The sequence below is a fragment of the Nicotiana tabacum genome, chromosome 22 (genome assembly GCF_000715075.1).
Source record: "Nicotiana tabacum cultivar K326 chromosome 22, ASM71507v2, whole genome shotgun sequence".
NCBI lineage: Eukaryota > Viridiplantae > Streptophyta > Magnoliopsida > Solanales > Solanaceae > Nicotiana > Nicotiana tabacum.
Genome location: NC_134101.1, coordinates 176880668 through 176952756, shown reverse-complemented (window position 1 = coordinate 176952756; position 72089 = coordinate 176880668). Strand labels below are relative to the sequence as shown.

Genomic DNA, 72089 nt, shown 5'->3' with positions numbered 1-72089 from the left:
ATGAGATATTTGAAGGGAACTGCTGATTATGCCCTTTGTTATAAAGGCGGCAAGGATCTGCGATTAGTTGGATACAGTGATGCTGACCATGGAGGAGATCTAGACGAGATGAAGTCTACCTCAGGATATGTATTCTTACTCAGTGATGGGGCCATATCATGGAGTAGTAAGAAACAATCATGTGTATCACTATCTGCGTTGGAAGCCGAATAGGTGGCTCTCGCATCAGCAACACAAGAAGTTGTTTGGTTGAAAAAGTTCTTGGAGAACTTGTTGGATATTGCTGAAAATACTGAACCAGTATTAGTCTACTGTGACAGTGAGGCTGCAATATCCTCCACCAAGGATCCAAAGTTTTATTGTAAAACCAAACATATAGATATCAAGTATAATTATGCGAGAGACATGGTTAGACGCAAGGTAGTGAATGTGAAGTATGTGTCTACAAAAGATATGTTAGCAGATCTATTGACCAAGCCTTTGTCTAGAGATGCATTTGTGAGACACACTAGGTTTCAAGGCTTGCGTAGACTCTGAGATACTTAATTTTGTTATTTATTTTCCCGTGTTATCAAACTGATGTTCTTTGATTATCAATAAAGTTGATTTACATACATACATATTTTTATTGTTGAATGTCATGTACATTCTATGTTCATTTTTTTTAAGTATGTTGAGTAGACATGAGGTTGGCCTTCTCACACAGGAAACCGCCTCCTTATCTTAGTGATGTGAGGAGATGAGACATGATTTTAAGCAAAATTATCATAAGGATAATTTGAGAGCTATTCGCTTAAAATTAGAATGTCGCTTAAACAATGACATAAGGTCATTAGGGTGAAAAATGTTCACCTAGTCTACTTTGTGAGCCAGATGCGAGTTAAAAATGATATTGTAGATCAAAGAACTCAAATTTAGATACTTATGGTGTCTAAATATTATCTGTACAGCATTCTTTATGGGATAAAGACATACGCTCCTTGGGAAAAGGGAGAAAATGTTGTAGCACATGTTTCATACCATGTGTGCTAATGTCGACCAATTGGGTTAACATAAGTCCATTCTCAACTTATTGTTGTGTGAGACCTAGAGCTTTTATGGTAGCTCAAAATTTTGTACCCTTAGAGACTCTGATCAGATACTTGAGACTTAGTGTGATGTTAGCTATCTTAGTGTGTTTACAAAAGACCATGAACACAGATACGGTCTAGCGGAGCATAACTAGAAAAGCAGTCATACTAATGTTAAGGGAATCGTGAGAAGAGGAAGATCATTGATGGAATCTCATTTATTTGTATTCACTGGTGCACCAATTATGACTTATGAGTTATGATTGTGAATACAAGAAATAATGATATATGAGATTTTGAGACTATATCAAATGTGATTTACATGATCTAGGGTACTGCATACTTTATGATCTACTTGCAGGTTTGCACTCGACGAGAGGCTATATACTCCTAACAAATATATAGCACTTAGCTCTCACAGTATGCTGGCCGCACGGTCTACTTCCCTATATGAATTATTGACGAGATGAGGATATGTTTTTCATATTAGATACCCATTACGTGTGAGTGAGAGATGTAGGAAAATTGGTCCACCCAAAAGGGGTGCTTTAAGGCCCAATAGGGTTATTAGTTAACTCTAATATTCCCTATATAAGTACACTTAGTGTGTACATTAAATATAGACTCTGCAGTATTTTTCTACGCTCTTCTCTCTCCATTTCGGTTAGGGTTTAGACTGTGAAATTGGGGGTTGCTCCAACACACTGTGACAACCACCGCCGATCAGTAATTCCAGCCATGGTTCATCTGTTTTCGCTTCCGCTTCACGAAGAACAAGTAAGTTCTCGTTTTACGATTTACGCGCTATCTAATGTGTTTAGATTAACGTATTCCTTCACAAGCACATGCAAATATGTGCATTCAAGGAGCTAAGATTCAGTATCTTCCGTGCCCAAAGTGAAGGAGATTAGAGTTGTGGGCCAAACCACTAATATTTGAAATACTTGTTTTAGGTCTATGCTAAAGTTAGCAACTACCCAAGTGTTAGGGTTTTGTCCTGAATTTTTAATTTATTAGGACTCTCTATCTTTTCTTGAAGGAAGAAAAAAGACTTATGAAGGATAAATTTCATTCATATGTCTTATCCTTTTTTTGGATTATACTTCTATAAATTGACGTTTTCTTCTCACAACAAGAAAAACAACCTCCATAATGTAGTTTTTACGAGAATTATGTTTAGGGGACATTATTCTCTCTTTTTTTATATATCGATCATATGTAGGTCGATTGACCAAATAATTATAAACTATTATGTCTAGTTTAATATATTTTTCTTTTATATGCTGATTTATCGTCCGCCAGTTTTGCATTGTTAGTTTCCACATGTATCATATTATTTCGATCCAACACCGAGCGGATAACCTTGGGAAATGAAGTTGGTAGCAACAAAGAGATATTTTGATGAGTTTAAGTTATATTTGCTGGAATTAGGTTGCCTGAGGTCGTGACAGCCAGGTATGTTGCTCTTTGAATAGGAAGTAAAATTGGTCATTATCTCGGTGTTGTAGAAGGTATAAATGAACACGTTACCTAATTAGTTGAGGGTGGGCTGGAGCTTAGGGTGAGACAAAACGGGTGGGCTGGAGCTTAGGGCGAGACAAAACGGGTGGGCACGAGTGGTCTGTGTTCGAGAGACGACAACTATCTCACTTATCATTGTAGTATTAGCCACCTATGCCAAAATGGAGGGCGACAAAACAGGAAGAACATGAAGCTCTAGCACGACAAAGTTCTTGGTTATTACTTGTGGGTGAGGCGTGACCCACAACAATAGATTGGAAAAGCTTGTTGCAATCCTATTTTAGTATATTAGGTTTGGTAAGCTAAAACTATTTTACGCGGACTCACGGCTTCACTCAGCAGAACACCTGACTGTGTAAAGTAAAGTACACTATCAATTTAATTTAAGTAGCTACATAGTACTTTATTTTTTGGGTTACAATATCAGACATAGAAAGCGTTATACTTGTTATTATAGATCAACTTAACCTAAGAATAAAAAAATCTTTCACATTGTCGGTCCACATAACTTAAACTATCATTTCTATTCTTAATAATAGCCCATATCTATCACCAGGGAAATATAAGTATTGACAGAGAAGCTTGTTGCGGCCAAGCGCACACGCAAGTATACGCGGTCGCCAAGTAATAAAGTGACTAAAAGTCAGATGTCGATCCCACGAGGACTTGTGATTAACTAGTAACTAAATTAGACTATCCTAATTATCTAAACGAGAATTAAACCTAGAAGTATTTGATTCTAAACTAATTAAATAAAGAAATATAAATAATGAACTTTGAACAGAGGAAGAGCAGATTTTTATGTTATCAATGTAATGAAAACAATCTAGGGTCATAGGCTATCTAAATATCCTATTGTATTCTCACTTGTCACGACCCAAAAATCCCTGCGAAGGAGTCGTGATGGCACCTAGTCTCTAAACTAGGTAAACCTAAAATTTACTAAAATAACATTGATATTTATTAACTTCAAATGAAATTTCTCTAAACAATTTACAATTCCCAAAACCGGTAGTACAAGTCATAAGCCTTTCTAGGAGTAGTCATACAACAGAATTACATCACTATTCCAAAACAAAGGGAACAAATGGAAATAAGTACAATTGAAGGTGACTCTGAGGACTACGAACGCTGCAGCAGGTTTACCTTGAGTCTCCACCGCAACGAATAGCTACTATCGATCAAATACCTGGATTTGTACACAAAAATGTACAGAAGTGTAGTATCAGCACAACCGACCCCATGTGCTGGTAAGTGCCTAGCCTAACCTCGGCGAAGTAGTGACGAGGCTAGGACCAGACTACCAAATAAACCTGTGCAATATAGCGTACAAAAATAATACGAAGCAGGTACCGATGATGGCAACAATGATCAACCAATGATATAAAAAGCAGGTAACAAGAATACCATAAATGTTTCTCAACAATTAATAAATACAAGTGCAATCATCTAATCAAGTCCTTCAAATATAAATCTTTCACCTATAAATCCTTCAAGTAATAATCTTTAAGATAATATGTTTTTCAATAAATATCTTTTGAATATATTTCCTTCAAATAAATCTCTTTCAAATAAGCATCTTTCGAATATAATTCTTTCGAGTAAAGGTCATCTTGTGACACCTCATTTCATAATCATAATTAATATAGGTCTCAACCCACTTTCATATTTTTCACGACATTTCGTGCCCATATTTATATCACAACCGCACGGACAACTCACGTGCTATTAAATAAAACCATAATATTTTCTCTGGTACCTCGTGCCTATATCATAATCTGTCATTAATAAAAATCATCATATTTTTCTCGGCACCTTGTGCCCACATGTCTCCGTCTCACATTTCGCAACAACATTCTCATGTTACTCAATTCATAGGGTCCATAACCCAATACAATTAAAAATGTTCAAAGAGCCTCATTTACTTAATATAAAGTAGAGTACAACTTCCAACCCAACCAAAAAATAAACAAGAAAAGATGAAGTTATTTTTTGAAATCGTCTGAATAAAGAAAATACTCTTTTTAATTAAAGTACAATTGTTGAAAATTTAAGTATTGAAAGCTTTATATAAATGCGCCGAGTTATTGAAAACAATATGGCTTACAACACAAGGTATCACAACACAGTAAAGGACTCTAAACAGTTAATACACTTGAAATGTTAATAACAAAAAAAAACACAACAAATAGAAAGTGCACGGCATCACCCTTCGTGCTTTTACTCCCGTCCTCACCATACACGGCATCACCCTTCGTGCTTTACACTCTTCCTCACCATACACGGCATCACCCTTCGTGCTTTACACTCTTCCTCACCCAAGCAACATTCACAAAGCAATCCAGGCAAGAAAGTCAATAATATCAGGTATTAACAAGAAACCAATAAAGGAATATAAGGAAAGCCATAATTCAATTATCAACAAGAATCAGGAAAATAAAGGACAAGTGCACAGCATCACCCTTCGTGCTTTTACTCTCATCCTCACCATAAGAATCAATTTAATCTTCACGGCATCACCCTTCGTGCTTTTACTCTCATCCTCACCATAAAATCAATATAATCGGCACGGAATTGTACATCGTGCGGCACGGCATCACCCTTCGTGCTTTAACACTCTTTCCTCACCATATGAATAATATAAATGTGCACGGCATCACCCTTCGTGCTTTATCACTCTTCCTCACCCAAGCAACAATCACAAAGCAATTTGGGCAAGGCAAAATCAAAAATATCACAATTTGAGTCAATGCTCTATAATGTTCAACAATTCAATTCTCAACTTGAGCCAATGCTCTATAATGTTCAACAATTCAATCCCGGCAAGGGAACAATAGTACAACAATCAAATCCAGGCAAGGGAAACAACATCAAAACAATAACATCCCGGCAAGGGAAACAACATCAAAACAATAATATCCCGGCAAGGGAAACATCATCAAAACAATAACATCCCGGCAAGGGAAACAACATCAAAACAATAATATCCCGGCAAGGGAAACATCATCAAAACAATAACATCCCGGCAAGGGAACAACATCAAAACAATAATATCCCGGCAAGGGAAACAACATCAAAACAATAATACTTCCACAAGTCATATTCCTCAATAGAAATTATCATATAGAGCATATACACTACGAAACGGAGTCAGGTTAATCAAAGTATAAGACTCACGGGCATGCTTGACACCAACGTATAGATACTCGTCACCATGCCTATACGGCGTACTCCACAATTAACATGTAACAAATAAGACACAATTCCTAATCCCTCAAGCTAAGGTTAGACCAAACACTTACCTCGCTTTGCAACCAATTAAAAATTCCAATAAGTCTTTGCCTCGCGAATTCGTGCCCGAAATTCTCAAATCTAGTCATAAACAATTCGATTCAGTCAATAAAAGTTATAGGAATTAATTCCATATGAAATTCTACATTTTCCATTAAAATCTGAAATTGCACTAAAAATTTGCCAGTGGGTCCCACATCTCGGAACCCGACAAAAATTATGGAATATGAAACCTCATCCAAACACGAGTCTAACCATACCAAAATTACTAAATTTCGATAACATTTTGACCCTCAAATCCTCAAATCTATCCGAGAGAGTTTTCAAACTCTTCCAACTAAATCCACAGATTTAGTATCAAAACTAGTAATAGATTCGGGTAATCTAACCAAAATTAAGTTAAGAACACTTACCCCGTTGTTTTCTCTGAAAATATCCCGAAAATAGCCTCTTCCCGAGCTCCAATTGACAAAAATGGAAAGTCCCATTTTCAGAAATTAAGAATCTGCCCAGAAAATGTCGGGGGCACTGTTCACGCGTTCGGGTATTGTTCACGGAGTACTGTTCACGGGGGTACTGTTCACGAGGTACTGTTCACAGGGTACTGTACATGGTACTATTCACGGTGCTGTTCATGGGTTACTGTTCACGATGCTTGTAAAAAACAGCAGCTTCCCAAAGAGAATTTTAGCAGCTTTTTCTACCCGTTGACCTTTCGAAAATCCACCCGAGGCCCTCGGGACTTCAACAAAATACACCAACAAGTCCTAAAACATGATATGGACTTAGTCAAAACCTCAAATTGCATCAAATAATGCTAAAACCGTGAATCACATCCCAATTCAAGCCTAATGAAACTAAGAACGTCCAACTTCTATATTCGATGCAAAAACCTATCAAATCAAGTCCGATTGACTTCAAATTTTGCAAACAAGTCATAAATGACATAACGAAGCTATAAAAATTTTCAGAACTGGATTCCGATCTCGATATCAAAAAGTCAACTCTCCAGTCAAACTTAAGAAATTTTTAGCCTTAGATTTCTAGATTCCGTTAAATGGCGATAATTTGATCTAGGGACCTCAAGATTCGCTTTCGGGCATATGACCAAGTCCCAAGTCACGATACGGAACTACCGGAATGGTCAAAACTTTTATCTGGGTTCGTTTACTCAAAATGTTGACCGAAGTCAACTCAGTTGAGTTTTAAAGCTCTAGTTCCCAATTTAGTCCATTTTTCACATAAAAACCTTCCGAAAATTTATACGGACTACGCACGCAAGTCGAGGAATTATTGATCCCGCTTTTCAAGGTCTTAAAAATACCGAGATGGTTATTTAATTTAAAGATGATATTTTGGGTCATCACATTCTCCACCTCTAAAACAAACGTTCGTCCTCGAACGTACTAAGAATTATTGTCAAGTTACCAAATTGATGATTTTACTTTTACACAATTATTCGTGGTTGATCCCACATTATCGCATTCGACATAAGTCTGACAACACCATTTCAATTGAGATCATTTCCTTTATCCATATTCGTAAACTTCAAGACCAAATTGCTTACACTCTAATCATTTCTAGAAAGGTCCGATTTTTACGTCAACACACGATATTAGTCCAGACTGGCTATAGCAACTCGTGCCTACGCACCCATCAAATACGGGGTATTACATTCTCCCCCACTTAGGGTCATTCGTCCTTAAATGAGAAGTAGAGTCCGTCTTCAAACACATAATGTAACTTATCTCTTTCTTTGCACATCTCAATATCCCAAATTTTTCTAACTCCCAAATTTTTCAGAAATTTCGGCAGAGTCTCCCCTGTAATTGGGCCTATCCACCTGTCAGAGTAACACCCAAACAACTCCTAACAACATGTCCACAACCCAACAACGCACCACAAAGTATATATCAATAACACTAATCTCCGCATTACAAGCACGCCATTATCACAATGATATCTTGACATAAAATGTATCATATGTATGACCATAACCACATCTCTGGTCTTAATGGTTGTTCATAATAGATTACAACATCGCCAATTAACCTCATGTTAACAAAATTTCGTTTCAAACCTCCAGATTACTAACAACAAGGCATGGAGATCTTATAATTACTTACCCGAAGTAACGAGTAACAATTTAACGCCACTTTGCTCTCACCTTGTAGGCTAAAATTCAATAGTTACAATACAATTTTGGCAAATTATGCACAGAAATATTCATGCAAGAATTTTCAAATAAGCCTAATAGGCATGACTCCCTACAAGTGCTACAGCACAAATTTTAATTTCACAAAAGGAGAATTTAAATACATAAAATTTTCACCACCAGGACCTCGTCCTTATATAACATTCACTGCAGCTTGTAGCCCGGTTTAAATATTTCATATCATATAAAAATGTGAGGATCTCATCCTCAACTCTGAGTCACAAGTATTTTGCACATTGTGCCAACTAAAATTCTCCATTTCCTTTCTTCTTTCTTTCAAATAAATTCGGTTAAACAAAATCACAACATACAATGATCCTTCTTGCCGGTAGGGCATATAATTTACAATGGAAATCAATTATTTATAAATTACATCAAACTCATTGAATTGATTGACAAGAGTCACTTTTAGCCTCACAACTATTTTTAGTGACCAACACATAATGATAGACATAGCTATCTCCATATAATCTCCCAACATAAGTATTCACATATGTAGATTTAAGAATTACGAAGCTCACTCATAAGTGGAGCACAATAGGTGAACTTTCCTCGATACTCAAAACCGAATCAAGTTAAGGAAATTTTGACTTTATAATAATTCGAGACCGTAATCTAACCAAAAACATAAGTGGCCCACGTCTTGGAACCCGACAAAAATTACGGAATATGAAACCTCATCCAACCACGAGTCCTCAAAATTACTAAATTTCGATAACATTTTGACCCTCAAATCCTCAAATCTATCCGAGAGAGTTTTCAAACTCTTCCAACTAAATTCACAGATTTAGTATCAAAACTAGTAATAGATTCGGGTAATCTAACCAAAATTAAGTTAAGAACACTTACCCCGTTGTTTTCTCTGAAAATCTCCCGAAAATAGCCTCTTCCCGAGCTCCAATTTGACAAAAATGGAAAGTCCCATTTTCAGAAATTAAGAATCTGCCCAGAAAATGTCGGGGGCGCTGTTCACGCGGTCGGGTACTGTTCACGGGGTATTGTACACGGTACTGTTCACGAGGTACTGTTCACAGGGTATTGTACATGGTACTATTCACGGTACTGTTCATGGGGTACTGTTCACGATGCTGTAAAAAACAGTAGCTTCCCAAAGAGAATTTTAGCAGCTTTTTCTACCCGTTGACCTTCCGAAATCCACCCGAGGCCCTCAAAACTTCAACAAAATACACCAAAAAGTCCTAAAACATGATGCGGACTTAGTCGAAACCTCAAATTGCATCAAATAATGCTAAAACCGTGAATCACATCCCAATTCAAGCCTAATGAAACTAAGAACGTCCAACTTCTATATTCGATGCAAAATCCTATCAAATCAAGTTCGATTGACTTCAAATTTTGCACACAAGTCATAAATGACATAACGAAGCTATAAAAATTTTCAGAACTGGATTTCGATCCCGATATCAAAAAGTCAACTCTCCGGTCAAACTTAAGAAATCTTTAGCCTTAGATTTCTAGATTCCGTTAAATGGCGATAATTTGATCTAGGGACCTCCAGATTCGCTTTCGGGCATATGACCAAGTCCCAAGTCACGATACGGAACTACCGGAATGGTCAAAACTTTTATCCGGGTTCGTTTGCTCAAAATGTTGACCGAAGTCAACTCAGTTGAGTTTTAAAGCTCTAGTTCCCAATTTAGTCCATTTTTCACATAAAAACCTTCTGAAAAATTATACGGACTGCGCACGCAAGTCGAGGAATTATTGATACCGCTTTTCAAGGTCTTAAAAATATCGAGATGATTATTTAATTTAAAGATGATATTTTGGGTCATCACACCATATGAGTTGACTAACTAATTTATCTAGTTTATTGGTTAACAGGGTTAATAGTGCTCATAAGAATCTGTAGAGTTCTTACTCGCCTATTCAAGCTAACCTAAAGCCTATATATCTATGGAGTTAGAATCAACAAGAACGTATTTATAATTCCTGTAAATCAACCAAGCAAGGTAATTAGGTATATGTCTATCCTAATCGCGAATTCATTCCCCGATGCCCAGGTTCAAGAACTTGCTCTACTCAATCCTATGTGCAATCTAGAACTTTCACTTTCGAGTTCAATTCTAGATTCGTAGATAGTATTCAATTGGTGATCAAGCAATTAAATAATTAAGCGCAAGATTAAATAAATAAACCAATACGATAAATCAAGAAATCAAAATCAATATTCGAATAATAATAGTCATGAAAGAACCACAACCCTTGAGCGTGAAGTTTTAGCTCCACATAGACATGGTAGCCAAACAACAAATCATACAAAGAAGCATAAAAAATACTAAGTTTGATAGAAGAAAAGATGAAACCCGGCCTCCACGGCGGCTCTATGCTCTCCCTCGATCAAAAGTCTGTCCAAAGTTCTCAAAATAGTATTTTTATATGTATTTATACCAAGTAGGGTGAGGCCCAGATTAAACACCCTTTCCTGCGCGAAATAGGACTTGGCTCTGTAAAATTGGTACAGATGCACCACACTATATGGTGTGCTTGTGGGGAAGTTCAGAGAGCTGATTCTGACAGACTGCATGAGAATTCCAAAGGTGCGGCGCACCCTGCGCCGCACTGTGCGGCACATCAGTGTAATTTTCTCATAGTAAAATTATTTCATCCTCTTTTGACATCCAGACTTGGTACACGACCTCCGAACACGATCCCGGCTTAATATATTAGGCTTTTACTCAGACTTCAAAGATCTAAATCACTTGAATTCATTCCATAATGCCTACATAGATCAGAATCACTCCTACAACGCATAAAACACATATTTAGTGCAAAACACTAGGGATTAAAGCTCAAACTCAATTAAAGTGCAGTAAATTAGAGTGTAATAAGTGACTAAAATACGCAATTCTAGCCTATTATCAACACCCCACACTTAAACTACTGCTCGTCCTTGAGCAATCAAACTACACTTTATACAGACACGACCTTTTTAAACAATTCTCCTAACTCATAACACCAAGAATATTTAAAATAAATCAAGCACAAAAGCATAACATCTTCACCTCAAGATTTGACTCACAAGTACCACGCGTTATTCGCAACCCACCCACTTAGTCTAACATAGAGGTCAATGACATTACATTTCCTTCATGAATCAAGTGCCCTCATACAACAAAAGAGAGTAGTTCCACACAATAAAATTTAAGAATACTTAGGAACTCAAGATAGAAAGAATTCACTCATTCTCAGAAATAACATTCATATGCTACAAAAGATGCACCATAGGCTTGCCCATAGTGTACTACTCTACTAATCGAGCTCATTCAGTCTAGGATCAAGTAGAACTTTATTTGGTTGTAATGTAGACTGAGGGATGGGTAGGATACATTTAGATATAAGAGTGACTACACCTCCCTAAGCACTTTAATACATACACTTTAACTTTCAAAACCCCATACTTATGTCAAACCATGACTCCACCTTCACATCAATGTATATTAACTCCATATTTCTTTAGGTACAATTACATCAAAAGTCACCACTGTAAAAAAATATTTTTTCACAGCAATACAACTCTTTTTTTTAATCAAGTGTCTCTTACTTTTTTTTCAAAACACTGCACCTTTCTTCTTATTAGTTCCGCTCAAAAGCCAAACCAACCACCCCACACTTTAACTTTTACAAAGTTCATAACAATTCAAGTGCTCGTGGGAGGTGAAAAGGTTCAAATAGATGGTTAATTCAAACAAATGGGTAAGACTTGTAATGTGGTTGCAAAAGAAACAGGATTACATGCTCAAAGGGTTAACTACGATACATAACAATTAGGCGGGTAAAATATCTATGGCTCAACAAAAAAATGCCTATATCACTTCCAAGACTGAACAAAACTACTATTTCGCTTTGCAAACACACGGGGCAAGTTCTAGAAATCAAATGCAATGCACAGAATAACACAAAACCTTACACACACATGGCACATAACTCACTCAGGATTGGACTCATCAAGACACTCTAGTCAAAGCAGTTAAGAAAAGTTAAAATCATACAATTTAAGGTACTTATACAAGAGTCAAAAACTGAGCCTAAGCGTCACCACCAAAGTACTCACTATTCTCAAGGCATAACAATGTTAAGAGATATTGCTTCAATTCAAAACATAGCACAAGGTTTCCTACTTCTAACAAATAAAAACTAAATACACCCGGTTCAAATAAAATCCTTGGAAAAGAACCGCAGCACAAAGAAAAACCAAGGGGGAATTACTACACTACCTACAAAAAATCTTTTTTGTCTTTTTTCTTTAGATTTAAATCCCTCAAGAAAACTGTCTAGGAAATCCATCATTGGGAAAAGTCCATTTTTTTACTTTTTTTTCGATTTTCTTATTATTATGTTTTAAAAAAAATATAAAAATTAAGCTACTAAAACTACTACTACTATACTACACCATTAATTCTACTAACTCTGTAAATATAAATAAGGACTTAGCTAACAATAAAAAGATAAGAAACCAATAATATACTAATATAATACTATACAAAGCACAAAAAATCTTCCACCCCACACTTAAAAGAGTGTAATGTCCCTAATGTACAAATATTGCAAAAATAACAAAGCTGAACAAGAAACTCCCTGAAAGGCCAATGGCCGAATTAATTACGGCTCACGAGGTACTCAGACTTCCCCCAGGCATGGTCCTTTGTGTGGTCACCCCACACTTAGTTCTCACCATCTGGCTCGTTGTTGAATACTTCCTATGGCTTTTCTCTCTATGCTAGTAAGCCTACAAAATCAGAACAACCACTACAAAAGTAATATAATAAAAATAAAAATAGAAGAAAGTAGTAAAGCTGGTTTGCCTCCCAACAAGCGCCTAATTTAACGTCGCGGCACGACGTGAATCATTTTTTGCCTCCACCTCGAACTTATGAATTGCGCCCCCAATTTGACTTCAAGCTTTTTGCTATGCTCTTGGGGTGGTGGGATAAATGTAATGTGATGACCCAAAAGGTCATCACTTGTGTTGCAAGTGAATTCAGTGTTCTGAGGCCTAAAAAACTCTTTTTTACCTCACCTTGATTTACGTGCGTGGTCCGGACCTATATCCGGAAAGCCTTCTATGCGAAAATATGAGAAATAGAAGTTTCTAAAGTTAAATATTTGATTATGGTTGACTTTGGTCAACATTTTGAGCAAACGGATCCGGATCCGTGTTTTGACGATCCCGGAAGGTCCGCAGTAAAATATGGGACTTGGGCGTATGCCCGGAAATGAATTCCAAGGTCCCAAGCCATAGAAATCAATTTTTGAAAGAAATTATTTTAGTGAATTATCTAAGAAATGAAGAAAAGAATTAATGTTTGAAACCATTATTATCGGGCCCGTATTTTGGTTCCGGAGCCCGGTACAAATTTGTTATAGTATTTGAAAGATAACTGTGAAATTTGGTAAAAACGGAGTTTATTTGACGTGAGTTGGACTTCCGGTTGAAGAGTTATGAAATTTGAGAGTTCTTGAGGAAAATGTTGAGTTTTGAGGTTTAATTCATGATTTTACATATTATTTTGATGATGTGATCGCACGAGTAGGTCCATATGATGTCTTTGAGTTAGTATGCACACTTGGTTTGGAGTTCTGAGGGCTCAAGTGAGTTTCAGGTAGGTTCCGGGATGTCTTAGGATTAAAACATGGATGTTGCAAGTTTAGAGAAGTGCAAATCTCTGAACCTGTCAGTACTGACCGCATTGGTTTTGGTGCAGTTCGCGGTGGGGGTTGCGCGGCCGCACTAGATTTTGGTGCGGTCCGCACAGGTTCACTGGTCTGACTTCGGAAGCCTATATCGTTTGATCTACAAGGTATTTTGCGATGATTCAAAAACAAAAGTTGTTTCCCTTCGTGTCTAGTTTACAGAAAGGTAAAGAAATCATAATTTGGACATCTGTAGAGAAGGGTATAGCCAAAATACTAAAGTATGTCACTAAAGTCCACATGGAGAGCTGTGCGGCCGCACTCGATTTTGCGCGGTCCGCACAGCGGGTCTGAGAGGGGTATATTAAAACAGGATTTTCAGTTATTTTTTATTTTTCAAAATCCCAAAAACATAAGAAGTGATTTTTCAAACAACCTTTCTTCTCCAAAATATTGGTAAGTGATTTCTAACTCATTTTTTTTTTACTTTTTAACTTCTTTTTACAAGATTTCATCCTAGAGTCTAGGGTTTTCATGGTGGAATTGGGAACTTTGGGAAAAACCTAAGAATATTGAAATTTGGGGAGTTAGACCTCAAATTGAGGCCGGATTCCAAAACAACTTATATATTTGGGTTCGTGGGGGAATGTGTAATCGGATTTTGGTTCGAACATCGAGTTTTGACCATGTGGATCCGGGGGTGATTTTTGACTTTTTGGGTAAAACTTTGGAAAACTCATTTTCATACATTGGGATTGATTCATTTAGCGTTTATTGATGTAATTAAGTGACTTGTGACTAGATACGAGCGAATTGGAGGTGGAATCAAGGGGTAAAGCTATAATTGAAACATGAATTATGTTCGTGGGTAAGTGTTTGGTTTAACCTTAGCTTGAGGGATTAGGAATTGTGTCTTATTTGCTATGTGTTAATTATGGAGTACGACATATAGGCATGGTGACGAGTATCTATACATCGGTATCAAGCATGCCCGTGAGTCTTGTATTGTAATTGTTATGACTCCGTTGTAAATTATTGCACTTCACATGTTATTGAAATATTATTATTTCCTTGCCGGGATATTATTGAAATATTATTATTCCCTTGCCAGGATGTTTTTAAAATATTATTTTTCCCTTGCCGGGATGTTGTTATATTGCTCTTGTTCCCTTGCCGGGATTTTTTGTGATTATTGTTGATTTGTAACTGGGATCGGGTGGCATGCCTGCCACAAGATAAATGAAATAGGAACGGGTGGCACGCCTACCACGAGATATATGAAATGGGAGCAGGTGACAGGCCTTCCACGAGATAAATGAAATGGGAGTGGGTGGCACGCCTGCCACGAGATATATGAAATGGGAGCGGGTTGCACGCCTGCAACAAGATGTGAAATGAAAGTGAATTCTGCCTTTGTTTCCCTTATCTTTGTTAGTAGTTGGATTTTGGTTCCTTTATAATTCTCTTGATATTATGTTTTTACCGGTTATTCCCCGAAGCATGCTTTCCCCCTCCCATCTTTACTTGTTTATTCTTGCTTTACTTTCCGCTGTATATTATATAACTTTACAGGTTTATTTGGTAGTATGGTCCTAGCCTCGTCACTACTTTGCCGAGGTTAGGCTAGGCACTTACCAACACATGGGGTCGGTTGTGCTGATTAAGGTTATAGGTGATACTGTGACACCAGTTATAGGTGATTAAGGTTTAAACTGTTGCAATATACGCATGTTTAGATATTTTATTGCTTTTTTCCGCTTATTCTAAGTTTTCGCTGTTTACACGTTATTGTTTTATATAATGTTAAAGAGAATAAAAACTGGTAAAAAGGTAATTTGTCTAATAGTTGGCTTGCCTGGCTCACATTAGTAGGCGCCATCACGACTACTGAGGGTGGGAAATCCGGGTCGTGACAAGTTGGTATCAGAGCTCTAGGTTACATGGGTCTCACAGTTCACAGACAAGCTTAGTAGAGTTTTTGGGATCGGTACGGAGACGTCTGTGTTTATCCCAGAGGATATAGAGTTAGGAAAACTTCACATTTATTCTTTCCTATCGTGCAGTTTGGATTCTCAATGCTAATTGAATTTCTACTATGTTCTTTCGCAGATGGCAAGAACACGCGCTTCCTCATCCACTGACCAGCAGCCCGATCCCCCAGCAGCAGCTCCCACGAGGGGCAGAGGGTGAGGACGAGGCTGTGCTAGAGGCCGAGGTAGGGGCAGTGCTCAATCCATAGCAGCAGCACCAGCAGCGAAGCCTCAGGTTGACTTTGATGATGAGGTTTCGGCCCCAGCAATTCCGATGGGCCCAGCTCAGGTTCTAGAGGGGTTTATTGCTATCCCTGTACTCCAGGATGCTCTGGTCCGTCTAATAGGCCTTATGGAGAGTGTCACCTAGACAGATTTGCTTCCTGTAGCACCAGCTATCTCTCAGGCTGGAGGAGGAGCCCAGACTCCTACTACTCGCACTGTGGAGCAGGTAGCTCCCCAGTTCCAGACTCCAGCAGTTCAGCCAGTTGGAGCAGTTCAGCCGGGTGTGGTGGCTCAGACCGGTGATGGAGTAGTTATGTCTGACGGTGCCCTGTGGAGGTTGGATAGGTTCACCAAGCTCTTCACTACTACTTTCAGCGGTGCATCTTCTGAGGATCCCCGTGATTATCTAGACCGCTATCATGAGGTTCTTAGGAACATGGGAATAGTTGATACCAATGGGGTCGATTTTGCTACTTTTCACTTACCTGGATCCGCTAAAACTTGGTGAAGAGATTACTATTTGGTTAAACCAGCCGGATCGCTAGATTTGACTTGGGAGCAATTTACTCAGCTACTTCTGGATAAGTTTCTGCCCATAACTCATAGAGGGAGGCCTATCGGAGGTAGTTTGAGTGTCTCCAGCAAGGTTCTATGACCGTTGCCCAGTATGCGACTAGATTCATCAACTTGTCTCGTCCTGCTCTTATCATACTTCCTACCGAGAGAGAGGGGGGTAAGGAGGTTCATTGATGGACTCATTCATCCGATTCATCTTCAGATGGCTAGGGAGACTGGGAGTGAGATATCTTTCTATGAGGTGACCAATGTGGCCCGGAGAGTTGAGATGGTTCTATCGTAGGGAAGTGGTCAGGGGTCTGACAAGAGGCCTCGTCATTCAAGCCAATTCAGTGGTACCTCGTCTGGAGGTAGGGATTCATATGGTAGAGGCCATTCTCCTAGGCCTTTTCAGTCAGCATTTCAGGTTTCTCATGGTGCTTCAGGTGGTCGTGGTTCTCAGATGCAGTATTCTGATTAGCAGTCCTACAGTGCACCACTGCTTCAGAGTTTCTTGGATCGTCAGCCCCAGTATCCGAAGGCTTGTTTTACTTGTGGTGACACGAGGCACATTGCTAGGTATTGCCCTCGTGCATCGAGCAGCTCTCAACATCAGGGTTCCCGTGCCATGGTTCAGGCACTGAGTGTTCCAAAGCCCGCCCAGCTAGCTAGAGGTGGGGGTAGAGGTTCTAGAGGTGGAGGTAGAGGTATTAGAGGTGAAGCTCATGCCGCTAAAGGTGGATGCCAGCCAGCAGCAAGCCATCCCAAAGATATAGTTCAGGGTGGTGGGGCCCAGCCCCGATGTTATGCTCTTCTAGCCAAGCCCAAGGCTGAGGCTTCCAATGCAGTTCTCACAGGTACGGTTCTGGTTTGTAGTAGGGATGCATCAGTATTATTTGATCCAGGGTCTACATACTCTTATGTGTCATCTTATTTTGCACCGTATCTAGTCATGCCTAGTGATTCTTTGAGTGCTCTTATTTATGTGTCTACACCGGTGGGTGATTCTATTGTGGTAGATCGAGTCCATCGTTCATGTATAGTTGTGATTTGAGGTCTTGAAACTCGTGTAGATTTGCTTCTTCTAGACATAGTCGATTTTGATGTCATATTAGGGATGGACTGGTTATCACCTTACCACGCTATCTTGGACTGTCATGCCAAGACTGTGACCTTAGACTTTCCGGGTTTACCTCGTTTAGAGTGGAGAGGGACTCCTGGTCATTCTACCCGCACTGTTATCTCGTATATGAAGGCTCGGCGTATGGTCGAGAAGGGGTGTTTGGCCTATTTGGCCTATGTTCGTGATTCTAGTGCTGAGGTTTCTTTTATTGATTTTGTGCCCGTTGTTTGTGATTTTCCTGAGGTATTCCCTTCAGACCTGCCAGTTATGCCACCCGATAGGGATATTAACTTTTGCATTGATTTGGCTCCGGGCACTCAGCCTATTTCTATCCGGTCGTATCATATGGCCTCGCCTGAGTTGAAAGAGTTGAAGGAGCAGTTAAAAGACTTTCTTGAAAAGGGTTTCATTAGACCCAGTGTTTCACCTTGGGGTGTGCCTGTGTTGTTTGCTAAGAAGAAGGATGGATCGATGAGAATGTGTATTGATTACCGGCATTTGAACAAGGTTACAATCAAGAATAGGTATCCATTACCGAGGATTGATGATTTGTTTGATCAGCTTCAGGGTGCCAAGTTATTTTCGAAGATTGACTTGAGATCTGGCTACCATCAGTTGAGGATTAGGGCATTTGATGTCCCTAAGATAGCTTTCCGCACTCGGTATGGGCATTATGAGTTCTTGGTGATGTCATTCGGGTTGACGAATGCCCCAGCAGCTTTTATGGATTTGATGAACCGAGTGTTCAGGCCTTACTTGAATTCGTTTGTTATAGTCTTGATTGATGTTATTTTGATATATTCCCGCAGCCGGGAGGAGCACGAGCAACATCTTAGAGTGGTTCTTCAGACCTTGAGGGATAGTTAGTTATATGCTAAGTTCTCGAAGTGTGAGTTCTGGTTGAGTTCAGTTGCATTCTTGGGTCATATTGTATCAGCAGAGGGTATTCAGGTTGATCCGAATAAGATTGAGGCAGTCAAGAACTGGCCTAGACCAGCATCAGCTATAGAGATTCGGAGTTTCTTAGGGTTGGCAGGCTACTATCGTCGGTTCGTGGAGGGGTTTTCATCTATCGCAACCCCGATGACCAGGTTGACCCAGAAGGGTGCCCAGTTCAGATGGTCGGACGTGTGTGAGGCGAGCTTTTAGAAGCTCAAAACAGCGCTGACTACGACACCGGTGTTGGTTTTGCCCACAGGTTCAGGGCCATATACAGTTTATTGTGATGTATCTCGTATTGGGCTTGGTGCAGTGTTGATGCAGGATGACAAAGTCATTGCTTATGCTTCGCGGTAGTTGAAGATTCATGAGAAGAATTATCCGGTTCATGATTTGGAGTTGGCAGCCATTGTTCACACGTTGAAGATTTGGAGGCATTATCTGTATGGCGTGGCATATGAGGTGTTCACGGATCAAAAGAGTCTGCAGTACTTGTTCAAGCAGAAGGAGTTGAATTTGAGGCAGAGAAGGTGGTTGGAGCTGTTAAAGGACTATGATATCACCATCTTATATCATCCGGGAAAGGCCAATGTGGTGGTCGATGCTTTGAGTAGGAAGTTAGCCAGTATGGGCAGTTTTGCTTATATTTAGGTCGGTGAGAGACCGCTTGCTTTGGATGTTCAGGCTTTGGCCAATCAATTCGTGAGGTTGGATGTTTCTGAGCCCAACCATGTGTTAGCTTGCATAGTCATTCGTTCTTCATTATTGGAGCGTATCCGTGATCGATAGTATGATGATCCCCATTTGTGTGTGCTTAGAGACAGGTGCAACACGGAGGTGCCAAGCAGGTTACCTTAGGAGATGATGGAGTTTTGAGGTTGCAGGGTCGAGTTTGTGTGCCTAATGTGGATGGGCTCCAAGAGTTAATTTTAGAGGAGGCACATAGCTCCCGATACTCTATTCATCCGGGCGCCGCAAAGATGTATCAGGATTTGCGGCAACATTATTTTGCAAACATGTTCTTTTCTCGATGCCTATACACCTTCTTGCAGGGATTCCAGTTTCAAAGGGAGTTCTTGACCAGTTGGAAAAAATGTTAGCTAACTTTTGGTGAGGCGGTGATGAAGACAAAAGAAAGCTTCACTGGATATTTTTTGATACTATGTGCCTACCTATTCAGGAAGGGGCTTTGGGTCCTCCTACTACAAGACATTTTAAAGAGCTTTCAAAAGCTTTTCGTATGAAGTTTACCTGGTCAATAAGAGGGGGGTACTTTCAATGAGAAGAATATCAGAGAGCCAGGGGTGGAACCAGAAATCAGTGCTAGCTCCATTTCCAATCCACCATTTTGAGCCCTTAAGTATTGGTGGGGTTGCCTGAAAATAGAACTGATTTCACTCCAAGTCCTGACAACCAGGTTTGGAAGCAGCATTATTGGTGGCGGAGAATGAAGAAGGATATCGTAGCATTTGTGGCTCGGTGTTTGAATTGTCAGCAGGTTAAGTATGAGCATCAGAGGCCTGGTGGTTTGTTCCAGAAGATTGAGATTCTTGAGTGGAAGTAGGAGCGGATCACTATGGACTTCGTTGTTGGACTCCCACGGACTCAGAGGAAGTCCGATACAGTGTGGGTTATTGTTGATAGGCTGACCAAGTCAGCGCATTTCATTCTTGTGGCAGTCTCCTATTCTTCCGAGAGGTTAGCTGAGATCTATATCTGGGAGATTGTTTGTCTTCATGGTATGCCCGAGTCTATCATATCGGACCGAGGTACGCAGTTTACCTCACATTTCTGGAGAGCAGTTCAGCGAGAGTTGGGCACACGGGTTGAGTTGAGCACAACATTTCATCCTCAAATGGACGGGCAGTCCGAGCGGACCATTCAGATTTTGGAGGATATGCTTCGAGCTTGTGTCATTGACTTTGGAAACTCGTGGGATCAATTTTTGCCTTTAGCAGAGTTTGCCTACAACAACAGCTACCAGTCGAGTATTCAGATGGCTCCTTATGAGGCTTTATATGGTAGGCAGTATCGGTCTCTGGTTGGATGGTTTGAACCGGGATAGACTCAGTTGTTGGGTATGGATCTAGTGTAGGATGCCTTGGACAAGGTCAGGATCATTCAGGATAGGCTTCGTACAACTCAGTCCAGGCAAAAGAGTTATGCCGACCGCAAGGTTCGTGATTTGGCATTCATGGTCAGTGAGCGGGTACTGCTTCGAGCGTCGCCTATGAAAGGCGTGATGAGATTTGGGAAGAAGGGGAAGCTTAGCCCTAGGTTCATGGCCCGTTTGAGATTCTTGATCGAGTGGGAGAGGTGGCTTACAGACTTGCATTGCCTCCGAGCTTATCAGTCGTGCATCCAGTGTTTCATGTGTCCATACTTTGGAAGTATCACGGCGATCCATCCCACATGGTAGATTTCAGCACTGTCCAATTGGACAAGGACTTGTCCTATGAGAAGGAGCCGGTAGCTATTCTAGACCGACAAGTTCGTCAGTTGAGGTAGAAGAATTTCTCTTCTGTTCGTGTTCAGTAGAGAGGTTATCCTGCTAAGGCATCGACCTGGGAGTCCGAGTCCGATATGCGGAGCCATTGTCCCATCTTTTTTCCGACTCAGGTACTTCCTTCTTATGTCCGTTCGAGGACGAACGGTTATTTTAGAGGTGGAGAATGTTAAAAAATTTCCTTTTGGGTTGTCACTTGTGTTGCAAGTGAATTCAGTGTTCCCAAGCCTAAAAACCTCTTTTTTTACCTCACCTTGATTTACGTGCGTGGTCCAGACCTATATCCGAAAATCCTTCTATGCAAAAATATGAGAAATAGAAGTTTCTAGAGTTAAAAATTTGATTATGGCTGACTTTGGTCAACATTTTGAGCAAACGTATCTGGATCCGTGTTTCGACGATCCCGGAATGTCCGCAGTAAAATATGGGACTTGGGCGTATGCCCAGAAATGAATTCCGAGGTCCCAAGCCATAGAAATCAATTTTTGAAAGAAATTATTTTACTGAATTATCTAAGAAATGAAGAAAAGAATTAATGTTTGAAACCATTATTATCGGGCCCGTATTTTGGTTCCGGAGCCAAAAACAAATTTGTTATAGTATTTGAAAGATAACTGTGAAATTTGGTGAAAATCGGAGTTTATTTGACGTAAGTTGGACTTCTGGTTGAAGAGCTATGAACTTTGAGAGTTCTTGATAAAAATGTTGAGTTTTGAGGTTTAATTCATGATTTTACATGTTATTTTGATGATGTGATCGCACGAGTAGGTCCATATGATGTCTTTGAGTTAGTATGCACACTTGGTTTGGAGTTCCGAGGGCTCGGGTGAGTTTCGGGTAGGTTCCGGGATATCTTAGGCTTAAAACATGGATGTTGCAGGTTCAGAGAAGTGCAAATCTCTGAACCAGCCAGTGTTGACCGCATTGGTTTTGGTGTTGTCCGCGGTTGGGGTCGTGCGGATGCACTCGATTTTGTGCGGTCCGCACAAGTTCATTGGTCTGACTTCGGAAGCCAATATCTTTTGATATACAAGGAATTTTGAGATGATTCAAAAAACGAAAGTTGTAGCCATACGTGTCTAGTTTTCAGAAAGGTAAAGAAATCACAATTTGGACATCTGTAGAGAAAGTTATGGCCAAAATACTAAGAATATCACTGCATTCCACTTGGAGAGATGTGCGGCCGCACTCAATTTTGTGCGGTCCGCACAGGGGGTCTGAGAGGGGTATATTAAAACGGGATTTTCAGTTATTTTTCATTTTTCAAAACCCCAAAAATATAAGAGGCGATTTTTCAAACAACCTTTCTTCTCCAAAATATTGGTAAGGGATTTATAACTCATTTTCTTTACTTCTTAACTTCTTTTTACAAGATTTCATCCTAGAATCTAGGGTTTTCATGGTGGAATTGGAAACTTTGGGAAAAACCTAAGAATATTGAAATTTGGGGAGTTAGACCTCAAATTGAGGTCGGATTCCAAAACAACTTATATATTTGGGGGAGTGGGGGAGTGGGTAATCGGGTTTTGGTTCGAACCTCGGGTTTTGACCATGTGGGCCCGGGGGCGATTTTTGACTTTTTGGGTAAAACTTTGGAAAACTCATTTTCATGCATTAGGATTGATTCATTTAGTGTTTATTGATGAAATTAAGTAACTTGTGACTAGATACGAGCGAATTGGTGGTGGAATCAAGGGGTAAAGCTATAATTGAAACGTGAATTGTGTTCGTGGCATCGAGGTATGTGTTTGGTCTAACCTTAGCTTGAGGGATTAGGAGTTGTGTCTTATTTGCTACGTGTTAATTGTGGAGTACGACGTATAGGCATGGTGACGAGTATCTATACGTTGGTGTCAAGCATGCCCGTGAGTTTTGTGTTGTAATTGTTATGACTCCATTGTAAATTATTGCACTTCACATGCTATTGAAATATTATTGTTCCCTTGCCATGATGTTATTGAAATATTATTGTTCCCTTGCCGGGATGTTATTAAAATATTATTATTCCCTTGCTGGGATGTTGTTATATTGCTCTTGTTCCCTTGCCGGAATTCTTTGTGATTGTTGTTGATTTGTAACTGGGATCGGGTGGCACGCCTGCCACAAAATAAATGAAATGGGAGCGGGTGGCACGCCTGCCACGAGATAAATGAAATGGGAGCGAGTGGCACGCCTGCCACGATATAAATGAAATTGGAGCGGGTGACACGCCTGCCACGAGATAAATTAAATGGGAGCGGGTGGCACGCCTGCCACGAGATATATGAAATGGGAGCGGATTGCACGCCTGCAACAAGATGTGAAATAAAAGTGAATTCTGCCTTTGTTTCCCTTATCTTTGTTAGTAGTTGGATTTTGGTTCCTTTATAATTCTCTTGATATTCTGTTTTTACCTGTTATTCCCCAAAGCATGCTTTCCCCCTCCCATCATTACTTTTTTATTCCTGCTTTACTTTCCGTTGTATATTATATAACTGTACAGGTTTATTTGGTAGTCTGGTCCTAGCCTCGTCATTACTTCGCCGAGGTTAGGCTAGGCACTTACCAGCACATGGGGTCGGTTGTGCTGATACTACACTCTGCACTATGTGCAGATTCCGGAGCAGCTCTTGGACCGTAGTTTGGAGGCTACCTTCAGTCCATGCGGAGATCCAAGGTAGACCTGCAGGCGTCCGCAGGCCCTGGCGTCTCCTCTATCCTTTATTTCTTGTTTCATCTATTTGCTTCAGAAACAGTGTGTCTTTTATTTTCAGACCTTGTATTTAGCAGTCTTAGATCGTCTGTGGTACTATGACACCAGTTCTGGGTGATTAAGGTTTAAGCTGTTGTAATAGATGCGTTCAGATATTTTATTGCTTTCTTCCGCTTAATCTAAATTTTCGCTGTTTACACGTTATTGTTTTATATAATGTTAAAGAGAATAAAAATTGGTTCAAAAAGATAATTTGTTTAATAATTGGCTTGTCTAGCTCACATTAGTAGGTGCCATCACGACTCCCGAGGGTGAAAATCCGGGTCGTGACATGTAATCGGGCGAAGCAACCAATTTCGCATTCTACACTTCTTGGCCTTCTAATGAGGTATGTAATTCATTCTCTCTAGCACAATAAATTCTAGAATGTAAGCACCTTGTTCCTCATCCGTTGGCTCCTCCAAAGGCTCATATGACTCGATTTCTATGTCATCATCCAAACACAATGTTGAAAAATGCATGGAATGAGGACCAGTACGCCCAAAATCTAGAATTGCATCACTATTTACATCCTCATATGTACACACACTAGAGTCTTCAAATATAACATTATGTACTTCCTCAAAGGACTCTAGTGTGCTTTCCTCAACATGGACATCATCAATAAAAGTATGGTCGAATGATTGACTCTCCACTTTTAGCTCCTCAATTTGGCATATAAGCTCCATTTCAGTTTCACACAACTCAGAACTATTTTGTTGGGCATTAGACACATCAACCTTTGCAATCAATTGAGCTCCCAAGTCGTAAATATCAGTGCCAAATTTTTCAATCTCTTGTCCCAATTCAACTCTTCCTTTTATAGAGTATCTCATCCCATCCCATCAGTAATCTCCTCACGTTGAGCCTCATATATTTCTAACTTTTCATCTTGTTCCACTAGCCATGGTTGGTTCAAAATCTCCACTTTTTCAAAATTTTCCTTTTGTTGGAACTCGCTCTCTTCATTCAATTCTTCCATATTAGCCTTCATCCTTGTGATTGTTGCCCTCATTCTTTTCATATCTTTTTTGAGTTCATTCTGTTGTTTTGCTACTTGCCTCAGAATATTCCTAATATATGCATCACGTTACATATCCTACACTTCATTGCCCCTATCAAACTCACAAACATCATTAGAAAGATCACAATAAGGGCTCAGAGAAGGATGAAAAGAATTAGGACAACCATCCCAATGGCCATCTTGACCACCACACATATTACAAATACTCCATTCAAAGGATTGAGGTTGTGCGCACAACTCGCTCAAGGGAACATTCTGACAATTTTTTCACCAGTGGGGTCCTCCACAATATAGGCAAGAGTCATCAGAAAAAGAATAATCATCATTCGAATAATTTTCATTCCAAGATGCCATGTTAAAATAAAAAAAATGCTAACTAAACTAAAGAAAGAATAGATAAAAAAAATAAATGTCTAATTTAGAAAAATAGCTAATATCTAAGTCCCCGGTAACGGCGCCAAAAACTTGTTGCGGCCAAACGCACACGCAAATATACGCGGTCGTCAAGTAATAAAGTGACTAAAAGTCGGATGTCGATCCCATGAGGACTTGTGATTAACTTTAACTAAATTAGACTATCCTAATTATCTAAACAAGAATTAAACCTAGAAGTATTTAATTCTAAACTAATTAAATAAAGAAATATAAATAATAAACTTTGAACAGAGGAAGGGCAGATTTTTATGTTATCAATGTAATGAAAACGATCTGGGGTCATGAGCTATCTAACAACCCTATTGTATTCTTCAATTGAATTGACTAACTAATTCATCTAGTTTATTGGTTAACAGGGTCAATAGTGCTCGTAAGAATCTGTCGAGTTCTTACTCACCTATTCAAGCTAACTTAACGCCTATATGTATATGGAGTTAGAATCAACAAGAACGCATTTATAATTCCTGTAAATCAACCAAGCAAGGTAATTAGGTATTTGTCTATCCTAATCGCGAATCCATTCCCCGATGCCCAGGTTCAAGAACTTGCTCTACTCAATCCTATGTACAATCTAGAACTCCCACTTTCGAGTTCAATTGTAGATTCGTAGATAGTATTCAATTGGTGATCAAGCAATTAAATAATTAAGCGCAAGATTGAATAAATAAACCAATACGATAAATCAAGGAATCAAAATCAATATTCGAATAACAATAATCATGAAAGAACCACAATCCTAGAGCTTGAAGTTTTAGCTCCACATAGACATGGTAGCCAAACAACAAATCATACAAAGAAGCATAAAAAAAATACTAAGTTTGGTAGGAGAAAAGAAGAAACTCGGCCTCCACGACGGCTCTATGCTCTCCCTCGGTCAAAAGTCTATCTAAAGTTCTCAAAATATCGTTTTTATATGTATTTATACCAAGTAGGGTCAGGCTCAGACGAAACACCCTTTCCTGCGCGAAATAGGACTTGGATCTGTAAAATTTGTACAGGCGCGCCGCACTGTGCGGTGTGCTTGTGGGGAAGTTCAGAGAGCTGATTCTGACAGACTGCAGGAGAATTCCAAAGGCGCAGCAGTGCAATTTTCTCATAGTGAAATTATTTCATCCTCTTTTGACATCCAGACTTGGTACACGACCTCCGAACACGATCCCGACTTAATGTATTAGGCTTTTACTCAGACTTCAAAGCTCCAAATCACTTGAATTCATTCTATAACGCTTATATAGATTGGAATCACTCCTACAAGGCATAAAACACATATTTAGTGCAAAACACTAGCGATTAAAGCTCAAACTCAATTAAAATGCAGTAAATTGAAGTGTAATAAGCGACTAAAATATGCAATTCTAGCCTATCATCAAAGCTACAACAGGAGAATCTCAAAGATTAAGAGACAAGATTCAATCATGCAAGAAACCCCTGTGCTTTATAATCCCGAACATTAGGCAGGTGATCAGATGGTATGAACCCCTTTCGTATCTGAGTGGTTGTCTGATTTTGTAATCCATCATATAAAGAAGTCAAGAATTCGGTGGAATATTGTTTAGGTATTAAGATGTTGCACACATTTCTAGACATAACATAACTCAAATTTCAATTGCAGCAAACTGGTAATTGATGGAGAACTTTGATGACACAAATTCTAGTGATGGATGTCAAACGAAGCGGTCATCCTCGTGGTGTTGTATAGAGGAAGAACGAAAAAACTAGAGCTTGAGGTCCTACCCTATATACAGGCAAAAAACTAGAGCTTGAGGTCCTATCCTATATACAGGCATCCATTTCTTAAGTATAAGTAGTGGGCTTGTGGCTATAATGGAAATGCGGCGTACTAGAGATTTTAATAGTGTGATGTGACAATGACCTTTGAGCCATCAAGTTGCATTATTATATATTCTTCATTAGCTGTGATTTCCTTGTATTCAATAATCAATGGCAATAATATCGAGTTCAAGATCTCAAATATCTTAGTAGGTCAACGTGGTTTAGAAAGATCCACAACATCTGAAGAAACGAAAGAACTTTACGCATTCAATTAACCACAACGCTTGTTGTATCTTAAGAGGAAATACTCACCCTAAGGGTGAAGAAATTATCTTAACACTACAGAATTACGGCTCAGTGCAACTTGCTTCTCAACCGCAAACCTCTCTCTAATTTTACTATAACAAGCACAAACATGGTTATTCTTTATCAAAAACAACAAGCTATAAAGATGCCTAGAAATATTTTTTGTTACATGCTTAAAATACAAGCAAATGCCAACTGTTCTTATGATGAAATCTTTGATATGGAATCCTATCTCCTTCATTTCCATAACTTGACCGAACTGTCATGACTTGCAGAACCAACCATTCCAGTCGCTGGTGATTGTGCTAGAGCAGCGATAATGTTATCATGTGCTGGAACTGTCATGCTTTTATTCTCAACCATGTCCCACAGCTCCAAAGACTGCAACATAAATTCACAAAGTATCAGTCAGCTGGAACCCAGAGACTGCTGTAATGGCCGGCACTGAAGTGTGGGCATTGTCACTAAACAGTCAAAAGTGTATGAACATGTAGTCCAACATACTTAAGTGACATCTTACCGACGTGAATTAAACAGACTTAAGAACAAGAGTGCTTAAGAAAAGGAGAACGCTAATTACCCTCATTCCTCCGATCACCAACAAAGCTGAATAACTAGGATGAAAAACACAAGAGTGGAACTGATTCCCGGTAGCACTTAGCTCATGAATGCAGTCACCGGTGGTCAATGACCAAACTTTGACAGACTCCTCACTAACTGATGCCAATAACTCACCATTTAGATCCCAACACAGGTAGTTCACCACTCCAGGATGTCCCTGTAACCAAACACCCATATTTATCTGAAAAGTAAAATGAAGCCTAGGACACCCAGAAAATAGAAACAACAGATAATGCTAATTGGAAAACCTCAAAGTCATCTAGCACGAAAACAAACCTGGAAGGAATTAATTTGCCGGTCATTTTCGACATCAAAGATGGAAACCACCTTATCTGAAGCAGCAGCCAACAGACGGCCGGTCATTGGCTGAAACCTCACTTGTGCACTGCCTCCTTGCTACAAACGGGATATGAAGTTGAACATAGCTCAACAGGAATTTACTTCTGCAAAGTGGATTAAGAAAATAACAGTAATTAACAATAGAAAGCACACCTTGGACACCCGAGTGCATGAAAATGGACTAACACTCCAGTAGCGAATCTCATTGTTGCTATCGCAAAAACAGAAGAGATCGTTCTTCTTCGGGTGAAAATCAAGCGACATAACATGAAAAGTATGCCCTGTATAAGCTTGCAAACAATAGCTAGGCTGCAAATATAAGTTCAGCAGAAGATTATTGAGCATAAATTTATTTAACAGCAAATTAACTGAAAACTGGCAAATTGTATGAATGTATGAAGTGCTATGCACTACAGCTAAGGCCTGCAATTACATCTCGTGGTTATAAGAAAAATGCCTAGAGAATGTAAGAATACTAACATTGGAAGCATCCCATAATCTCACAGACTTGTCAAATGAAGCAGTTGCAAGTTGAGAAGAATTAGGCCGGAAGCGGACATCTGTAATCAAGTATTGATGTTCCTCAGGGGTGTTCTGTGTTTGCAGAGTATCCATGTTCCAAAGAACTGCCTGATGTATACATGGAAAATGGTTCATAATTTACAATTTCTTGGATGAAACCAAAGCGTAGAAGAAAATGGATATGGGTAATGAAGTAAACAGAGGACAGAGCCTACATTCACATACCACAGAATGAAATAAAACTATCATCCGGTTATCTTATGCTAAAGACACCAGATACTCTGAAGCAACCTACCTTCTTGTTGTGCCCAGCACTAGCAAGCAACTTCCCATCCGATGAGAAATGACAGCAAGTCACTTTATTTCTGGTGCGTATACAACCAACTTCACCAAAGGAGAAACCTGAGATGTATCCTTTTAAGTTAACATACTGTAACCAAAGAAGAAAAACAACAGAGAACTTATACGTACAATTGTGAGATTATTACCTTTTGAAGAATCAGGCTTGTGCTCAGTAAGAGTTTGCTTCAATGTGCCATAGATGTTTCCATCTCCCCCGTCATTTGACAGGAATGATTCCACATTATCTTCGAAAGAACCAATGTCTCCAAAAGTCTCCCCTAAGTCATCCTGTACAACAGAAGAAAGCAAGAAGAGCAAACAGATTTAAAATAGCGAATGATACTTTAAATTCATGATATAGTTAGCAAATTAAAACTTCTCAACCATAAAAGATCCATGAAGCAACATAACAACCAAATACTTCATTAACAAATACAAAAATTGTATGTTTAGAAATAGATAATGCAAACAAACATTTGAATGAAAAAAGTGAAAGAATTACCAGCTGATTCGTAGAAGATGCAATACCACCAGCTCCCTCTCCTCCATACATCATCAAGCCTTTTGACACGCTAGTCATCCCATCACCTGGGGTATGTGTTGATGCTGGTGAGCTTGGTGAAGGCCCAACAGTGTTACCCGTGCCAGTACTATTAGCAGGTCCAGAAGACGAATGTTGCTTCCTTTTTCTGTTGTTCTGGGAAAAGAGTAAGAAGATGGATGAACTACTCTTTAATTGCTTGGACAGTTGGAACTGGTTAGATAAGTTATTTTCCAGGAACAACCCCCCGCCCCACCTCCCATCCCCCCAAAAAAAAGAGGAACAGGAAAAGACAGAAATTCCCAACTATAGAAAAAGAGGTACAAACGGGTAAGGCAAGAAGAGATGTTAAATATTAACAATACTTGATTGCATGAGTTTGATGGATATCAAAAAATCAGATATAAATACAGCTTTTTACGCTTTCCTTAGGCTAACCTGTTGCAGTTGCTGCTGCTGTTGTTGCTGCTGCAACTGGTCCTGTTGTTGAGAGGAAGATTGCTGCATTTGGGACATTTTCATCTGTTTAAGACAGGTATATGGCATAAGCACTTTAAACTTCAAATGTTCTATGGATTGGAAGAGAATAACTGAGATCCTTCTACAGAAATGTCATCATCATTTACAAACAATCTCTAGCCTCAAAAGAGTAGTTATGCAGTGTAATGGACAAAACACCACATAGTTAACGCCCGGAAGCAAAATATATTCTTGACTCTAGGAGAATAAAGTTAACCTTCGGTGAATTTGATTGTACTGGAGAGCAAATGGATCCATCATTCCTTGGAGGTTGACCATCTTTAGCATTAAAGTTTCCTCTAGGTAATCCACCGAACCCATAATTAGGTGAATTTCCAAGGTTACCTTGGGCTTGAGCTTGAGCTAGGACCTGTTGTTGTTGTGATGCCAAAAGAAACTGATTTTGGGTCTGTAAGTTGGGCTTTTGTACTTGCAAACCCAAGCTGGGCCTTACCTGGTCGATTCCCTGTATATATTATGAGCAAAGCAGCCGATATGCACGTCAAAATCTCTGTATATATTGAACGATGATAATTAAAAGCAATTTAACTTACTGTTAAAGGCCAACCCTTCAATGGTAGACCAGTGACACCTTGGTTCAACCCTAAAGAACAAGGAGAAAATATAAGGACTGAATTGCCCGAGTAAGATCATCTAACGATATAATCGACATACAAGTACTTCAAGAAGATAAGAAAAAACCTAAAAAGGCTCATCAGAAAGAGAAAATGTACAATACATAAAAAGGAATTTTCAAGAAAGTTGAGTTGGAAACATAGAAATCCTAAACCAAGTCAATAAACAGAAAAAAGCCAGAAAAAATCCATTATGCTCACATAAAGAAGACCAGTTCCAATATATTCCGCCCATTAACTGTAATACACTGCTGCTGAAGGCAGATGAATGACGCTTGAGATGTGATAGCAGACAATTACCAAAAGCGAAAAGTCAAAAAAATTAAATTAAAAAGAAAAAGAAAAAGAAAAAAAAAAGGAATTACTCCTACATATTTATGTTCCAAGTGTCTCAAGGAGAAGTAGAAGCCTTAAACAGACTTAATTAATAAGAATCGAGAAGCTTTCAATATCTTGTCTAGCAATATTAATAATTTAATGTGTACTGCAAAAAGCAAAAGTTGAAATTATCCACGATAACAATCAAAAATTCAAACAATTCATGTTTGGAGGATAATGGCAGATTCCACAGAACTTCACACTATTAAAGTATTTAGTGTCCTACTCGGAGATGAGCAGGTTTTACGAAAACCCATGCATCATGTCAAAGTGCTGAGTCCCACATCAGCTTAAGATATGTAACTTGGACTCCTTGTATGATATTGGGCAATCATCACCTCATAAGCTAGCTTTTAAGGTTAAGTTAGACCCAAGGTCCATTTATCATGGTCTCAGAGCCAGGCCCGTTTCATTATTTACCCGATGTTGGGCCCCCATCTTATATTGTTCACGCTCTAGTCGTCCAGTATTGGGCATGCAAGGGGTGTTGAGTCCCATATCGGTTCAAGATGGGTAACTTGGACTCCTTATATGGTCTTGGACAATCCTCATGAACTACCTTTTGGGGTTGAGTTAGGCGCAACTGGAGTATGGAATGAGATGGGGGCCCCAACATCGGGTAAATAATGAGATGGGTCTGGCTCTGATACCATGATAATAATGGACCTTGGGCCTAACTCAATCCCAAAAGCTAGCTCAAAGGGTGAGGATTGCCCAAGCCATGTAAAGAATCCATGGAAACCATCCATCTCCCATGTGGAGTTTCATCACAAAGATAAACAAGATAATTTGTGAACTCACTGCTAAATGTGCATTTAAGATGGGTATATTTTCAATTTGAAATAATCAGTTCAATAGATGGCCAAAGGGGTGTCAAAATTAAGAAATGAGCCAGGGAAGATCCCAATCAGAAGTTGTATCTCTTTTTTTGTATTACTGAAAATTATTCTTTGGTGGTTATACCTGCACCAAGTCCAGCCTTTGACTGAAGAATTGCTTGCCCGTAAATTGATGAAGGATCCATGGGCAAAGACTTCTGAGTGCCACCCAAGTTCATTTCCCCTTTAACATCCTACATAGTTGAAATAGGTATGGATCTTAGCTAGGTAAGAGAAGATGAAACATCGAGTATTCAACAAAGAAGAGATATCACGTCAAGAAATAAGAGCTCATGTAGTTACAGTTGCCAGCTGAGACCGTCCTTGTAGTTGCTGCAATGCTGCAGACATGTTCCCTGAATTTCCTTGTAGCAACTGGCTGAATCAACAGAGAAGAAATAGAGATACAAATGATTCAATCAAGTCGTGCAACAAATAGATAGATGTTATGTTCCATTTCAAAAATAGATAAATGTTATGTAAAATAATGCAATATCACATGGAATGGTTGCACCAATCATACCCTTGATGATTAGATGCTGACTTGAGAAGTGCCATCCTATTGGGGTCCATAAGAGCTGAAGATGTCTCCGAGTCCATGGACTGAGGGTGCTTCATTCGTTCCTCGTACATTTTCATTGCCAATACACTGGCAGATGGCTGCCCCATCATACCTTCGGAGTTGATAGCATTTATAGGACCACCAATGGGGGAATGATTTGGATCCCTTCGCTGTAACTGTGCATTTCTTTGTTGCATGAGTTGTAATTGCTGCATTTGTAACTGCTGTTGATGCTGCTGCTCCCTTGCTTTCATTTGTTGAGTCTACAACAGAAGGGAGTTTTTCAAACTTGATATAAAATGCCATAAAGCTTCTTTTAAGTAATTTGTGTCGACGGTGATTCCTTAAGTTCAACCAAACCTCTATGTATGCTGCTGCTGCCTCTGAATGTTTTTCATTTGTCCGTGCAATGAAAATGTCCCAAAACACAGACCACCATTCAAAAAGAAATCCTCCAGGTGCATCAATAGCTATAAAAGTAGGAATCAAAAGATTAAAACGTAGATTCTCATAAAGGAAGTGAATCAAAACATGTCGAAGTTATGCAATTAATGCACAAGGCAATCTATTGGGGGTAGAACATGAACCACTCTGCAGATGGACAAGCCAAACGTGCAAAACCTTTGAACCAAAAGGAAATTTAAATGTAGAGCATCATATAACATCATTACCTACAGGATCAGTAGCAACCTTTCCTTCTGTCATGAAAGCTTTTGCAGAATTATGCAGCTTTCGTTTCAGCAGATAGTCATGAATGTAAACATCCAGCCTAGCAAAAAAAACAAGAGGCCAAATATTAAGGGTGAAAATCCGTAACATTATAAATTATCCCCTTCGTGTCATTTTGTCTAGCACTATTACTCTTTGATATGTCAAACAATCCTCTAACTTCTCAAAAACTATTTAAAATTTTCTACATAAAAAAAATTGCATCTTTTATAAGTAATTCTTTTATGTAGTTTCTAAAAATGTGATTTTGTTAAAAGTAAGAAACCATGTGGGAATCCAAAGTGAGGATTAGATAATTCGATCCTCATACTCCTCCCAAAACCACCAATTGTTTTTAGGACGAAAAGAGTACTTGTCCCGAGAAGAATTTGTTTCCCCTGCCATTCCCACACAGCCTGATATTCACTTGCGACTAGAAATTATTGTTCGTTCTCTTGGCTCTTGTTGAGCAATTGAACCCTAAAATTTACAATCTTTTTATCATCATTGATAAAAATATGATTCTGCTTAACCAGTAGGGCTAACTAAGAAAAACAATGAACCTAGCCACAGGAAGTTGCATACATCTTATCTGCTTCCCAATTACTCTGCGCCATTACTGCAGGAAAGTCAAACACAGCACAAACCACCCGCGTATGTCACTGAGCTATAGGATCAAAACCGCAAAAACACAGTTAAAAAGAAGTTTACTATAATTATTAATTAAAACATGATTAAGGAAACGAAAGCAATTATCATAAAGAAGATCACGAAACCATACCAAATTACAAAAATTCCAGCATTACTGATCAAAAGAAAGATTACCTAAAGAAGAACAAAAATTGAAAAAAATCAGCTCCCAAATCAAGAGAATTAACAAAATTCAAGCAATGAAAATCAAGATCTCTGCCTTTTTTGGGTTCAAGATCTTACAGTGAAACACTTGCAGTGGTTCGAATTCACTGAATCAGCTTAACAAACTCGAATTTTATACAATCTGGCTCAGGTCAAAGATTATCTCAATCTCCTTGGAGATTATATGAATCAATCAAAATTAAATCCTAAGTATTAACGTCCGTAATCTGATCACAACAGTAAATTAATTACGCCTTATTAAACACGCATTAAATTCTGACACAAAAACCAGCACAGAGTGCGTTATTGAGAAGATCTTAAACCTTTGAGTCTCTCTTTGTAAGAAAATTCTAGAATTTCCTGTAGAGAAAACTAAAGAGCTCAGAAAATACTGAGTTGAGGATCAACTTTTGAAGAGGAGAGAGAATTAGGAGAAAATATCAGGGCAGGTTGTCCCTTAAGTGTCCGAGCCTTAGCTTCGGAGCAGCTTTAAGTGAGACAATGACTAAAATGGTCCCCGATGTTTACCGGTAGGTTTAATTTGGTCTTTTAGGGTCAAAAGTAGGGATGGCAAGCGGAGCGGCGCGGGTTCTCTCTTAACCCGTAAAATTTCAACCCGCCCCGCCCTGCATAGCTTTTTTAATCCTCATCCATCTGCCCCGCACTACACCCGCGTCCACTTGCCTCGTACTACACCCGCATCCACCACCCCGCCCCGCTCCGCAACTTTTTTTTTCCTTTTCAATTTGTCTTATTTTATTTTTGCGATCAATGAACGCGTGATCAGCATGGACACATGCATAGTCCGAATAAATAATTTACCATCTTAATTTATTTCAATAAGAAGTAGCGAGTAATTTTTTCATTTTCTATTATTTGTTCAAGTTTTTAGTCTCTGTTTCCGTATAGTTACGATAGAGATTTGTATTATTCGTCAAGTGACCTCATTGTTTTTGTCATAATGGAAGAATATTAATTTATAGTGTATGAGAATGGATTTGTTAAGATTAAATATTTTTTACTCCTTTTCAGTTGTGTAAAAAATGAGTATTTAAACTCACACGGTCACACCCGCACCCGCAAAAAAATAAATATATTTTTTAGTTTAACCCGCCTCGCCCCGCCCCGCACCCGCATATGTATAAACCCGCCCCACCCCGCATATGTTTAAACCCGTCCCGCACCCGCACCCGCACCCACACTGCCCCATTGTCATCCCTAGTCAAATCAAGCATTTTTTATCTCCATCAAATATTTAACAAACTTTGACAATTAATTTTAATACTAGAAAATATAAATTAAAAAAAACTAATCAGAAATACTAGAAAAATCACGTCAGATTCCAAAAAATTACAACACTAAAAGTACACTAGACACCAGAACTAAATAAAAAAAAATATTGTACCTCAAAAAATTATATTTATATATAGTACCTCAAAAAATTGTACTTGATGCTAGATATAGCTACAACCTTACTTGAGCATGATATATTCTATAGGCTTGTACCACTGTATCCTTGAGTTCTAAGGAACCCGGAAACCAAGTCTGGTTGATGATGCATAACTATTGGACTAGAGTGTGATTAACAGCTCCCACGACCCTCGGGTCATGGTACCGTAAATTATTCTTCTCAATTTAGGGTTGTGAATTTGGACAGGATATATGAGTATCCGAACCGATTCGCTCAATTCGAATTTTCGAATTTCAGATTTCGAATATGGATTTTGTTTTTTAAAATTTTAGATATTCGGATTGGTATAATTTTAACCCGATCAAAAATCCAAAATTATTAGGATATGTATAAATACTATACTTTAATTTTAGGTTTAGGTCTTATTTCATCGAATCTCTTTATCTCTAAGCTCTCTTTAGAGAGAATGCTGCTCTGTTCCACCTCTCTTCTTTATGTTCCGACTACCAGTGGCGATCAGACGACACTTCTTCCGTTATCGACTCGAATAATCTTATGAATTCAATTTGCCTAACTTTCCAGCAGAGATCTTTTGGTATGAGGCGGTCTAAAATTGTTACTAAATGAAAATCTAAGTCATGCTTGCATTTTAGCACCATGAGATCACTAATTGCCTTTTGTGTTGCTAAGCTTTGTGTTGAAAATTTTTGTTCTGTTGTTGGTGCGGAATGGATGAAAAGATACGTGGTCATAGAAGATGGAGGGAGATTGTTGTGTTAGGGGATAGATTAGCAATGGCATTAAAAAAATGTACAACTCGATCCGACAATCCAAAATATTTATTCGATCCAAACTTTAAAATCTGATGTTAATTCAGATCGAATTCGGATTGCATTTTATAAGATCCAAAATCCAAAATTTTAATCCGAAATATGTTAAATCCGATCCGATCTGATTCATGCACAACCCTAGTATCAACTCCAATCATGGTCGTTGAGATGATCTAATGATTGTCTGACAGACTCTTCAAGTCTTTAAAAAAATGCTAGATATAGATTGAAAATAGCGAAAAGTACTAAAATTGCACCTTCAAATATTATTTTTCATTATATCTTTTTTTCCACAACTTTCGTTCAATTAACAACCAAAGTTTGGTAAATTTAAAGGATCAAATTTGCTTATGAATATATTTGGGGGTAATTTTAAACCTACCCATAAACGTGAAGGACCATTTTGGTCATTCTTAGCTTTATGTCGTTCTTTAATTACGTAAAATAGGTCTAGCCTTAGGTTCGGTAAGAAGTTTTGGGTCTTTAAGAGGCTTGAAGACGCGGTTCGGTGATTCCGTTTTAACAAATGGGTAAAGACGAGTAAGTTTACGCAAGCCCAGTAGTTTACGGATTTGTTTGTTTCCTTATTGGGAAAATAATTTTTGATAGTGACATGCATTCATATTTCATACTTTATTTTCTTTTGATATAAAATAAAAATAGAACTTAAGCAAATTGAGATGAGCTTAAATTAGACAGCAAAAGTTCATATAATTGATCGTAATTATTTTGCGATTGAGATATAACTAAAGCTGTTAAACGGGCCGGACCGGGTCCATTTTTTGACCCGTCCGGGATTCGGGCCGGGCCGGTTTCGGGTTGGTACAGTAACGGGTTTAGCGGGCTGGGTTAATCCGGGTAAAAATTGAACCATAAGGGTTACGGGTTGAGGGGGTCGGGCCGGGTTTAGTGTATTTTTAATTTTTTTTTGGAATTTTGTATAACTATTGTAAGTTATATTAATACTTTGTATTAATTAAAAGAATACAAGTAAGATGGGAAAAAATTACACTTATTGCAAGTGCTACTTTATTTCTTAATTTCAAGTTTCAACTTTCAAACTTACAAAATGAAATGTTTATATTTTTTTCAACAAGTAAACTAGTAAAGTAGTAATTTCAAATGTTTTGCATCGCCCTAACAAGTTCATCATAATCAATATGAACCGATTGACCTTCTTCTGGCGTGTTAAATTCGGATGGGTTTCCATGTGTTAATATATCTCCAAGTTCCTCGTCTTCTGGGCTATCAACATCTTCCTTTCCTTGATTTCTTCGTTCCAATCTAATCCAATCTCTGAAACATACTAAAACTTCCAAAGCATTGCTTCCCAATGAGTGGCGGGTGTCTCCAAGTTGTTGTCTTGCTTGGCTAAATGCACTCTCCGATGCAAGAGTAGAAATTGGCACATTCAGCACGTCCCGAGCCATAGCGAAAAGAACAGGAAATTGCTTTCCATTTTCATGCCACCATCCCAACGGTGAAAATTCCTTTGTGTGAGGCTCCTTTTGCTTCTGCAAGTAGAATTGAAATTCATCAATATTCCTGCTACTGGTTTGAGTGTTAGAAAATGTAGAAAAAATATTAAAACTATCAAGGCCTTCTTCATCATCCACAGTAGCAGAAGTGCTATATTGTATAGCGAGATTAACATTGCCAGAAGCACGAGCAGCATTATCACATTCATTTGCATAATAATTATATAGTTGTTGTAAATATTCATTTAGCTTGTTCATAGAAACATATAAGTTTGGGGTTTCAGTTTCTCCAATCTCCATATAAGTATATAAAGCATTCATTAATTGGTGACAATCAGACATTTTAATAGAAGGATTTAAAACTGCACCAATTAAGTAAATCGGAGGAATTGGAAAGAAATATTTTTTGAATTTTGCTTGCATTTTTTCAACAACATCCTTATATTTTTCTTTCTTCTTAAATTCAGATAGTAGAAAAGAAATTTCAGCTATATGTACTAAAGCCATAGTAACAGTGGGGTAATATGCTCCAGAAAACTCAACAGTAGCTGTATAAAATTTATGTAAAAATTTAACAACATCATTAATGACCTCCCAAGTATCACTTGTTAACATACGCCTTGGATCAGTACAATGTGCATTAGTAACTTCAGTTATTGGGAATCTATATTTGTAGCAGCATTTTAAAAATATATATGTATAATTCCATCTAGTAACAATTTCGTCTAGCATGAATCTAGGTTTAAGGTTATACTGGATACACTTAGTCTTAAATTCTTTTATTCTAGATTGTCTATTATTTCCTTGAATAACACCAACTGCTCTTCTAACATGAGTAATCTCAACTGAAAATAAATCAAGGCCACTTTTAACAATTAAATTATAAACATGACATGCACACCTAACATGAAAAATATCATCAAGAGGTGGTTGCAAATGCATTTTTAAAATTGAAATTGCGGCATTATTGTTAGAAGCATTATCAAAAGACATACACAATACTTTTTTGTTTAGATTATAAAATTCAACAACTTCAACAATAGTACTACTTATAAACGCAGCAGTATGACTCTGATCTTCATCATATTTAAAAGCGATAATACGTTTTTGCATACAAGTACTATCATCTATCCAATGACATGTAATTGTCAAATAATCATTTCCATTAATAGCATGGCCAATATCAGAAGTTAGACATACTCTAGAAGGAAGGTGGCTAAACAAATAACGTATGTATGTTTGATATTATCCATGAAGTCTAAAGATATCTGCTCTACAAGTACGTCTAGGGATACCTTTAAATAAAGGATTGTAAATCCTTTGAATATACATAATAAGATACGATGAAGAAGCAAAAGAAAAAGGTAGACAACCCAAAGCAATCATTTTTGCTAATTCCTCACGATCCTTCATTTTATTATATTTTACTAGACCTCCAGTAGTAGGGTTAATAGTTGTTTGATTTCCATCCTCATCAGTGCCCCATTCTATGGGATGGTCAACTCTCATATGTCTACTAAGCGTCCCAGTCCCACCTAAATTTCCTCGAGTCAAATGTTTAGAAGTATCGTTACAAATTGTGCACCTAACTCTATCAGTACCTTCTACTATTTCAAAAAAATTCCAAACCTTACTTCTTTTTCTACGAGTAGAAGTCGGAGCCACAGGTGGTCTACTAGGAGTGGTGCCACGACCACCACCCCTTGTAGCACTAGCAACTCCAACTCCAATACTACCAACTCCACCACTAGTAGGTGTAGGTGGTATCTCATCTTCTATTCCAATTTCATTATCTTCTATTCCAAAATTTTCTTATAATTGTTCATAATCTATATCTACATTATCATTAGGCGATGATTCAGAAACATGTGTTAATGGGTCATTACTATTACTATCAGAAGCTCCAGGACTACCTCTTTTTTTATTTCCACCCCTACCAGTAACTTTTCCACACGCTCTTTTAGCAACACTAAACATATTGTAAAAATTAAAGTATAAGCTAAAATTAAATATGAAATTAAAATATTAAATAAGAGAAAGAGTTGGAGGGAGTGCACCGAATTCGACAATAAATTGAGCACTTGATTACGCAATTCCGGTGTTACCATGAACAAACGTCAAGCAAATATATCAATTTTGAACTTCAAACTTCAAATTTCCGAATGACAACTTCCGATAAATTAAATTCAAGAAAAGAGAGCCAAATAAAAATTATAAAATTAGAAGATGAAATCTTGCAAATTGAAGGGAAGAGAGAAATTGAGAATTTGAGAATTGAGATTGAGATAAGAATTTTGAGTGAAAAAATAAAGAAGAGGGGGGGAGGGTATTTATAGATTTTTAAAAGGGTTAATTTTGTAAAGTATTAAATACAAAAAATTAAAAAAAAAAATGGCCATTTATGCAACAAATCCGTTAGCCAATGGATATGTGATGAAAAATCTGATTTTCCAACTGATAGTGGGCCCCACGCTGCAGGAAAGTACAAAAAAAAGAAGAAAAATCTGACAGTTAACCGGTCCAGGCCGGTTCGGGTTAACCGGTTCGGGTACTGTTCATGCCAACCGGGTTACCCGGGCCCGGTTAACCGCTTGCCCAAACGAACCCCTCTGTCCCCGGCCTAACCCCCCTACCCAGCCCACCCGACCCCCTATGAACCGGGCCGGTCCGGTTCCGGTTTAAACCGGTCTGGGCCTGTCCGGTTCCAGTCCAACCCGACCCGTTAGCCACCTTTAGATATAACTATATTTTTTTTCAGTATGAGATTCCACAGTGCTAATACAATTTGAATTATATATTACATGTAATATATTTGATTTTTTGTATACAAGTGTATTTAACCACTATGTACATATGTGTTTGGTGAAAATCAAGGTGTTAATTGTTATTTATACGAGATCTAATAGATGGAAAAGTTGACGTGTCAAATACCTCGGTAAAATCACCTAAAGTTGACAAAGTATTTTTAAATTAAAACCTTTTGTTTTATTAAATAAATAAATTTAAAATCGTGTGATTTTCTCTTAAAAAGAAAAGGAATACTACTAACAAGGGCGGTACTTCCATAAAGTAAGTAAAGCAATTGCTTTAGGACCCACATTTGCGAGAGCTCCATTTTATTACCCTTAATAGGCAATGTATACGTTTAAAAAAAGATTTGTAAAGTGAAAAAGTTTGATTTCTTTCATTAACAAGTGTAGAGAAGGAGGGTTTGCAACTGCTATGATTTCTGCCAAGAAAATTGCACTTGAAATGAATATCGAACCCGAATTTCACAAGAAACGTGTGATATATAGGAAATAACAATTTGATGAGAATGTTGATAATAAAATCTCAAAATCTTTTGAAGAGTCCTTTGGAGTTGATTACTTTATAGATAGTAGACAAGGCTATTTTTTTCACTTCAAAATAGATTTCAACAATTCGAAGCACATGAAACTTTTTTTAGTTTTCTATTTAGCGGTAAAAATTACGATCACTAGATGATGAAATTTGAAAAAATATTGCGTTAATTTTGATGTTCCTTAAAGCATAATAATCAATTCGATATTGATAGTTCAGATTTATTTTCGGAATTAAAAGTATTAAGAAAAATAGTACAATTAGAAGATAACAGTTTAATTGATACACTCGGTCAAATAAAAAGATTTGATTCTTTTTTCAATGCACATATTGCATATGGAATAATGCTAATAACTCATGTTACCGTCGCTTCAGCGGAAAGAGGTTTTCAAAATTAAAATTGATAAAATCTTACCTAAGATCAATAATGTCTCAAAAAAGGTTAAATGGATTAGTTATATTGTCAATTAAGAAAGACTTATTAGGGGTTATTGATTATAAGAAAATTATTAATAACTTTGTATCTAAGAAATTCTGGAAAAATAGACTTTAAATAATAAATAATTTTTTTTTAAAAAAAAAGTTAAGGCCCTCAAAAAGTTTGATTTTTAGCCACAAAACTTGTTGGGCCGCCCCCTGACTACTACTTGTACAAAAATGCTAATAAGGAAAATTAACTCTTGACTGTAATAGTGTAACTACTGTAGAATAATCTTTATATTATTACTATTCATTTTGTAAAATTTCGTGTATTACTATTTACACGTAGAACAATAAAATTACCTTTTTAGATTTCAATGTGTAATAGACAGATCTTTTACATGTAAAAGTAAATTTTTCATGGGTCCATGAGAAATACAACAACAACAACAACGACGACCCAGTATAATCCCACAAGTGGGGTCTGGGGAGGGTAATATGTACACAGACCTTACCCCTACCCCGAAGGGTAGAGAGACTGTTTCCAGGAGACCCCCGGCTCAAAAAAACAACATGAGCCGATATATTAGTACCATAAAAATGCATAATAAAATAACAACAATATAAGAGATATGAAATACAGAATACGAAATACGAAATAGATGGCAAGTATAGTAAAACTAGCAGGTAAAGCCCTGCATCAATAGACGACCAATGACATTCTTAGTCTAACTCCTAACTGACTAGTCTCACTCTATTGTGCTGTAGAAATATTCACAACTTTCCCCTAACCTACAACCTTAATGCTCGACCTCCATAATTCCCTGTCAAGGGCCATGTCCTCAGTAATCCTAAGTCGCGCCATGTCCTGTCTGATCACCTCTCCCCAATACTTCTTAGGTCGCCCTCTACCTCTCCGCATGCCCACCACAGCCAGTCGCTCACACCTCCTCACCGGTGCATCAGTGCTCCTCCTCTGAATGTGCCCGAACCATCTGAGTCTTACTTCCCGCATCTTGTCCTCCATGGGGTCCACGCCCACCTTCTCTCGAATATCTTCATTCCTAATCTTATCCATCCTTGTATGCCCGCACATCCACCTCAACATCCTCATCTCTGCTACTTTCATCTTCTGGATGTGTGAGTTCTTTACCGGCCAACATTCAGTTCCATATAACATGGCAGACCTAACTACTGCTCTATAAAACTTACCTTTTAGTAACGGCGGCACTTTCTTGTCACACAAGACTCCCGACGCTAACCTCCACTTCATCCACCCCACCCCTATACGGTGTGTGACATCCTCGTCAATCTCCCCGGTCCCCTGGATAACCGATCCAAGGTACTTGAAACTACCCCTCTTGGGAATGACTTGAGAGTCAAGCCTCACTTCAACTCCCGCTTCCGTCGGCTCAACTCCAAATTTGCACTCGAGGTATTCCGTCTTTGTCCTGCTCAACTTGAAACCTTTAGACTCAAGAGCATGTCTCCAAATCTCTAGCCTCTCGTTGACGCCGCCTCGTGTCTCGTCAATTAGAATAATATCATCAGCAAATAGCATGCACCATGGCACCTCCCTTTGAATATGATGAGTCAATGCATCCATCACCAGGGCAAATAGGAATGGGCTGAGCGCAGACCCTTGGTGCAACCCCGCAATAACTGAAAAGTGTTCAGAGTCGCCTCCTACTGTCCTAACCCGAGTCTTAGCTCCAGCATACATGTCTTTAATCACCCTAATATAGTCAACTAAGACCCCTTTATCCTCTAAGCAGCTCCATAAGACCTCCCTAGGAACCCTATCGTACGCTTTCTCCAGATCAATAAACACCATGTGGAGATCCTTCTTCCTATCCCTGTACTGTTCCACCATCCTCCTAATAAGGTGGATAGCTTCTGTGGTAGATCGCCCCGGCATGAACCCGAACTGGTTGTCTGAAATAGACACCGTCCTTCGCACTCTCATTTCTACCACTCTCTCCCAAACTTTCATGGTATGACTTAGTAATTTGATGCCCCTATAGTTGTTACAGCTCTGGACATCACCTTTGTTCTTATACAACGGGACCATTGTACTCCACCTCCACTCTTCAGGCATCCTATTAGTCTTGAATATAACACTAAACAATGCAGTAAGCCATTCCAAGCCTGCTCTACCCACACACCTCCACAGTTCAACCGGAATTTTGTCTGGCCCGGTAGCTCTGCTCCTTCTCATCTTACGCATTGCCTCCATGACTTCATCGATCTCAATGTCCCTACAATTACTTAATTCATGGTGACTGTCGGCATTCCTCAATTCCCCAAGTATAATATCCTGATCCCCTCTTAGAAGTTTATGAAAGTAGGTCTGCCACCTCCTCTTAATCTGGTCATCTCCCATCAAAACTTTGTCGTTATCATCTTTTATGCACCTCACTTGGTCCAGATCCCGAGTTGTCCTCTCTCTCGCCTTAGCGAGTCGAAATAACTTCTTATCCCCACCTTTGTTCCTTAATTCCTCATACAGATGAGCAAAAGCTGTCATCTTAGCCTCCGTCACTGCCATCTTCGCCTCCTTCCTAGCTACCTTATACCTTTGACTGTTCTCTCTCTTCTCCTCCTCGTCAGTGCTCCCTACTAACTGCAGGTAAGCCGCCTTCTTTGCTTCCACTTTACCTTGGACAACTGCATTCCACCACCAATCTCCTTTGTGGCCACCATTGCGGCCCGTAGATATCCCTAACATCCCTCTCGCCGCCTTTCTTATACAGTCCGCCGTCGTCAACCACATTGTGTTTGCGTCCCCACTACTTCTCCAAGCTCCCATTGCCGATAACCTTCCTTCCAACTCCTTAGCTTTATCCTTAGTTAAGGCGCCTCACCTAATCCTGGGGCGTCCTTGTACTGACCTCTTCTTCCTCCTTATCCTAATACAAATGTCCATCACCAAAAGCCTATGCTGCGTTGAGAGGGTCTCACCTGGGATAACCTTGCAGTCCTCGCACAACCTTCTGTCGCATCTTCTGAGGAGGAGATAGTCAATCTGAGTCTTCGCCACCGAACTTTGGTAAGTAACCAAATGTTCATCCCGCTTCGTAAAACTCGAGTTCGCAATGACTAGATCGAAAGCATTGGCAAAGTCCAACAGCGAAATGCCCCCTCCGTTCCGCTCCCCGAAACCAAAGCCACCATGCACCTCAGTGTACCTACCTGCAGATGACCCAATATGACCATTGAAATCTCCTCCTATGAATAACCTCTCAGAAGGTGGTATACTACGAACAATCTCATCCAACCCCTCCCAAAAGTGCCTCTTAATATCCTCATCCAAGCCTGCTTGCGGTGCGTACGCGCTAACGACATTTAAAGTACCCTCACCCACCACCAACTTAATAGTCATTAGTCTATCATTCACCCGCATGACCTCTACCACGGACTCTCTAAGATGACTATCTACCAGGATGCCCACTCCATTCTTACCCCTCAGGACACCTGAGTACCACAACTTATACCCATCCATATTTTTCGCCCTCAATCCGACCCACCTAGTCTCCTGGACACACGCTATATTAATCTTCCTCTTCTGCAGGATTTTCGCCAACTCTATGGATTTACTCGTTAGTGAACCTATGTTCCATGACCCGATTCTCAACCTATAGGCTCCCTTGCCCCCTCTACCTCCCCTGCTACCCGACCCACCCCCTGACCCCAGCCCCACACTCTGCCCCACCCGAGGACATGCCCTTATTCTATCATCCCAGACTGCAGCCACTACACTTACAACAATCTAGAGAAGACTCGCTAGTGCACAACGGACAACAAATCAAACCAGAAGGAAACCAGTGGTAACTAGTATCCTAGATGAAAGGTTTAACTATTGCGAAGTAAAGTAACAGTAATTTAGCTAACACCAAAAGGGAAACAGTAAAACAGGAGGTACCAACTCCTGATAACAAAACTTGTTGCTGATTTGCTGTACTCGATGTAGTTGTACGCTCACGCACCACTTCCTACCGCCCTTTGCTGACACTCGCCCAGGTTGCTTTCCTTTGCCAGTGCTCGTGCGCCCAACTTGTCTCCAATACTCCGAAAATTCCTGAAAACACAGAAAATACCACGACCCAAAAACCAGAAGGAGCTATCACCGCTACCACTGGTATAGCCCCAACAATATAAAATGTACTAGGAAAGGAGAAGAAGAAAACGAGAATATAAGGGGTTGGGGGCATATTTGGGACGCAAAAGGACAAAACCAATAAACCTAAAAGGAATGTTAAAAATAAAAGGACAAAACAAAAAGAGAAACAACTACATGAAATTATCTTCACCACGAAATTATAAAAAAGAAAAAACTAAAATAGCAAAAATGATAAAAATTTATGAGGAAATTTCGATGTAGGTCAACTCTACTTAACTTAGCATTAATGAAATTATCTTGCGCTTATTAATTAAAAATCCAAAAATGAGAAATTTAATTGGCAAATGTGTAAAGAGCAGAGCAACGACGTGTAATAACATAGAAGGTTACTTTTTTACAAGTAAATAAAGCAGCGATAAAGTAAAAAAGTAAAACGTTAACTTACCGGAAAATGCGAACGGAGGATTTGCTAACGTCGGAGAATCGATTGGGTGGAAATTGAATGTTCTGAGTAAAGCTTATGAAGAAAGAAAAAACCTAGAAAGTGCGAACGAAGAGAGAGAAAGTGCGAACGGAGGGGAAGTCGTATATTAATTTCTATTAAAATTTAGAATATAATAATTCCTTATTTAAATTTTTATCTATATTATTCTAAAAACATGAATACAATGTTAGTTTACAAAAATAACCTTATAATATTAAGCATAATAACTCACAATAAAAGGACATTGTCACGACCTTAAGGTCGGACCCGGTCGTGATGGCGCCTCTCGTGAAGACAAGGCCAACCGACACAACACCCAATTCCTTTTAACAATCTAAAATACACAATTAAGTCTTTAACACGATTTAAATTATCAACTAAGCGGTGAAACAATACATTTTGCGGAAAATAAAACCAGCACAGCCCGACATCGGGGTGTCACCAATCATGAGTATCTATCATAAAAACTACAAGTCTAAGAGAGTCTACACAAACTATTACAGAACTCAAGTGGGATAGGGGAGAATGCACGGGGCTGCGAACGCAGAGCAGCTACCTTGTAAACTCCGGAATCTGCTGGAAGCTCTCAACCCTCGCAAGCATGACCTGAAGCGCCTGAATCTGCACACGGGGTGCAAGGAGTAAAGTGAGTACTCCAACTCAGTGGGTAATAATAAATGCAGACTGAGAAATAAGAAATTACGTAAAGGCACATCAACAGGCTATACAGAAAAAATAAAAGCCAGTAAAAGCAATGAAACAGTGAAAACATGTAAAGCCACTTTAGTTTAGTTTAAACTTCTTTTAAAAATGCTTTTTAACAGTTAAGCAAGCAAATGACAGGCAGCTAGAAAAGATAAACACGTAAAGAACTGCCTCTCGGGCACAATACCAACAGAATCAGCCCCTCGGACAACACATTGAACAATACCAGCCCCTCGGGCTATATCTCAAATCACACTGGGTACATGCGCTCACTAGGGGTATGCAGACTCTTGGACGGGCCCTTTACGGCCCAAACGCAATATCAAGCCATCTCGTGGCATCATCAATAGGCTCTCGGCCTCATATCAACAAACCACCTCGTGGCGTACAATCTCAGGCCCTCGGCCTCATCATCATAAATCGGTGTATCCTCACAACACAGGCCCTCGGCCTTACTCAGTCAGAATCCCACTTGGGCAACAGTAAAACATGATGCTCAGCTCAAATTATCATTTACAATATCATTTAATGTATTAAAACAAAGTAGACATGGTTGAGTTTTGAGAACCGCAGAATATAGCATGACTGAGTACGAGTATAAAGTCAAAACAGTGAGGAAATATTACTAAAAATCCCCTAAGGGTCCAAATAGTTGGCATGAGGCCCAAATATGGCATTCAGCCCAAAACATGATGATAACAAATAGTTTTCAATCAAATACGCAGTAAAACAGTCATTCGGGATGGACTAAGTCACAATCCCCAATGGTGCACGACCCCACGCTCGTCATCTAGCGTGTGTTTCACCTCAATATAGCACCACGATAAGCAAATCCGGGGTTTCATACCCTCAGGACAACATTTAAAATCATTACTCACCTCAATCCGGACCCCGCGACGCCTTTGCCCTTCCAATCGGCCTCAACTCACGTCGAATCTATCTAAAATCAGAATAACGATGTCAAAATATGTTAAGGGAACGAAACCCTTATGAAAACAACCAATTTACAACATAAATCCCGAAATTAACCAAAACCCGACAACCCGGTCCCACATCTCAGAATTCGATAAAATTCACATCAATAGATTTCTTATCTCCGCGCGAGTTCATACATATCAAAAGTCCCAAAATCCGACCACAAATGACCCCTCAAATTCTCAAGTCTAGGTCTCCAATACCAAGCCCTAGTTTCCCAATTTTAACCCTTAATTTTCACTAATTACAGCTCTAATCCATGAAATAATACCATAGAAACGCGTTTTAGGTTCAATAATCTTACCTCCAGACAATATCCCTTGAATCCCTCTTCAAAATCTTCCAAAAAGCTCCAAAACCGACTTAGAAATGGTGGAATAATCCAAAAATTCACGAAGGAAATAATTTATACCTTCTGGCCCAGGGATTTCGCATCTGCGGCCAAAATCCCGCTTCCACGGTAACGCTTTTGCGGTCCATAAACCGCATATGCGGTCCTCACTTAAGCCCCATAGTCTCTACATCTGCAATGCCTAACCCACACATGCGCCATCGCAGGTGCGGTTCCTCAACCGTTTCTGCAGTTTCTGCCAACCTTCCGCTTTTGATCAAAAAGTATACCAAGACATCCGAATGACCTGAAATTTTGCACACATATACCAAATGACATAACGAACCTATTGCAACTCCCGGAATTCCGTTCCGACCCCTATATCAAAATCTCTCCTACCAACCGGAAAACGCCAAAATACCATTTTCGTCAATTCAAGCCTAAACCTACCACGGACCTCCAAAACACGTTCCGATCACACTCCTAAGTCCCAAATCACCTCCCAAAGATATCCGAACCATCGGAACTCATATCCAAGCCCTCTAACACATAAGTCAACATCCGATTGACTTTTCCAACTTAAGCTTCCTCAAAAGAGACTAAGTGTCTCATACCTTCTCAAAACCTTTCCAAACCCGATCCAACCAACCCAATCACACATAGAACCGATAATTAAAGCAATAAGAAGCAGAAATTGGGGAAACGGAGCGGTAACTCATAAAAATATCGGCTAAGTCGTTACATCCTCCCCCTCTTAAACAAACGTTCGTCCTCGAACGAGTCAAGAAACATATCTGAAGCCTCAAACAAGTGAGGATATCTGCTCCTCATCTCCCGCTCGGTCTCCCAGGTAGCCTCCTCCACGGGCCGACCTCTCAATTACACTTTCACCGAAGCTATATCCTTTGATCTCAACTTTCGAACCTGACGCTCCAAAATAGCTACTGGCTCCACATCATAAGTCAAATCACCCTCCAACTGAACCGTGCTGAAATACAGAACATGAGACGGATCCCCAATATACTTCCAAAGCATAGAAACATGAAATACCAGATGCACACTCGACAAGCTGGGTGGCAAAGCAAGCTCATAAGACACCTCCCCAATCCTCCGAAGCACCTCAAAAGGCCCAATGAACCGAGGACTCAGTTTACCCTTCTTCTCAAACCTCATAACACCCTTTATGAGTGAAACCTTCAATAGAACCTTCTCACCAACCATGTAGGACACATCCCGAACCTTCCTATCAGCATAACTCTTTTGCCTCGACTGCGCTGTACGAAGTCTCTCCTGAATCACCTTCACCTTTTCTAAAGCATCTTGCACCAAGTCTGTCCCCAGTAGCCTAGCCTCACCCGACTCAAACCAACCAACTGGAGATCTACACTGTCTCCCATATAAAGCCTCATATGGAGCGATCTGAATACTCGACTGGTATCTATTGTTATAAGCAAACTCTACAAGCGGTAGAAACTGATCCCATGACCCTTAGAAATCAATGACACAAGCACACATCATGTCCTCCAATATCTGAATAGTGCGCTCGGACTGCCCGTCCGTCTGAGGGTGAAAAGTTGTGCTCAACTCAACCTGAGTACCCAACTCTCGCTGCACAGACCTCCAAAACTACGAAGTAAATTGAGTGCCCCTATCTAATATGATGGAAACTGGGACACCATGCAAACGAACAATCTCCCGGATATAGATCTCTACCAACCGCTCGGAAGAATAGGTAGTACATACAGGAATGAAGTGCGCAGACTTGGTCAGCCGATCCACAATCACCCAAATAGCATTGAACTTCTTCAAAGTCCGTGGAAGTCCAACTACAAAGTCCATAGTGATCCTCTCCCACTTTCACTCTGGAATATCTATCTACTGAAGCAAGCCACTCGGTATCTGATGCTCATATTTCACCTGCTAACAATTGAGACACCGAGCTACAAATCTCACAATGTTCTTCTTCATCCTCCTCCACTAATAATGTTGTCTCGGATCCTAATACATCTTCGCAGAACCCGGATGAATGGAATATCGCGAGATATGGGCTTCCTCCAGAATCAACTCCCAAAACCCATCCACATTGGGCACACATATCCGGCCTTGCATCCTCAACACCCCATCACCACCAATAGTCACATCTCTGGCATTATCATGCTGAACTCTATCCTTAAGGACAAGCAAATGAGGATCATCATACTAGCGCTCCCTGGTGCGATCATATAAGGAAGACCAAGAAATCACACAAGCCAATACCCGACTGGGCTCTGAAATATCTAACCTCATGAACCGATTGTCCAAGGCTTGAACATCAATTGCAAGAGGTCTCTTCCAAACTGGAATATATGCCAAACTCTCCATACTTACTGCCTTTCGGCTCCAAACATCGACCACCACATTGGCCTTCCCCGGATGGTACAATATAGTGATATCATAATCCTTTAGCAATTCCAACCATCTTCGCTGTCTCAAATTGATATCCTTCTGCTTGAACAAATACTGGAGGCTACGATGATCAGTAAATACCTCACAAGACACACCATACAAATAATGCCTCCAAATCTTCAACGCGTGAACTATGACAACCAACTCCAAATCATGAACGGGGTAGTTCTTCTGATGGGGCTTCAACTGGAGAGAAACATACGTAATGACTCTACCCTCCTACATCAATACACACCCAATACCCACTCTCGAAGCATCACAATACACGGTATATGAACCTGAAGCTGATGGCAAAACTAACACTGGAGTTGTGGTCAAGGTTGTCTTATGCTTCTAAAAGCTCTCCTCATACTCATCCGACCATACGAATGAAGCACCTTTCTGAGTCAACTTGGTCAAGGGCGATGCGATAGATGAGAATCCCTGAACAAACCAGCGGTAATAACCCGCCAAACCAAGAAAACTGCGAATATCTGTGGCTGAGGACGGTCTGGGCCAATTCTAAACCGCCTTTATCTTCTTCGGATCAACCTGAATACCCTTGTTGGACACCACATGCCCCAAGAAAGCCACTGAACTAAGCCAAAACTCACACTTGGAGAATTTTGCATAAAGCTTCTCCTCCCTCAATCTCTACAACACAACTCAAATGCTCCACGTTCTCCTTCTGACTACGCGAATACACCAAAATATCATCAATGAAGACTATGACAAAGGAGTTGAGATAAGGCCGGAACACGCTTCTCATCAAATGCATGAACGATGTTGGGTCATTGGTCAGCCCAAAAGACATCACCAAGAACTCATAATGACTGTATCGGGTCCTGAAAGTTGTCTTAAGAATATCCAAGTCCCTGATCTTCAACTGGTGATAGCCTAAGCGGAGATCATTCTTGGAGAACACTCTCGCTCCCTGAAGCTGGTCGAATAAATCATCAATACGAGGCAAAGGATACTTGCTCTTAACTGTTACTTTGTTCAATTGCCTATAATTAATGCACATCCTTATTGTGCCATCCTTGTTCTTCACAAATAGAACCGGCGCACCCCAAGGCGACACACTAGGTCAAATGAACCCCTTATCAAGGAGTTCCTGAAGTTGCTCCTTTAACTCCTTCAACTCCGCTGGTGCCATACAATACGACAGAATAGAAATGGGTTGAGTGCCTGGCACCAGGTCAATGCCAAAATCAATATCCCTATCCGGTGGCATGCCCGACAGGTCTACAGGAAACACATCAGGAAAATCCCTCACAACTGGAACAGAATCAATACTAGGAGTCTCTGCACCGACATCCCTCACAAAGGTTAGATACGAAAGACAAACCTTCCCAACCATATGCTGGGCCTTCAAGAATGAGATTACCCTACTGGGAACATAATCGATCACACCTCGCCACTCAATCTATGGCACACCCGGCATAGCCAATGTGACTATCTTAGCATGACAGTCCAGAATAGCACGACACGGAGATAGCCAATCCATGCCCAAAATAACATCGAAATCCACCATACACAATAATAAAAGATCCACTCAGGTCTCCAGACCCTCAACAGTCATCACACATGACCGGTACACATGGTCTACAACAACAACATCGCCCACCAGAGTAGATACATGAACAGGTGAAACAAGAGACTCACGGGGCGTATCCAAATAATGAGCAAAGTATGATGACACATAAGAAAAGGTGAAACCAGAATCAAATAATACAGAAGCATCTTTGTGGCAGACTGAGACAATACCTGTAATAACAGCATCAGAAGCAATATCATCGGGTCTAGCTGGAAGTGCATAGAAACGGGCCTGACCGCCCCCTGATCGACCTCCCCCTTTAGGACGACCTCTAGCTAACTGACTTCCACCCCTAGCTGGGTGGGTGGGTGGTGGTGAACTAACCGGCGCTGAAGTCGATGGCTGACCCCTCTGCTGAGACGAACCCGCAAGGCGACGAGGACACTGCCTCCACATATGACCCATCTCTCCACACTCATAGCAACTCTCGGGTGCTAGAGACGGGGACTGAAAGGAATCCCTAGCCCCGGAATGACTAGCAGATTCTCCTGGCATAGAAGAGCCCTGAACAGATGGAGCATAGGATGAACTCTGAGATGGAAGGGCACTAAGTGATGACTGGCCCTGATGAGAACCGTGAGAACCATGACCCGACGATGCTCCACGATAACCTGGGCGAGCTGATTGAGAGTACCTGAATGGATGGCCTCTACCGTGCTGGAACTGACCTCTCGAAGGAGCACCACCATAGCTACCAGATCCTCGAGGCCTTTTGGCCTCCCTCTTCTCTCGCTTCTGGCGACGAACAGACTCAATCTCACGAGCAATGTCTACAACCTCCTCAAAAGTAACACCAGTCACCCTCTCTATGGTCATAAGAATAAGAAGCTAATAAGTGAGGCCATTAACAAACCTCCTAATCCTCTCCCTATCTGTCGGAACCAATCAAATCGCATGGCGAGATAACATAGAGAAACTCATCTCATACTGCATCACAGTCATCTCTTCCTGACACAACCACTTCAACTGCCTGCACAGCTCCTCTCTACGAGACTGCGGCACGTACTTCTCCAAAAATAGAACAGAGAACTGCTGCCAGGTAAGGGGTGCTGCACCAATAGGCCTACGCCTCTCAAAACCCTCCCACCAAGTGAAGGAAGCTCCATGAAAGTGACCCCGCTGGTCTCCAGAATACCTGTTGTACGAAGCATCCTCTGACACTTATCCAAGAAACCCTGGGCTTCTTCGCCCTTTGGACCACTGAAAGTCGGAGGCTGAAGTGTCATAACCCCAAATACCCGGTCGTGATGGCGCCTATCACAATACTAGGCAAGCCAACCCAAACCATTAACTATAACAAATTCCTTTTATAAAACCATTTTCTAACACAAGTTTAAATACCAAATTTCCAAAATAAGCATTTAAAACACAATTATATATGCGGAAGTCAAATAAACATGAAAACTACACAGCCCCAAATATCTGGTGTCACGAGTATAGAGCCTCTACTACATAACTAACTGTCTGATTCAACAAAAGTCGTGAAAAATGCGGAAAAAACAAGATAAGAAGGAGAAAACAAGGCTGCGGACGCCATGCAACTACCTTGAAATATCCAACAACCTCTGGATCAGTTGAGGACCCTCACTCTACCACTCGGGCACCTGGATCTACACACAAGGTGCAAGGAGTAACGTGAGTATGCCAACTCAGTAAGTAACTAAAGTAAAAAAAAGGTCTAAAAGTAGTGACGAGCAGTTAAAAATCATATAACTAAATAAACAACATGATAACAAATCCATTTCACAGTTTAAAACCAGTTTCGTCGTAAAATTATCAACTTCAGTTTAAATACTTGAAATCATATACTTAGCAATTTTTCCAACAGAGGGTATTTTTAAAAGAAGAGTGAAATTAGTGAAAATATCATAATTGGGCCCCTCGGGCAAGGTATCACTCAAAATATGGCCTCTCGGGCAGCCTCTCAGTAACTCGTGACTCACTCTAGTTACTCAGTACTCACTCTCAGCACTCAGGCTCATTAATATCTCATAATAATAGAAATCATAGTAACTATTGCGGCGTGCAGCCCGATCCATAATCTATAGTTGACTAAGCTCATTGGGGGTGTACAAACTCTAGAGGGGCTCTTACAGCCCAAACGTCATATTGCTGCGGCGCACAGCCCGATCCAATACATATATCGCTGCGGCGTGCAGCCTGATCCATATAAGTATCGCTACGACGTGCAGCCCGATCCATAATATATACATATAATATCCTCACTGAGGATATGCTTTCAATAAGTAAAGTAAAGAAAAATAGTAAAAATGCCCTAAGGGTCTCAACAGTCGGCACAAGGCCCCAAACATGGCATACTACCCATAATATAATATAAATGACTAAAGTACGAAATATCATAATATTCCAAATCAAATATGCGGCTTAATAGTCGCTACGGGACGGACCAAGTCATAATCCCTACCGGTGCACGCCCACACGCTCGTCACCTAGCATGTGTGTCACCACATTTATCAAAACAAGTCTAATAACGGGGTTTTGTACCCTCAGTTCCAGATTTACAATGGTTACTTACCTCAAACCGGTGAAAATACTACTCTGCGACGCCTTTACCCCTTGAATCGGCCTCCACTCGCATCGAATCTATCCAAAATTAGAATCATGGCATCAAAATATGCTAAGGGAACGAAGCCCAAACGAAAATAATCAAATTATACCAAAAATCCCAAAATTGGCCAAACCCGACCCCCCGGGCCCACGTCTCAAAACTTAATAAAAATTACATCAACGGAATCCACATCTTCTCATGAGTCCATACATACCAAGAACACTGAAATCAGAGTCCAAATGGCCCCTCAAATTCTCATTTTAAAGTCTCTTAATCTCGAGCCCTAATTCTTCAATTTTAGGCTTAGATTCTATGATTTATTAGGTAGATTTCACAATAGAATCGAGTTTTAAGTCCAAAATTCTTACCTCCAAGTGATTCCACTTGAATCCCTCTTCAATCTCCTTCAAATAGCTCCAAAAATGACCAACAATGGAAGAAATAAACCCCACATTCACGGACAAGACGACCTTTTAAACCTTCTGCCCAGGCCTAAAAATCCTTCTTCGCGAACGCGGTCAAAGCCTCGCGTTCGCAAAGCATAAAAATAACCTTGACCAAATTCTTCTTTCGCGATCGCGACCACCACATCGCGAATGCGATGCTTTACTCAGACAGGCCTTCGCGATCGCCTTCCACCTATCGCGAACGCGATGAATTAAATTCACTGAAGCTCAGCCGCTCATTTTCTTCTAAGCGAATGCGACGCTACCCCACGAACGCGATGCACAAACACTAACCCGTTCGCGAATGCGAAGGCTTAAATTCCACCTTCCTCAACTGACTCTTTGCGAACGCGAGGGTCCACTCGCGAATACGAAGAGTAAAATACCTGCAACAGCTGAACAAAAATCTGCAACTTTTCTTTAACTATAAATGGTCCGTTCAACCCTCTGAAACTCACCAGAGGCCCCCGGGACCTCAACCAAAGGCACCAACATATCCCAAAACCTTATTCAAACTTGTACCAATCTTCAAAATACCTCAAACAACATCGAATCAACCTAAACACATCGGATTCAAGCCTAAATTTCCAAAAACTTCTAAATTTCGCTTTTGGTAAAAAACCCAACCCAACCCAACCACGTCCGGATGACCTGAAATTTTGCACACACATCCCAAATGATACAACGAAACTATTGCAACTCTCGGAATGCCATTCCGACCCCTATATCAAAATCTCACCTACCAACCGGAAATCGCCGAAAATCTAATTTCGCCAATGCAAGCCTAAATCTACTCCGAACCTCCAAAACTCATTCTAATCACACTCTTAAGTCCCAAATCACCTCCTAAAGCTAACCGAACTATCAGAACTCACATCCAAGCCCTCTAACACATAAGTCAATATTCGGTTGACTTTTCCAACTTAAACTCACTCTAAAGAGACTAAGTATCTCAAACCTTACCAAATCCTTTCCGAACTCAATCTGACCGACCCGATACCACATAACACGGATAAACAAAGCATAAAGAAGAAGAAATGGGGCAAACAGAGTGGTAACTCATGAGACAACTGGTCGGGTCATCACATCCTCCCCAACTTAAACAAACGTTCATCCTCGAATGAGTCAAAAAACATACTTGAAGCCTCAAACAGGTGAGGATATCTGCTCCGCATATCCCGCTCGGTCTCACAGGTAGCCTCCTCTACGGGCCGACCTATCCACTACACTTTCACTAAATCTATATCCTTTGACCTCAACTTTCGAACCTGACGACCTAAAATAGCTACTGGCTCCACATCATAAGTCAACTCATCATCCAACTGAACCGTGCTGAAATCCAAAACATGAGACGAATCCCCAATATACTTCTGGAGCATAGAAACATGAAATACCGTATGCACACTCGACAAGCTGGGTGGCAAAGCAAGCTCATAAGACACCTCCCCAATCCTCTGAAGCACCTCAAAAGACCCAATGAACCGAGGACTCAATTTCCCTTTCTTCCCAAATCTCATAACACCCTTCATGGGTGAAACCTTCAACAGAACCTTCTCGCCAACCATGTAGGACACATCTCGAACCTTCCTGTCAGCATAGCTCTTTTGCCTCGACTGTGCGGTACGAAGCCTCTCCTGAATTACCTTCACCTTTTCTAAATCATCATGTACCAGGTCTATCCCCAATAGCCTAGCCTCTCCGGGCTCGAACCAACCAAATGGAGATCTACACTGCCTCTCATACAAAGCCTCATACGGAGCCATTTGAATACTCGACTGGTAGCTGTTGTTATAAGCAAACTCTGCAAGCAGTGGAAACTGATCCCATGACTCTCCGAAATCTATAACATAAGCACGCAACATGTCCTCCGATATCTGAATGGTGCGCTTGGACTGTCCGTCCGTCTGAGGGTGAAAAGTTGTGCTCAACTCAACCTGAGTACCCAACTCTCGATGCACAGACCTCCAAAACTGCGATTTGAACTTAGTGCCCCTATCTGAAATGATGGAAATTGGGACACCATGCAAACGAGCAATCTCCCAGATATAGATCTCTGCCAACCGCTCTAAAGAATAAGTAGTACACACAGGAATGAAGTGCGCGGACTTGGTCAGCCAATCCACAATCACCCAAATAGCATCGAACTTCCTCAGAGTCCGTGGAAGTCCAACAATAAAGTCCATAGTGATTCTCTCCCACTTCCACTCGGGAATATCCATCTATTGAAGCAAGCCACCCGGTCTCTAATGCTCATATTTCACCTGCTGACAATTGAGACACCAAGCTACAAATCCCATAATGTCTTTCTTCATTATTCTCCACCAATAATGCTACCTCAAATTCTGATACATCTTCGTGGCACCCAGATGAATGGAATACCGCGAGCTATGGGCCTCCTCTAGAATCAAATCCCGAAGCTCATTCACATTGGGCACAGAAATCTGGCCCTACATCCTCAATACCCCCATCATCACCAATGGTCACATCTCTGGAATCATCATGCTGAACTCTGTCCTTAAAGACAAGCAAATGCAGATCATCATACTGGCGCTCTCTGATACGATCATATAAGGAAGACCGAGAAACCACACAAGCCAATACCCGACTGGGCTCCGAAACGTCTAACCTTACGAACCGATTGGCCAAGGCCTGAACATCAACTGCAAGAGGTCTCTCCCCAATTGGAATATATGCAAAACACCCCATACTCATCGCCTTTTGTCTCAAAGAATCAGCCACCGCACATGAAGGGCATGAGTACACCACAACAGTACTCAGTAAGTGCCAAGCCTAACCTCGGCCGGGTAGTAACAAGGAAAGTCATGGACCTACTAATTATAGATGAAAAAGCATGGTAAAACAGTATAGAATACAACAATATAATTGAAGTACTAACAGTCTAGAATGAATAAAAACACAGAAAGAATCTAACTCGGTACATAGAAATAGCAATATGGGGATCTCCTGGGATACCGTCCCATAGTCACAAACGTAAATGTGCAAGGGAAACTCCCGGAATACCAAATCCATAGTCCCAAAGTAAATATCCAGTATGGGGAATCTACCGGGTGCTATCCCATAGTCCCAATCATAAATGTGCAAGGGGATCTACCGGAATACCGATCCGTAGTACCAAAGTAAACAAGTAGGGGGATCTCCCGGGATACCGTCCCGTAGTCCCAAAGTAAACACACAACAGCAGCACAAAGAATATTCAATTCAATCCAATTTCATACCAAGGTAAAATAGGTATTTCTAACCTAGTATGCTGCACAAAATTCAAATAAAGCAGTTTGAACAAGTAAAGTAATTAAGTCACTTAGACATGCATCCCAAAACTAACAGTAGGCTTAAATTGCAAGTAATGTACAACAAGGAAGAAAAATACAATTATAGTTACTTAATGAAAATATGATTTTCAACAATTAGCACATGTACGTACTCATCACCTCATGTACAAGGCGTTTCATATATCAACAATACCAAATCCTAAGGGGGGTTCCCCCACACAAGGTTAAGTAAGCCACTTATCTCGAACCAGCTCAATCAACTCGAAAACACGTTCTTGCCACGAGTAATAGACTCCAAATGGCCCAAATCTATTCAAATCAATTGCATAATGTAAATATAACTTCAAGTAACTAATTCCACTAATTAATTATGCTAACACGTGAAATTAAGAAAATTGCCTAAAATGTCCCCCGAGCCCACGTCTCGGAATCGGGTAAATGTTATGGATTATGAATCCCAATTCACTCACGAGTATAACCATACAAAAATTATCCAAATCCGATGCCAAAATCTTAATCAAAACCCCAAAATTAGGCCTAAGAACTTTTCCAGATTTTCCCTAATTTCTCACCCCAAATCCGAAATTAGATGATGGATTCACGTTTAGATTAATGGGTTATAAGCAAAAAGGATTTAGGAATCATTACCCAATTGATAACTCTGAAAATTCCTCAAAATCTCGTTCAAATCCTATCTCCCAAACTTTAGTTTTGATAAAAATGACTAAACCCTCGATTTTGAAACTTTATAATCTGCCCAGGTAATTCCTTCTTCGCGAAGCGAGTCTATTGTTGAGAATACGATGCACAAAAATCACTGGCCAGTATTTCATATTTTGCGAACACGAGGGTCCACTCGCGAATGCGTAGCTTACACTAGCAGACCCTACGCGAACGCGAGGACCATATCGCAAACACGAAGACCAAGGGCCCATACCTTCGCGAACGCGGGGCATCATCACGAACACGAAGCACGATTCAGATGCTTCACCCAGATGGTCTACGCGAACATGAGAACCCTCTCGTGAACACGATGAAGGTTTTCTCTGCAACATAACAGCAGAAAATCTACAACTTCTCTAAGTCGAAAAATGACCCGTTGAGCATCTGAAACACACCCGAGGCCCTCGGGACCTCAACCAAACATGCCAACCAATCCTAAAACATCATTCAAACTCGTTCTAACCTTAGAAATGCTCAAAACAACATTGAAACCCCAAATTAGCATCAGATTCAAGCCTAAGAACTCCAAAAACTCCCAAATTTCGCTTTCGATAAAAAAATCTATCAAATCTCGTTCGAATGACCTGAAATTTTGCACGCACATCACATTCAACACTGCAGAGCTACTTCAACTTCCGAAATTCCATTCCGAACCCGATATCAAAATCTCACTATCGAACCGAAAACTTCAAAAATTCAACTTTCAGCATTTTAAGCCTAAATAAGCTACGGACCTCCAAAATACAATCCGAATACGCCCCTAAGCCCGAAATCACCCAACGGAGCTAACGCAACTAAAGGAATTACATTCTAATGCCGTCTTCATACTGCTCCAACTACGGTCCAAATTCTAAAGCTTAAACTCTCATTTAGGAACTAGTGTCCCAAAATACTCCAAAACTCAAAACAAATCATCCCAGCATATCAAAATAGTAGAAAAAAACACGGGAAAAATAGTTAATTGGGGATCAGAGAGTTGATTATTAAAACGACCAGCCGAGTCTTTACAGTTAGATTTCAGCACTGTCTTGTTGGACAAGGATTTGATCTATGAGGAGGAGCCGGTGGCCATTCTGGACCGGCAGGTTTGTCAGTTGAGATCGAAAAGTTACCTTTTTGTTTGTATTCAGTGAAGAGGTCAACCTGCCGAGGCAGCTACCTGGGAGTTCGAGTCCGATATGCGGAGCTGATATCCCCAGCTTTTCCCCGACTCAGGTACTTCTTTTCTATGTCCGTTTGAGGATGAACGGTTGTTTTAGAGGTGGAGGATATATAATTTTATTTTCATATTTTAAAAAATTGTTATGTTTCAACTTGGGCATTTAGATATTATTGATTGTGACTTGCTATTTCTATGGTTTCCTTTTTCTTATATGGTCATTCTATTTTGAAAGAGGACTTTTAGCTATACGTACTAGTGCGATTCGATGGTACTAATGTCCCTTTTGCCTGGGGCACTGCATCTTAACGGATGTAGGTGGTTCATAGCAGGCGGCATTGATCAGTGATAGCGGTGCACTTTCTTCAGCTGACTTGGTGAGCCCCACTTTATTTCGGGGTCATGTATCTTTTGTTTCTCATGTACTTTATGTTTTGAGGTATAGTCAGAGTCTTGTTGCCGAAATTTTCATATTATTCTTCAGTTGTACTTAGAGGCTCTGTAGACAGGTTGTGGATGGTGGTTGATGTTGGGAGTCAAAACTAGAAATATTATTATTTGGCAAACACGTTTTCATTATATCTATAAACTTGTAATATTTTGGAAATTATGGTTGAAGTTGCTAATGGAAATGAAATGGGAGTTGTTAATGAAATATTTCAGAGTTAGATTAATGGAGTACATCTCCTCTTTATTTATGAATTAGTTTGGGTAGAAGGAAATCTAATAGGCTTGCTCGGCCAGGTTTACTCGGTTGAGCGCCGGCCGCGCTCCCTGAGTTTGGGGCATGATAGTAATATGAGTGTGCAAGAGTATAGTATGCAGTTTAATTCTTTAGCAATGTATGTTCCCCATCAAGTGGCCGAGATTAGCGATAGGGTGCACATGTTCATGAACGGGTTGGGACCACATCTGATAAATGAGTGCACGACAACCTCCTTGGTGGAGGGCATGGATATTTCCCGTATTTAGGCTTATGCCCAAACACTAGAGGATCGTAAGCACCAGCAAAGGGCATATAGGGAGCAAAATAGGGGCCAGCATAAGAAGGCGATATTTGTAAGGTATTCTTATGACTTCAGAGGTAGTATTAGGCCCCAGTCTTCGAGGAGTTCGGCGTCACTTGTAGCTAGTGCTCCTCCATAGTTTTAGAGGCCTCGGTATGATCGATTTACCTATTCTAGTCCAGGTTAGAGTTCGCGGGCATCAGGCTCACAATATCATAGGGATACTAGTCAGACGAGATCCCCAACACCTCGTTGTGATCAGTGCGACAAGGCCCACTTTGGACTGTGCCGTCAATGTTCTGATACGTGTTATTTTTGTGGACAACCTAGCCATATGATGCGGGATTATCCTAATAGAGGAGGTGGTGGTATGGCTCAGCCAACTGGATCTGTGTGTGGTTCTTCCTCATCAGTCGACCTCTAACACGGAATTTTCAACAGTCGATAGGTCGTGGTAGAGGAAGAGGTACAATGTCGAGTTCGAGTGGTACTCTAAATTGAACCTGTGCTCTAGTAGGTCGATAGGATCTCGAGTTATCTTCGGATGACCCAAAAGGTCATCACTTGATTTACAAGTCAATTCTGTGTTCTGAGGACTTAAAAACCTCCTTTTACCTCACCTCAATTTGTGTGCGCGGTCCGGGCGTAGATCCGGAACGCTTTTATGTGAAAATTTGATAAAAATGCTAATTTTGCCTTTAAAATTGAATTTAAGTTGGCTTCGATCAACATTTTTGGTAAACGAATCTGGACCCGTGATTTGACAGCCCCAAAGGGTCTGTATAAAAATATAGGACTTGGGCGTATGCCTGGAATTGAATTCCGAGGTCCCAAGCCCGAGAAATGAATTTTTGAAAAAAATTATTTAACTGAAATTATAAGAGTTTTTGGAAATTTAAATGTGATTGGATTTGATTGTATCAGGCCCATATTTTGGTTGTCTTATATGGTATTTAAGTTGTGCCTGTAAATTTTGGTAAGAAACGAACTTCATATGACGTGAATCGGACCCTCGGTTGTGAAATTTGAAACTTAAGAGTTCTTGAGATTTTTTTTTGATTTTGATGCTAAACTTGAAGTTCTAGGTATTATTTTGGCAATTTTATCACACGAGTAAGTCCGTATGATGTTTTTAGGGTTGTGTGCATGTTTGGTTTGGAGTCCCAAGGGCTCTAGTGAGTTTCGGATAGGTCACGAGATGTTTTTACACTTAGAAAAGTTGCATGTTTTGCTGCTTTTGGTGCACAGACATTTTGTGCTTTGCGGTCGCGAAGCCATTCTCGCGATCGCGAAAGGGAAACAGAGTTGGGGAGGATTTTACCCTATGCGAACGCGAGACCCAGGTCGTGAATGCGGAGCATTGGGGGGTTTTCTCTACGCGAACGCGACCAGTCAACCACGAACGCGTAGCTTTAGGATGGGCTGGTCAGGGAACCTAGGGAGAACTACGCGAACACGACCCTTTTATCGCGAACGCGAAGGAAGGGCTGGACTAAGCCTTCGCGAACGCGAAGCTTCTCCTGCGATTGCGTAAGTCCTCAACTGGCAGCTCTTCGCGAACGCGATAGTGCTCAAGCGAACGCGATGAACACTGTCGCCCAACACTTAAAACAGTAGCAAAATCGGGATTTAGCCCACATTTTCATATTTTCAAAACTAGATAGCATTGAGGCGATTTTCAAGAGGCAAGTTCTTCCCCAAAGTATAGGTATATGATTCTAAACCTTTTTCTTTTGATTTCCCTTTGCATTTCATCAATTTTCATCCAAAAATATAGGGTTTTTATGGTAGAAATTGGGAATTTGGGTATAGTTAGGGCTTTTTGAATAATTGAAATTTAGACCTCATTTTGGGGTCAGAGTTCGAAACTAATTGCATAGTCGGGCTCGTGGGTGAATGGGTGATGGGGTTTTGGTCCGAACCTCGAGCTTTGACCAAGCGGGCCCGGGGTCGATTTTTGACTTTTTGGAAAAAATGATAAAAAAACTATAATTAAGCATTGAGTATGAATTCTTTAGCATTTATTGATGTTATTAAATTTATTTGGGCTAGATACAAGTAAATTGGAGGCAAATTCTAAAGGAAAAGCGGTGTTTGAGTCTTGAGTTGGCCGTGGAAGTTTGAGGTAAGTGTTTGGTCTAACCTTAGCTCGAGGGAATATGTATTGTGCTTGATTTGCTATGTGCTAGTGTAGTGTACGACGTATAGGTATGGTGACGAGTATCTATACGTTGGTGTCAAGCATGCCCGTGAGTCTTAAATTATGATCGTTGTGTTTCTTAATAAGTACTACAATTGCCTAAATTGTTGATTATCCCTGTTGAGCAAGACATATGATTATCTTCTTGGTATTGGTTTATTATTGAGCATTAGCTCCAGTTGGGGTTCATTTGTGAAGTTAATTGTTGGTACAAGTTTGATTATAGTTGATTCCCTTGCCGGGACGGATTTATTTCTTACTGTTGATTCCTTTGCCGGGATGTGTCTATTCTTGTTGTTGATTCCCTTGCCGAGATGTTGTTGTTGCTATTGTTTGGGTGAGGAAAGAGAGATAAAGCACGTGATGTCGTGCACATCCATATTTATGCATATTGTGAGGAAAGAGTGATAAAACACGAAGGGTGATGCCGTGTACATTTTCATTGATATTGATGCATATGGTGAGGAAGAGAGATAAAGCACGAAGGGTGATGCCGTGCACATTTCTAATATTTACATGGTGAGGAAGAGAGATAAAACACGAAGGGTGATGCCGTGCACTTATTGCCTGTTTGTTATGATTTCTTGTTGGTAAAAGTACGAAGGGTGATGTCGTGCACTTATTGCCTATTTGTTATGATTTTTTGCTATTTTCGATTCCAATACCTTAATTGTCTTATTCCACTATTTCTGTGATTCTTTACGTTGGTTTTCTCCCATAGCATGTTACCCCTCCCCTGTTACTTTTGAATTATTTCTATTACATTTATTCTGCTAGATACTGTTTAATTGCAGGTTATTTGTTTGTTGTGTCCTAGCCTCGTCACTACTTCGCCGAGGCTAGGCTCGACACTTACTCAGTACATGGGTTCGATTGTACTGATACTACACTCTGCACTCTTTTGTGCAGATCCCGATACTGGAGCATACGAACCTTAGCTAGGGGTTGCTGCCTTTAGTCCATTGGAGACCCGAGGTAGTCCTGCAGGCGTCCGCAGGCCTTTGGCATCCCCTTCCTATCTTGTTTCTCTGTTCTTTTCTATTTCAGAGACAGACATGTATTTATTTTGTTCAGACCTTATTTGTAGTATTCTTAGATAGTCCGTGAGATTGTGACACCAATTCTGGGTGGTTTATGTTTATGGATTTGTATTGGTATTAGCTTAATCGTTAAATTTCGTTCTCCCCCATTACTATTTTCGTTGTTTATAATATGCTAGCTTGCAATTGTTAAGAGGTTAAAAAAAATAAAAAAGGTAAATTAATCAGAATAGTTGGCTTGCCTAGCTTTCACTAGTATGCGTCATCACGACTCCCGGGGATGGGAAATCCGGGTCGTGGCACCTGTTAGGTTTCCTTCTACCCAAACTAATTCATAAATAAAGAGGAGATGTACTCCATTAATCAAACTGTGGAAATATTTCATTAACAACTCCCATTTCATTTCCATTAGCAGCTTCAACCATAATTTCCAAAATATTACAAATTTATAGATATAATGAAAAATGTGTTTTCCAAATACTAACATTTCTAGTTTTGACTCCCAACATCAACCACCACCTATAACCTGTCTATAGAGCCTCTAAGTACAACTGAAGAGTAATATGGAAATGCCGGCAACAAGGCCACGACTAAAACTCAAAACACAAAGTACATGAGAAACAAAAGATACATGACCCCGTAATAAGTAGGGTTCACCAAGTCAGCTGAAGAGAGTGTACCGCTATCACTGATCCATGCCGCCTGCTGTGGAACCACCTGTATTCATTAAATATGCAGCGCCCCCGGCAAAAGGGACATTAGTACAGTCGAATAACACTAGTATATATAGCTAAAAGTCCTCTTTCAAAATAGAATGACTATATAAGGAAAATCATAGAATCAGCAAGTCACAATCAACAATATCCAAATGCCCAAGTTGAAATATAACAATTTTCAAAATACAAAATTATATATATATATATATATATATATATTTGGTTGGGAGATCATTAGCACCGATATACCACTGTTCTCAATATCATATTTCACAATACCACTATCCATAATACCACCGTGCTCTTGGCACGAAGTTCGATTATGACCCGATCGGCTAGGCCATCTCATCCGAGACATCAACCACAATCATAATTTTTATATAAATATACCACCGTGAATTTAGCACGGAGTCTGATCATGACCCGATCGGCTAAGCCGTCTTATTTGAAGACATCAACCACAATCACAATCTCGATCTCAACTTCAATTACAATTTCAATTATTATTTCCAGCACAATCATCACCATGTGTACAACATAGCATCCGATCACGACCCGATTGGCTAGGCCGTCTCATACGAGACAACAACCACAATCACAATAACAATATTTCCTTGGCTCCTTTTGCCATGCACTAGATTTTTTATTGATGGCACGATGGTCGTATTTCATGTTCCACATTTTCACCTCTTTTATTTTCAAGGATCATCATCAAATATCAACATATAGAATATTTCGGAAATCATAAACCTCAAATTCATTAGTGATGGAAACTTTAAACACCAATAGGTTTCTTCCCAATGAATGGGGCACACCAACTGATCACGCACAACTATGCCTTATAAAAAGGACAAGCGGACGTTGCAAATATAATCTAAGTATTTCTCCCAAAGTCGAACCCACAAGGAATTAACCTATCAATTACTCTTGTCAGACTCACTAAATTTTACATAATCAACTTTCCAAACATTTTGAATCACAATTGAGGATATTTTTACTAACTATGACAGACTGCAATTAAGTAAATAAAGACTAACTATGATTAAATGTAAACAATTAAGAGAATGATCTAAGATTGTGATTTCCCCTAGTGATGGAATCCCTTCCGGTTATGGTTCATATAGATTTGCCTAACCGTCTCTATCGATCATGAGCACTTTTATTACCGTAAATCTCTCCCGAGTAATCACGACAATTTACTGGACGCACTCTCCCGAGATACGCTAGCTGGTTTTAATACAACTCACTTTTGATCGCACCCAAAGCTTCGTTATCCCTAATCTCGCATTTAAACCCTCGGTTATTGATCCCTCATATACTTTGGGAGTGGTGTTGTTCAACAATTACCTAAATATGCACTCTCTCCCGAGTAATACATACTAAATAGGCACAACTAATTGAGGATCCTATCAATTAACTACAACAAGAACGTAGTTGAACAAATAGAGATTAAATCGGACAAACTATATTAACATAACACGAAGTTCCTCATTCAATAGGTTCCATCAAAACCTTAGACTAAATATTTAGCTACTCATACTAGTGTTCATCATAACAAAAACCAAATTCATCACAAATGGTAAAATACAAAATAGAGAAAGGAAGAACTCTATGTTGAAGTCCCCTCCTTGCCTCTTGCTTTTCTCTCCTTGAACTCAGCTATCCAAACCTTGATAATCCCTTTTTTTGGGCGAGCTGGACCTCTTTTAGGTTTTGTGGAATTGCCCCCGAACTTCCAAGTTTACCCCTAACTTTTATTTTTCGGAACTGGATTAGCGCGGTCGCGCTATTGACCGCTCATATGGCATAACATTCTGCCTCGAACTCCTGGGCTAGCGTGGTCGCGCTAGTGGGCGCACTAGTCTAGGTCATCATTTCAACTCTTCTTTCTCTCTTCTTCCAACGTACTCAGCTCCGAGGGGCTTCCCTTGCTTCAATTTAGCTCTAATTACAGTTCTAAGTCCTCATACACGCAACTCGCTCCTACAAAACATGAAATTCACAATTAGAGCCAATTTATCATCATTTAACTATCCTATAACAGTGAAACATAGTCAAGCTGAGGCATAAACAGTCGCCAAATTACATGAATCTAGCCTATTATCAACACCCCACACTTAAATCATTTCTAGTCCTCGAGCAATCCACCACACTCTATAAAGGTTCCTTCACTAAGCCTTTTTCCCTAACGTATCCCACCAAGAACAAATCACCAAAATTACGCCTAATAGTGAACAATCTTTGCCTCAATAGTCGACTCTCACGTGCCGAGAAATGTTCGTACTTACTCAAATTACTCTATGCAGAAGTCAAGACTTATCTTTCCTTCGTGAATCACATGCCCTCACATCACACAAGAGAGTAGTTCCACAAATATTAATATGAAGAACAATTAGGAACTTAGATAGATAAAATTCGCTCACTCTCATAAAGGACATTCACATGCCACAAAGACGCATCATAGGCTTGCCCGTAGTGTACTACTCTACGAATCGAGCCCCTTCAATCTAAGATCAATTAGGACTTCACTTAGTTGTAATGTAGGCTAAGGGACGGGTAGGATATATTTGGATATAGTGACTAACCTCCCTAAGCACTTTTAATACAATCACATTAACCTTCAAAACCATACTTATGTCAACCAGACATTCCACCACATTTTTATTTCTAACATCCCACTCCATTAGGTGCAATTGTGTCAAGTCACCACTTATCAAATACTACATTTACTCATTCATTTTTTTTAAGTGGTGCTTATTCTTTTACTTTTCCAAAAACTGCACCTTTTCTCTATTTCATCGGTTCCACTCAAAAATCAAACCACCACCCCACACTTTAGCTTTTGCATATTTCAATACCATTCAAGTGCTTATGGGAGGTAAAGGAGTTCAAACAGATGGCCATTCAAACAATAGGGTAAGGTTCGCATTGTGGTTGCCAAAGAAACAAGCTTATAGGCTCAACAGGGTTGACTACTATGTATTGCATTTATGTGGGTCTATTTTATATATCTGGATTAATAAAGAAATGCCTATATCACTTCTAAAATTGAATGAAGCTATTATTTCGCTTTGCAAATACACGGGGCAAGTTCTAGGCATCAAATGTAAAGCATAGAATACAGTGTGAGCACGTGATTTTTGCCCTATATGTATTACTCCAACAAACTCAAAATAAAATAATTTTTGTCAGTGTTTGCAATTTTGGAGATCTTCGTGACATTTTCTGATAATTGTTTGAATTTGTCTGTGCATTTTTATTTTATTTTTTTTGTTTTTGTTTAATTAGTGAAAAATACAAAATATGTTGCATTTGCATTTAAGTTTAACTTTACATCTTTAGGATTAATTATAAAATTAATGGGAAAATCCCAAAAATAGTTTATTTGCACTTTTAATTTTAATTTTGAATTTTGGTAGTTTTTCCCTTTAATTTGGTTTTTCATTATTGGTAGTAACAATTATTAGGGTTAATTAATTTAATATGGTAGGATAATTGGGTTTAGGATTTAATTTAGGTTTTAATTTTAAATTTAAGGAAAAGAAAAAGAATTTTTAAAGAAAAAATGAATTGAAAAAAAAAGAAAGAGAAGGAAATAATGAAAAAAGGAAAAAATTTAGGCCAAATCGGGCCATGTCCCCAGGACTAGACTAATTTCCCCTTAGACCCGTCCAAATTACCCTTTACCCGGCCCAAAACTCGTCCCTAATACCCGATCCAGCCTTCATAATCAAAACGACGTCGTTTTGTTCTTTTGATCGGGACCGTTGATCCCTGCTGATCTAACGGTCCGGAAGTGGGGTTTGATTAATATAATAATGTCTGAATCCTTTTGCCCCCGTCCCATTTCCAAAAACTCATCGTCCCCAATAGAAACCCTAGCAATGTTGCCCTAGTTTCCACCATTTGTTGCTGGCGGCGCGGTTCCCAAACAGCCCCAAACTAACACCCTACAACCCCCATGATCCCCTCATACCAAATCCATAACAACTTTCCTTCGAATTTGCCCCGAGCTCGTCGAATCTTAAGTTGAAAGTGAGACCTAAAAATGTCAAACTCCAGAAGCGGCAGATTCGGTGTTGATTAAGACCAAAACGGAACTTGGTCATGTGTTTTCATCTAAGAACATGTGATTGAGGCCCTTTTCGGTCGGAATCGAGGGTTTGAGAAAAAGCTGCAAGGCTTGGTCAGTCCGTTAGGTATCTTTACATCTCTGTTGGATCTTCTCGTGTATTTTTCTATTTTTTTTTAAAGTCGTCCTGCTTCATCTCGTTTCTGTGTTTGTGTTTCTGCTTCTCCATAGTATGTCTGTTGTTATGCATGCACGACCCGTTTGTTGGTCAACATAATTATCTAGTTGTTTGTTTAGAATAGGGTGAGTCATTTTTTTTTCTTTTTTGGGTTTTGGGCTTTGGTTTAAAAGTTCCTGTGTCTCTTTCTCTTGGTTAATCTTAGGTCAGATTTTCTTTTTAGAATATTGAGTCTTTGATTGATTTCAATCGATACCTAAAATTGAACCCAAAAAGAACTGAATTGGGTTTATTTGGACCCATTAACTGGGGTCAATTGGACCCAGGCTCTATTTGGTTAGAAGGGTAATAACAGGATCATAGGGGGGTAATTTGGGTATTCTAGGCTTGGGAATCTCTTTGTAACTGACTGGGGAAGCTTCTAGGAAGCTGGGGTGGGGGCTAGTTGGTAAATCTGATTTTAAACTAAGGTTTCCTGAACAAAAATAAAAATTAAACGAGGGCTAAAGTGCAAAATCACAATTTGAAGTCTGCCCTACTTTGCTTGCCTATAAAGGCATCATTTCTTGCCTTTCAAGAAAAAAGAAGAAAAACCCTAAGAGATTGGAGAGTTGAAAAGATTTGAAGAAAGAAAAATCTGCAAAAATTGAAAATGGCTGAAGTCCTTTTTTCAAAAAATACTGGAATTGTTAAGTTTCCTGCTTGATTTCAAGTTTTAATTCCCTTGTGAGAAGTCAAATTTGAAAGGGTTCAGCAGAAATGGTGTATTTGGATTTTTGAACATCAGAATTTGGGTTTGAAAATCTGAGGCTTGACTTGCTGACTCTGTTACTGTTTCATTGCTGGGCTAACTTGATTTCTGCTGCTGCGTGTTGCTGATTCTTCACCTCTTTTGTTTTCCTTGTTCATTACCAGGTATTACTTCAAATCATTGTCAACGAGTGACTAAGAACATGTACTTCGAGTTGAGGCCAGATTGAATACAAGTTGTTTTGTTTTTTTCTGGATTTTCCTTCATTCTCTTCTTCTACTTCTTTGAATGATCTGTAATAGATCTTATATTATACATGCTAGCCTAATTGCTGTACTGTAGAAATGAATCTGTGCCCTTTAAGAGTTCCTCATTTGTATGATGTCTTAATAGCTTGATTCACTGTGTTTTCTGCTTAATCTCTTATTTAGGCAGTCGAGTTTGTCTGCCTATGTTTGATTTGGGACTGTTAGAGATAATGCAACAGATGGTTTGTGCTGGTTATGCTATCAGTTTTTTTAATTTATTTCTATTGAGAGTCAGTGTGACGATTTCATATGGAATTTGCAAAATGACAAGTGTAATTTTCTATTTGAAGGGAATTGTGATGTGATCTAAGGTTTGCTTGTTAAGTGTTGATTGGAGAAAAAGGTCTGACATGTGACATATAGATCTATGTTAAGAATAGTTTAATTTACCCATTAGTCTTGCTTAAAAGTTTCGGGCAGGAATCAATCCACTGTTTAATGTCCTGTGAAATGAGTGTTTGAATCTTGTAGTCTTGAAGCCTGTTCTATCGTAAGGAGAGAGTTCAGGGACATAGTGTGAGAGATTGCATATTATTCTGTAAACACTTTCAAAATTGAGTAATCTCAGAGGTTGAATATTATTAGGTGTGGAGTAATGTATGCACTTGAAATTAACCATTTGTTTAAGGCTATTTGGAATGAGATTTAGTTATTGGAAGGAGACGTTGTGTTTGTTTGCCAGAGTCTAAATGAATATGTTTGGGTTCTCATGACCTTAAAGAGTGCTGCCATCTTGGGAGGGATTTGAATATCAAAAACATGCTTTGTATTTGTCTACATTTGCAAAAGCCTGCCCCTAATTGTTTAATTCTAAGCTCTATACATAATGGGTGATCTTGCTTAATTAATCATGTCAGAATGTGCATCTGGGCTCCATAGCATTGGCACAATGTTCTCTCTTGGCTTTCAAGTACAGGCTTTACTCGAACCTATTTTCCCTTTTGGGTTCTCAACGAGCATGCTCGCATAAATGCTAATTGGTCCTGTTGGTCGATCGAGTTTCTCGCATAGCCAAATACGGGCTTCGTTTTATTTTTCTGGTTCCGAAGGCTAGCTTATACGTCTGTTTAGTTTAAATTCAAATCACGTTAAGCCTTAGCTAGTTAATTGAACTTTGGTTTAGACTTGAGGCGAGCCATATTAGACAAGTTATAATTTATGGCCTTCATAAGTTAGTTTAGAAACCATTTGTTTAGAATCTGAGGCGTGCCATT

The 72089-nt window shown here is 39.7% G+C and overlaps 1 protein-coding gene and 1 pseudogene across 1 annotated transcript; one reads left to right on the top strand and one right to left on the bottom strand.

Annotated features, from left to right (window-relative positions):
• Positions 1-27334: 27334 nt before the first annotated feature.
• LOC107832527 (transcriptional corepressor LEUNIG_HOMOLOG-like) lies at positions 27335-34762 on the bottom strand. The gene is made up of 19 exons (XM_075244077.1): positions 34378-34762; positions 34226-34269; positions 34030-34111; positions 33408-33505; positions 33097-33206; positions 32698-32999; positions 32478-32553; positions 32260-32368; positions 30838-30887; positions 30501-30749; positions 30203-30286; positions 29726-29920; positions 29370-29511; positions 29177-29283; positions 28840-28989; positions 28513-28668; positions 28297-28416; positions 27980-28177; positions 27335-27780 (listed from the first exon to the last, which is right to left on the bottom strand). The coding sequence occupies exons 3-19, from the start codon at positions 34059-34061 to the stop codon at positions 27637-27639; spliced, it is 2322 nt and encodes a 773-aa protein (XP_075100178.1). The 5' UTR covers positions 34062-34111; positions 34226-34269; positions 34378-34762; the 3' UTR covers positions 27335-27636.
• A 1003-nt stretch (positions 34763-35765) lies between these two features.
• On the top strand, positions 35766-35959 carry LOC142176919 (small nucleolar RNA U3; annotated as a pseudogene).
• Positions 35960-72089: the final 36130 nt, after the last annotated feature.

What these genes read in the sequence shown, in the direction of transcription:
- LOC107832527 (XM_075244077.1), bottom strand. Translation starts at nt 34,061, where the DNA reads ATGGCGCAGAGTAATTGGGAAGCAGATAAGAT. An exon ending in CAAGCCTGATTCTTCAAAAG is followed by an intron (nt 29,284 to 29,369) that starts GTAATAATCTCA and finishes GATACATCTCAG; the next exon opens with GTTTCTCCTTTGGTGAAGTT. An exon ending in CATGCACTCGGGTGTCCAAG is followed by an intron (nt 28,417 to 28,512) that starts GTGTGCTTTCTA and finishes TCCCGTTTGTAG; the next exon opens with CAAGGAGGCAGTGCACAAGT.